The following is a 69338-nucleotide window of genomic DNA, read 5'->3' on the forward strand; positions in this document are numbered from 1 at the left end:
ACATGCTAGCAAGCCTAACCTGATTGTGATTGTTGTGGTGCTACTGGCCATTTTTATTCTGATCCTTGTAGTCGCTTTCGGACTTATATTCTTTCGAAGACATCGGAGCGACCATAAACAATATAGGTGTCTTTCACTGTGTTTTCATGGGGAATTTTCCTTTTCATGTGTCTTTATATATTAACTCTAGTCTCCTTCACTTTTTATTTTGAGTTATTCATGTAATCAGTCAACTATGGAAAAGAGCACGTACTTAAAACTCAACGGAAGTATTAAAAGACTTCCAACAGAGATTATTTTGAAAGGAGAACGCTGTCAAGAATTTTCCATAACTAACAACTCTCTCAAACACGCGTAACTGAAATAGGAGAATGAGAGAAAGTGCTGGAGAGAGAAAACGAAAGCTAAAATCCTGGCATTTCTGTCTTACAATCACGAGTACAAGTAATGATATATTAATGAATTCTAAATAAGCATACAAATTAAAATTTATTTTGCACATAATTAGCGTAGTTTTTCCGAAGAAATTTGACAAATCAATTGAACAATGTTTTACCATTACCTTGAATTATGAAAACTGTAAAAAGCTGAGAACAGATGGCATTTTGCACAACTCTGAAAACGGAAATTTTTAAAGAAGAGGTTGACTTGCTTTTCAATGCGGTGCATGTTGGACAGTCGTGTAGGAAAATTAAAAAAGTGAATTAATTAGCTACTCATCTAATTTGTATATAAGGAGGTATGTTCTTCATTGAATAAAGTTCTGTCTGACGAGCGCTTAGGCGCGAAACCCAGAGTAACAGAGAATCGATGCGTCCTCTTTTATTCTTTCACTTATGTATATCAAAATAAAAAAAAGGTCTTGTAATAATCGTAAACGTCATTAAAGCGTCTATATCGTAATCATTCTCATTTCTTATCATTCAGTGCTTAAACAGAACTTTCATTTTTGTCCAACAATAGAAATAGAATAGAAAGTGCTAAAAGTAGTCTGAGAAATCTCAGACTCGTTTCAGACTAAACACAACAAGGTTTATGCTGATAAACTCTGAAGGAAATCGTAGAAAAAGGAGATACAGCTGATTTACGAGGACTTAACTGAAAAATCAGCTGCTATAAGCTAATCATAGAGAAAACAAAGATTATTTTTCAGATGCTGAAAGAGAAAAACTACATTCGTGCTTGATACACGTGCGTGTGTTTGGTTTTGACAATCTTGTCTTAACTCGACTTGGACGAAATTACATGTTTACAAGTGCGGAACTGAAGGAACTGATACACATATCATACCGCGATTTGCAAACAGTTTTGTTTTTAAAGCTTGAGCACACTGAGGGAGACAGTTGCTTGTTGAAATGGGGAAAGTGTGTTTTACGATATATTCTGCTCTTCTTGTGCTAACTAGAGCCATTTACGTAAAGAGTGATGCTGGTAAGCAAAATGTCTAGACTAACATCTATATGTTTTTTTCTTTTTTTTTTTTCTTTTTGAAAGCTGATTATTAAGTATGGTTGCTTTTTAAAAGAAAAAAGGCTGGTACTGTAATTGGCAAAACAGATAGTGCCCACTGCACTTTAGATATCGCAATGTATTCAGACTGTTACGGCGAACGATTGGTCATTAACATTAACGCCGTCCGTTAGGACGGCCTAACAAAACACTGCATATTAATATTCGAATCGGTCGTGTCAGTTACTTGTCGTTCAGCAGTCGCTGGGTTTGGACAAAAAAAAAAACTACGTTTAGTCGCTGTGTTTTCGTTTTCGAATTTTTTAATAGTGGTAGAATTTATCGTCGAAACATAGACACCACGAAACCATTTCAAATTTACAATCGATGCAGCCATTTTTTGGTGATAAAATAGCCGAAATTAAGGTTTTGTATTGTTCAGGTGAGCTAATTGAAAAAATATTTCAAGAAAAATTAGAGCATAACAGGCATTGTGCTTGTTCTACACATTAGCGCTTAGGATCCAACATCAAAATAAACGTAAAATAATGTATTATTAAGGGGGATATTTATTCGACACATCAGTAAGGAGTGGAACTTTGAAAATGGAGCAAATATTCTTCGTATGAAGCTAATCACACACCGAAAACAATGGATTAATTCCGATTTAGATCCATACCTATATCGACCATAAAGAGCTGTTTATATTCGAATACAGTTGAATAAATGTTCAAATAAGTCGGTTTTGGATGCTATTTTACTCCAAAGAATATTAGTGTTGGAGCAGTTTGTTTCGGCCTCTAAACTTGTTCCTAAGTTGTTATTAGCTGATAAGGTCAACAGTTAATGAATAGGGTGTGTCTTTGTTCAATTCTACATTCAGCTCATGTGAAGAACTTCAGTGGTTCCAGCTACGTTTTCTATAGGAGCAATGATAACGGGTACAATTGGGAAAGAAGCAAAACAATATGTAATGAACAGTCTGGATATAACCTCGTTTCTATTGAGAGTCGTGAGGAGTGGAACTTCCTGAATCAAACCATCCAAAACGAGAATACCACTGAATACTTCATAGGTTTGAGGAAAGATCCATCAACTGGAGTGTGGAGATGGTTAAGTGATAACAGCACAGTCAATGCGTCCAATGAAGGAGATTGGCCCTGGGCAAAAGGACAACCTAGCAAAGGAAATGGTAAAGAGAACTGCGCGCAAATGTACAGAAATTATAGTAGTAACTTTGGACGCTATAATGATGTCAGCTGCTCTTCATGCATACCCCATGCAGGATTCATATGTGAATTTAAAGGTGAAGGAGGTAATGGACTCTTAATTCACATTACACGAAACTGAGAATAAGAATAGGTCAGTCGTATTACGGCCCAGTCCTTCTCTTGGAAGTCAGTTACACCATAGAAGATAATTAAAAAGATTACATAACATAGTATAAACACTAGATAGACCGTGAAGTCACTTTGGATCCTAATGGTGAGCCAATAAGGACTTCTTGTTATACAATTGGCCAAATTATTTTAATATATCTATTTATTCGTTTATGTATATATATTTTTTTCATGTATAGATACATAATAGGGTATAAAATCACAAAATCACAATGATAAGTGAATTTTCAAATTCTTGTTTAGAGAAAAAATCAGCGAAAGCGACGGCATCCACCACAACAGGTAAGTATTGGCGTTGTAACTGTTGAAGGCTTGACCTATCCAACAAATATGTCTAGACGATGATGTGACTCAGTGCCGAATGTAAAAATAAATAAAGGAAAGTGGCATAACTCCTCTCGACTTACTCCTTGAGACTCCTGCAAATCTTTAACTTTAAATTTATACATATATGTAAGTAGAAAAGGAACAGACAAACCTTGAACAAATTAAGAAAAAATGCGCATACTTTTGGTTCTTTGTTCTGGTTTATTGTTATTCACCACTTTTGTGAGCATTATCATTATTATTATCTACAAGTATTTCTACAATTTTTATGTATTAGAAATACGTTGAATTTTTATTGAAAATGCTAATAGAGAATCACTAACTTTGGTTTTGTGTTCCTCTTTAATTTAGGACTGAATGATGGATCCCAAGCATCGACAACTGCTCGGGTCAACGGATTATCTACAACAGGTTATAGCTTATCCACCCTTTTTTTTGGTTATTACATTTTTCATGGATGTGAACATTATCATTATTATTACCTACAAGTGTTTCTACAATTTTTATATGTTAGAAAAACGTTGAATTTTTATTGAAAATGCTAATAGTGAATCACTAACTTTGGTTTTGTGTTCTTCTTTAATTTAGGCAGGAATGATGGATCCCAGGCATCGACAACTGCTGGGTTCACAGGACCATCTACAACTGCGACAACAAGTAAAAGCTTATCTACCCTTTTTTTTCCCGGATATTACCATTTTTAATACCTCCTTACAAATATTTGTACAGTTTTTATACGTTAGAAAAACGTTGAATTTTTATTGAAAATGCCGATAGTGAATCACTAACTTTGGTTTTGTGTTCTTCTTTAATTTAGGACTGACTAATGGATTCCAAGCATCGACAACTGCTGGGTTCAAAGGACTATCTACAACTGCGACAACAAGTAAAAGCTTATCCACCCCTTTTTTTTTTCGTTTATCATTCATGCATAGATTTATTCATTTATTTGTGTAATTTTCACCTGTAAAATAAATTCCTAACGCACTGTTAATGTTAATTTGCGCTTCCCTTAAAAATGGATAGGCAATCACCAAAGCACTGGTATGAGATACAGAAAAGAATCTTTAAAAAAAATAGAAGCAAAAATTCACCATCAGGTTTTCAACTTCCATGCGTTTTGTTCCTATGTCTGTTCTGTTATTAGTTACCACCATCATTATCATCATCGTTTAATCACCTTTTGGGCTTTAGATTTCACGTTTAGTGTCACGTGACTTTTGATGTAAACAAACCCCGAAAGTTCGGACATTTAGTCGAGCTCGCAGCACATGTGTCCAAACTTTGGCTTTGGAAATTTTTCTTAAATAACTGCCCACTTTCAAAAAACGTTTCTTCGCTCAAAATTGCCATCTTTCTCTTATCATTTGTCTGATCGTTTGTCAAGCAAGTTGTCATTTCGCTTCCGTTGAAGCAGATGCGAAGAATGTTACAGGAAGCGTCGCGGCATCGAATAATCGAACTAGTTCTGCGCACAGTTCTACAGTGATGTATGTGATCAGATATTTTCAGGGTGTTTAGTGCGTAGATTGTCAAATAAATCCCCGTCTGACAGGAAATTAGTGCCCACGAATCGCTGTAGAACGTGAGGAAGCCTTGATTCCCAAAGATAAAACCGATTTCAACTCTATGAACGTGTTCGATTGCAGTTGTTTAATAAGTGTATACCTAAACATAATGGTTAAGCTTGGTTACGACAAAGAGATGTGCTTATGCCACCTGCAAAAACGATTCACGATACCTCAACTCCTGGGTAAGAAACGCTAACGGCGACCCAGTCGAGTTTTTCCATTTTCCGGGGACAGTTAGACAAAAGGAGAGAATTCAAAGGTGGATAAGGTCATGTCATCGAGGTGACTAGTCTGTGTGCACGAAGGACAGCAACGTTTGTAGTCTAAATTTTGTCGGTGAAAATGGGCCAACAGATCTGCTGTAGCTAGTAAAGGAAGGGTAAGTGAATTCAGTCATTCTTTAAATCATTGTTTTGTCTTTGGGATAAATATGTATACCATGCCTAGATGTCGCGACTCAATCGTAAACGGAAGGCATCTTGTGAACGAGAAGTAGACAAAGAGAGGTGCAGGAAAGTTTGCCTTGAACTATCAGTGGCAAAAACCCTTCTGACACTTGATCGTCAAAACTGGTAAATCGAAAGAGGAATACGCAGTAGTCAAAGCCCTTTTAAATCTGAGCGTAAAGCCAGTGATGAGTTCAGGAGAGCAAATCAAATTATTAAAAATGTCGTACAACCCAAACGGCGGCGACGCGTTAAAATTGTTAGCAGTCTTCAGGAAAAATGGATTGATAATTAGCATATTGGCATATTATGAATTATTAATTCGTGTAAAGCAGTGGCGTCGCCTTTTCGAAATTTGGATCCACTGGCAGAACCATTTTTTCGACTGGGGAGGTGATTTCCTTTAACGAGGTTCCAAGTATCCGCTTGCTGAAATCCCCCTTTCTTGTAGATATTTTTAAAGCTATGCCACACTCATTGCGTTGAGTCGGCTTTACTTTGTGATCTGCCATTCTTAAGTTTAACTCTTCTTGAAAGTTGTTCTAAGTTTCGCAGAATTTCCCACTTGAGTTACTTAAGGTTAAAAAAAATCGGTATATTTATCAGCTAAGGAAATCCACACCCAGATACGTAATTTCGTGTGGGAATCAAGGCTTCCTCACGTTCTACAGCGATGCGTGGGCGCTTATTTTCAGACAGAAAGTTTTATTTAACAATCTACGCAAACAACAACCCGAAAATACCTGATCAGATACATCACTGTACGCAGAACTAGTTCGATTATTCCATGCCGCAATTCTTCCTGTAACATTCTTCGCATCTGTTTCAACGGCAGCGAAATGACAACTTACCTGATAAACGATCAGATAATGATAAAAGAAAGACGCCAATTTTGAGCGAAGAACACTTCTTTAAAGTGGGAAGTTATTTAAGAAAAATTTCCAAAGCCGAAGTTTAGACACACGTGCTGCGAGCTCGACTCGATGTCCGAACTTTCGGGGTTTGTTTACATCAAAAGTCACGTGACACTACACGTGAAATCTAAAGCCCAAAAGGTGAATTGACTTTACAGTATTTGCATAATTTTTATGGATGAGAGCAACGTTGAATTTGTATTGAGAATGCTAACACATAGATTTAATTAATCAAAGTAATTTTACTATTTTTAAAAAGCTGCATCTAAAGGTTTGGCTCCATGCCTTATCTGAAACAGCCTCTTCTTTTATGTATCAATTAAGGGGTCACGTCAGAGAATACCGTCACTGAATATCCCTTGGCAGACGATGTACATGCTAGCAAGCCTAACCTGATTGTGATTGTTGTGGTGCTACTGGCCATTTTCATTTTGCTCCTTGTAGTCGCTTTCGGACTTATGTTCTTTCGCAGACGTCGGAGCCACGATAAACAATGTAAGTGCTTTTCACTGTGTTTTCATTTGTTTCATATCTAACTTTTTTTTCTCTCATGAGGAACAATCGTCTTCGAGAGTCTTTACATTACTTTCCGTGTGTCTTAACATTACTTTCGTCTCCTTTACTTTTTACCTTGAGTTATAGAAGTAATCAGTCAACTGTGCAAAAGAGCATGTACTTAAAATCCATATTAAATGTCCTTCTGATAATTGCAGCAGTTTGTGCATTATTGTATTGTTCACTTTTTGACAATGCTTCGAAAAGAACAAAGTGTAGGTTTTTGTCGAGAGCCGAGGGTCGAGGGGAAAATGTTCAGGGGCGAGGGTTCAAAATATGTCAAGGATTTATTTATATAATTGTTTATTATTACTTACATTTCTTCGAGCGCGCGAGGTTTATTAATTTGTCGACATCAGCGCCGGGATCACGCAAAACAACAAAAAAACAAGAGCAAATTTCGAGCTATCAGTGAGTAATCAGTGTCTCACTTCCGCTTCCCCTCTACCTGCGTCGCAGTCGTATTTTTGCGCCGGTTTTTTTTGGATATAAGATGTAAAGTTCGTCTATAAGTTTCCTCCGATCGACTTCGCTAAGTTCTGTGAATCACGCATTCATAGTTTTAAATAAACATTTTTTTTGTATCTTGTGGTCGCAAAATTCCCCGCTCTTTTCTCTTAGCCATTCGCGCGTTTCCTCTTTTGAGCCCGCCAAGGGACTAAAAATATCAAGGTACTTAATCATAGATTTTCGTATTACCGGGACAAAGAATATCGTTCTTCCTACCAAGAACCTCGTTATATAGAAGTCCATGACGTCGTGGTTTTACTTTTGGTAGGATTTTTAACAACGTTCTCTTAGCAAAGCTGAAAGTCTTTTTCATCAAAATATTAAAAGACTTCCAACAAAGATTATTTAGAAGGGAGAACGCTATCAAAAAACCCACCACTACGAATAACTCACTGAAACACGCGCGAGTGAAATAGGAGAATGCAAGGAAAGTGCTAAAGAGAGGACACGAGAGCTAACATCCTGGTATTGCTGACACTTAGAGAAAGGTGGGAAATCTTACGACCACTTGATACAAGGAATGATATAATAATAAATGTTAAATAAGCAAAGAAATATATAAATCAATAAATTAGGAAATTTTTGAACCCTTGACATTTCACCCTCGACCCTTGACTAAAACCCTTCACTGGAAAGAACACACTTACGTTCCTTATTTTTTAAAAAAAATTAATTGTTTTTATTTTCTTTCAACACTAACAACGACAACGACGGTGAAAATTAATTGGTGACACGATTTTGGGGATAACTATGGAAATTATGTTACAATCAGTAAGTATACACTAGATTACTGATACGTATTTAAGCACACTTAAAGAGTTTTTGCTTATTATTAAGTATATAAAAAGGAGAAGGTTTCTTTTCCGCCTCTCAGTTACATTTGGTAAACCAGAGTCCCAGAAGCGATTAAAGCATTTGTTACAAAAAGGAAAAATAAGCAACGCAACAAATTGATCAAATAGAGAGGCAACAAAATACCCTTCGGCGTGTTGCTTTGGCTGGTTGTCGCCTGCCTCCAGGTCAGCGAAAAATAGTCCTTAAGTTAGAGATACACACGGTAGTTGTCTTTTGCGTACCACGGTCTTCCTTACAAAAGCGAGACAAGGTCGGAAATAAGATAAGCAGTACCAGGGTGTACAGTGACACTATGAACTGATGTTACAACAGCTGAGTCATTTAATGTAAAACTGCTGACCCTAAAAACATTAGTTAGAGAAATTATCAAAATCAAAAACAAATTTGATACTGTTTGATAAGCAATTTACTGCACATTATAAAATGTTCAGAGAAATGCGCGCGCCGTGATCGGTCAGAACGAGTTCATTATATTTCCATAGAGCACGCGCCTTACGTCACACAATTGCACTGTTGAGATATAATGCACACAGCTTACGTCATCGGTACGAGCGCGCGCAATCCATGATAAATTTTAATATAGGTAATCACAATTACTTTTGCACTTGATGCGAGCGCTTTGCTTCTGCGTAATTATGATAAGCTATTTCGTATTTTTTATATATATATATTATTAATACGTAATCACATGATTTCGAGTGCAATTTGGAATACATAAGCACGAATTAATTATTTCAAAGACTAACAAAATTGCACGAGCCCTACGGGCTCGTGCAAGTTGTGGTCTTTGAAAAAATTAACAAGCGCTTATGTATTCCAAATTGCACCAGAAAAATCACGTGATTACGTATTAATAATATAAATATAAAAAATACGAGATAGCTTATCATAATTACGAAGAAGCAAAGCGCGCGCATCAAGTGCAAAAATAATTTATTCAAACCTGTGCATTCGGTCAAAACAACGGCGTAAGACCAAAACAGTAATATTCAATGATATTTTCACATCTATAAGGCACAAAACAGCTGAAAGTCCGGCAAAACAGTTCGAGAAATTGTTCAGTCTGAGTCCTAATCACTTTCGATGGAATGAAATCGTCGTTTGCGAGGTTTAACCATGTTTGTTTTAATTTCGGCGTAGAATCGCTCGTGCAAAGTGTTAAGCTGGATCGGCTCGTAATTTTCATTTCGGCCTTGGCAATTCCCTTATCTTAACACAACTTTTTCCAAATCGACAACCAAAAAGCAATGCTTTTTACAGTGTTTTCGTTGTTAGAGTTGTTTTCCGGCTGTTGTATTGTTGTTGCGATGTTGAAAGAAGGCCTATTTCAAACGCCGGCCATTGTTTCGTTCGCAAATTTTCAGAGTAGCCAAATGTTAAGGCGTCCAAGGCTCGCATTTGATTAGCTATCTGTGAGTTTCTTTGATTATTGAACAATCAGAATGTCTGGTTGTTATTATCTTTGCACTGAATTAACGCTCTTCTGCGTTAAATTATTTGAAAACTGCATTTATCTTAACCAATCAGAACTGAGTAATTTTTTCACGTATATTATTATAAAAGAACCAAAAAAAACTTGTTCCTCGAGAAGTGAGAGAAGCACTCGCCTGCGGCTCGTGCTTCTCCGCACTTATCTCGTGTCCTTAAAAATTCCCAAGTGCCTATATAACTCAACAATGCAATCGGCGCGCTTTTATTTCTTTAACATATCAGTAAAGCCTAATTTCTTGCGTCATAGACGATGTTTAGACGAAGATCGTGTCATGTGCACCTACGAGAAGCCTTCGAGCTCTGAACTGACATCACTCGACCCTGTGCTTGTTCAACAAACACAGAGCTCCGCTGAGCTAACTGTTCACCTAACCCTTTCACGAACGGAATCTGGGCTGGCCACCTACGAAACAGTGAGCGACTGCAAAAGAGAGTGCGGCTATGATAACATTGAGACTAATCGAAAGTTGAGTTCAGTAAGCGTGGGATGTTCAGATATTCAGGAAAGAGCGCCAGAAAACACAGTGTTGGTGAGTGGTGAGAAAGGAATACAGCAGCCACCTGCTTTGTGCGATCAAAAAGAAGAAAATAAGGATCATGTATACGCTGTTGTTCATAAAGAAAGAAAAGGCAGAGCCAGTTCTGGAGTGAGCGCCCTCGAAAAGACTGCGGGCCACCCTCAGGAAGAAGCAAGTGGTTTACCTGTACAATGGGCGTCATGTGTAGATCAGTCCCCGTCTCTGACACCAGAGGATCGTTCGTCTCATCAAACTGACTCAGGGCTCGACAACAACACAGAGGCTGCAGGGAGCGAGACACCTCAGGCTGGCGGGAACGCTGAATATTTGTACGCAGCTGTTGACAAGACAAAAAAGAAGAAGAAGCCGCCACAGGTAATACATCTCACAAATCCTGACAAAAGTTTCTTTTTTGTTTCTTTTTGTTTTGTTTTGCTTTTATTTGTTGGATTTTTTTTACATGAAGACGTATTTCTTTTTCAACACTGTTTCATTAAGGAAACTATCTTAATATATTTACCTCTTCGATTCATAATGTCCACGTATGATAATTAAGCGTACAGCTGGAGCACGGCAGCTGGACTTTAGTTTAAGTATCTAAAGGATCCTCTGCAACAAACAAATAAACAAAAAAATACAAGACTAAACCGATAAAAATAGATTTGAAATAAAAAAGACCTTGATCAGAGGCAAAATAAGGTAACACTGACCCAGTTATCTTATCAAATTCGTTTACAATCTTTGGTGTTTTATTTCTCATTTAATGTTGTTTTTGTTGCTGTTGTTGTTTGTTTGTTTATTTGTTTACCTCGTTACTGTGTTGCTATCGTTATTTAATGTATCTTGTTTCACGATCTGCTCATAAGGTATTATTCTCTTTTCCATGTTCAATGTAGAAGCCCACTCCATACCGTGGCCTTGTGTACGCAGATCTGATCATTTCCCGCGAAAACAGTGCAAAGCTTGTCAAAGAACAGCCCCAAACAGTATACGCCCAAATTGATCCCGTCAAGACAGCAAGCGTGAAGATATCACAGAAGAATCCGGAGGAGACAAAGGACGGCGAACATAAGTGAAACTCGCTTCCTATCTCAGGAATGTTTTAACGATAAACATAGAGATGAAAAAAAAACTGAAAGAAACAAGTATGCAGACCCCATAATTAGAGTTAGTGATCGGTAATTAATTGCTTTGTCATTATAAATACCCGACTAGTTTTCCAGAAATTTCTTCCTAGGAGTGTACCCAGAATACTTTAGATGAGCCCCTTTAAGGCACTTGCATGTCAAAACCGAAAAAAATCAATATTACTTATATGGGATAAGTTTGTGTTGGAATAAGTTTGTAGTCAGCGTCCCGCGCATGCGCGCACTGAAGGAAAACATTTCAATAGTTCAATTCACTATTTTCTCGGTGTTTAGTTTCATGCTAGAGGGAAGCTTTCTCTTCACGCATAGTCGAAATGATGAGTTAAGAATATAAATTCAGTAATAAAGTCATAAATTCCCGAGGTTGGATGACGTTGAATTAAACTGCAGCGTCAAATGTGTCAAGTTGTAAAACTTGTTTTAACGTTTTTATTTTCAAATACCACGGTATGGTGTATCATATAAAAACAAAAAAAAAACGAAATTCGATAAATAAATGAACAAAATGGTTTAATAAATGGTTTTCATCTATTTCTATCTATATCATTCAAAAACGACAAAACCTAACGATGGCTTTTCAACACTATTATAAAACCCACCAAAGAACCTTTCTAAAACTGGCCAAGGACGATGATATACAAATACAAAATTATTGCAATCTGTATAAATGTTCGGCACTTCTAAAAAGAAAGCTAGCTCTTTAGAAGATCAAGATGTTAGAAAACTTAATGTTTCCGTATATTCTGAATTATAAGCCGATCCAAATTTAAGTATTCGCACTCAATCCTTGGTTTTTGTACGCGGCATTCAGAAATTTCTATCGTTTCATCTGTTTAGTGAATGCAAAACGTCAGCCCTCTCCCCTCCCCCTCCTCTCTTTAAAGAGAAAAATTAGAAGTAAAAGTGTAAAGAACCACTTTCCTTTCATTCGAGTGACTGGGACCCCAAGAAGCCTAAGGAACTGAGCTGTAAGGTAATGTTGCGGTCATCAGCCCGCGAAACGAAAGTCTTAAATTAGCATATGGTTTTAATGAAGCGGTAGAGAAAACAGCACAAAATCTCGGCATTATTTTTATTTGAAATAGCCCGAAATCCTCTTTTGTTTTCTGAGAATCAACAATTCTGGTATTTCTATAATACAACGAATAATTTTTCAAGAAGAGTCTCAGTTTCCAGCTGCTTTTCCCCCGTGGGGAAACGTGGGTCGACGCACGAAAGCTCCAAAAAAAACAAACCCCTTACATCCGCATTCGATATTACCCCACGCGGCTCTAGTTTTGTTCTCACACTGGACGATGATCCGACAAAATACGAGTCTGGAAAACTAAGGAAAGGAAAGGAGGTTTTCACGTATGAGTCTATGGCAGATCGTTTCGATGGGAAGGCAGGCAATATTCGATCGCTTTTCATTGCCTTGTAATAAATAATCAGCAGTTGTAAAACATGGGCATGCGTAGCATGCAAGGGTTATTTGTTTAAGCTGGGTAGGTCGAGATGGGACGCATTCTGTTCCTAGTATTTTCATAACTTTCAAAAGAACGAAAATATCGCATTATTTCACTTTAAGAGAAAGAAAAAAACCTAATTAATCCAGACTCACACAGGTATATCGGGGTCTATTTTCTCTATTGTCTTAATAATTATGAGCAAAAATAAAATACATCGGTGCCACGCTCACTGTAGTCTCCTTCGTAGCCGTTGTTTGGTCTCGTCACATAACGCACTGTATTCCCCGTTGGAGAGAGAGCGCGTTACATGACGGTTGCGGAAGAGACTACGCTTACAACAAAAATATCATTCCACGTAATTTTACAACGAAAAGCAACCGGAAACTCTTTTGTATCTCCAATAGACCCTAACCAAGAATATATTGCGATCTCGAATAAGTTAAGATTCACTGAACGAGAAAAAAGGATAATAATTCAAAGAGGTCTCAAGAGATAAGGCTGTTTTCTAAAAAGTATTTTTTGAAACTGAAAAATCAGTTGCTCTAAGCTAATTATAGAGGAAAACAAAGATTATGTTTCAGATGCTGAAAGAGTGAAACTACATTCGTGCTTGATGCGCGTGCGTGTGTTTGGTTTTGACAGTCTTGTCTTAGCTCGACTTGGACGAAATTACCTGCTTACGAGTGTGGAACTGAAGGGCCTAATACACATATCATACCGCGATTCCCACACAATTTTGTTTCTAAAGCTTGAGCAGACTGGGGGAGACAGTTGTTTGTTGAAATGGAGAAAGTGTGTTTTCTGATATATTCTGCTCTTCTTGTGCTAACTAGAACCATTTACGCCAAGAGTAATACTGGTAAGCACAGTGTTTAGACTAACATCTACATGTCTTTTCTTTTTGAAAGCTGACTATTAAGTATGCTTGCTTTTTAAAAGAAATCAAAGTGCTCTGTGAGCAAACTCGTGAATTGACAAATTATTTTTTGCATTATGTTTAATGTTATCTGGTTTAGGAAATTTTGTGGTTGATTGTTATATCTAGTGGACGAGCAGTAGTTCAGTGTTCGCTAATGCAGCAAAGAAACAAAGTAACGTTGGGATAAGAAGGCATTACAATTGAAATGATCATGCTATTACATTTGACAAGGTGGATGATGTCATGTGTTTTAAACGTATATTATTTTTGTTTCTGGTTCAAAAGAAAAGGTTGGAAGTAAATGTGGGTGAAAAGTGAAATTTACTGTCTATCATTGTAAATATTAGAAAATCAAGGCAATACTGTCTTAATGAAAACATTAATGATTCCCTCTTTATCAAATGAGACAAACGGGAACGAGTTTTGAGTGATATAACGAAGCCAAGACTGCCACCGTCATTTTAGATTTCCACCTGGGTAGATTTTAGTCACGTGCTAGGCAACGTATAATCAATAACAAGATAGAATTTCATTTCAGGCCTATTTATCAATTTTGTGCTGTATAACTTTCGCATTTTAGTAGGTAATATGTATTTTGAATTTTCAAATTGTCTTGAAACTTAAAAGAAAATTGTTCTTTAAAAATTATCTGAAAATCGATAGCTAAAATTGTTTGTTTAGATGTTATTTGATTTTCGTGTTAACTTGTAATTTCGTCAGTCGCCGGCATCTACTGTTGCTTCACACAGGAAAAACACACGATACGAAACGTAATGATCGATTTTGTCTTCAATCTCACGCCATAACAGAAAAAGCTTTTGAACATCTGTAAACTCCGAGCGCTTCGCAGTAAGTGATATTTTCAGTGAGTCTTCGGATTGTTTTCAAGTTCAAGGATTGTAAATTACAATTTTATGAAAAACAAAAGTTGTTCTGTTATTTCAGTGTGAATCCTTGCATGCCTGCCAGTCGCTGGCGCCGCTTGTTGAAACTCCAACAGAAAAAAAATCTCTTTTAAGATTATCATTGGCTTCTTTTTCACCCTACCACTATTCTTAGCAACAAAGGTCGCCATTTCGTTTGTTTATTGCTCGCCAAAAACTATCAAATGCACTCAAAAGCCTAAAGTTGAAAAAAAGTTTACAGGAATCGACCAATCGAGCGAGCGAGCGAGCGAGTGCCATTCCCCACATCGTATCTACAACTCGCTCTTGCGCATGCGCGCAATTCACGAGTTAAAAAGGATGGCACTGTAATTGGCAGGACAAATAGTGCTCACCGCACTTTAGATATCGCAATGTATTCAGACTGTTCCGGCGAATACTTGGTCATTAACATTAACGCCGTTCGTTGGGACGGCTGAGCAACACACTACATGCCGGAATTTAAGTCTAATTAATATTCGAATCGGTCGTGTCAGTTAGTTGTCGTTCAGCAGTCGCACAGTTAGGACAAAAAAAACAGTAAGTTTAGTCGCTGTGTTTTCGTTTGCGAATTTGGTAATAGTTGTAGAATTTATCGTCGAAACACAGACACCACGAAACACAGACACCACGAAACCATTCCAAATTTACAATCGATGCAGCCATTTTTTTGATAAAAAAAGCCGAAATTATGGTTTTGTCTCGTTCTCGAGAGCTAGTTGAAAAAATAGTTTAATAACATTAATGCACAACAGGCTTTGTGCTTGTTCCACACATTAGCACCTAGGATCCAACATTAAAATAACCCTAAAGTGTATTAAGAAGTATACTCATTCGACAGATCAGTAAGGAGTGGAACTTTGAAAAGGGAGCAAATATTCTTCGTATGAAGCTAATCGCATACCAAACAAAAGAAAACAAATAAAAAACGAAAAACAAGTAGCAAAATACAAAACAAAACAAGAAAAAGAATGGATTAATTCCGATTTAGATCCATACCTATAAGGACCAAAGAGAGCTGTTTACATTCGAATACAGTTAAATAAACGTTCACCTAAGTTGGTTTTGGATGCTATTTTACTCCAAAGAATGTTATTGTTAGAGCAGTTTGTTTCTGCTTCTAAACTTGCTCCTTAGGTGTTATCAGCCAATAAGGTCTATAGTTAATGAATAGGGTTTGTCTTTGTTCAATTCTACATTCAGTTCCCGTGAAGAACTTCAGTGGTTCCAGCTACATTTTCTATAGGAGCAATGGTAACTGGTACAATTGGGAAAGAAGCAAAACAATATGTGAACAGTCTGGATATAACCTTGTTTCTATTGAGAGTCGTGAGGAGTGGAACTTCCTGAATCAAACCATCCAAAAAGAAGATACCATTGAATACTTCATAGGTTTGAGGAAAGATACATCAACTGGAGTGTGGAGATGGTTAAGTGATAACAGCATAGTCAATGCGTCCAATAAAGGACATTGGCCCTGGGCAGCTAGACAACCTAATGGCAAAGATGAGAACTGCGCGCAAATGTATAGAGATTATCTTGATAACTTTGGGCGCTATAATGATGTCAGCTGTACTTCACGCTTATCCCAAGCAGGATTCATATGTGAATTTAAAGGTGGAGGAGGTAATAGACCCTTTATTCACATTACACGAAACTGAGAATAAGAATAGATCAATCGTATTATGGCCCAGTCCTTCCCTAGAAACTCAGTTACACCGAGGAAGAAGACTAAAAAAATTACATAACATAGTATAAATGCTAGATAGACCGTGAAGTCACTTTGGATCCTAATAGTGAGCCAATAAGGACTTCTTGTTATACAATTGGCTAAATTATTTTAATATATCTATTTATTCGTTTATGTATATATATATTTTTTTTCGTTGTTTTTTCCATGTATAGATACCACACTGTTACCATTGCTTTGTGCTCCATTTAAAATAGGATATAAAATCACAAAATTAAAATGACAAGTGAATTTTCATATTCTTTTCCAGAGAAAAAATCAGCGAAAGCGACGGCATCCACCCTAACAGGTAAGTGTTGGCGTTGTAAGTGTTGAAGGCTTGACCTATCCAACGAATATGTCTAGACGATGATGTGAATCAGCGCTGAATGTAAGTATAAACACAGTAATGTGGCATAACTTCTCTCGACTTACTCCTTGAAACTCCTGCAAATCTTTAATTTTAAATTTATACATATATGTACGTAGAATAGGAACAGACAAACCTTAAACGAATAGAGAAAAAATGCGCATACTTTTGGTTCTTCGTTTTGGTTTGTTGTTATTTACCACTTTTGTGAGCATTATTATCATTACCTGCAAGTATTTGTACAATTTCTATGTTAGAAAAACGTGGAATTTTTACTGAAAATGCTAATAGTGAATCACTAACTTTGGTTTTGTGTTCCTCTCTAATTTAGGACAGAATGATGGATCCCAAGCATCGACAACTGCCCGGGTCAAAAGACCATCTACAACTGCGACAACAGGTAAAAGCTTATCCACCCTTTTTTTGGTTATTACCGTTTTTAATATCTACCCACAAGTATTTTTACAATGTTAATATATATTAGAAAAGCGTTGACTTTTTATTAAAAATGCTAATAGTGAACTACTAACTTTAGTTTTGTGTTCCTCTCTAACTTAGGACGGAATGATGGATCCCAGGCATCGACAACTGCTCGGGCCAAAAGACCATCTACAACTGCGACAACAGGTAAAAGCTTATCCACCCTTTTTTTTGGTTATTACCATTTTTGATATCTACCTACAAGTATTTGCACAATTTTCATATATCAGAAAAAACGTTTAATTTTTATTGAAAATGCTAATAGCGAATTACTAACTTTGGTTTTGTGTTCCTCTTTAATTTAGGACTGAATGATGGATCACAGGCATCGATAACTGCTCGGGTAAAAGGACCATCTTCAACTGCGACAACAGGTAAAAGCTTATGCACCCTTTTTTTGGTTATTACCATTTTTCATGCATGTGAGCATTATCATTATTATTACATACAAGTATTTCTACAATTTTTATATGTTAGAAAAACGTTGAATTTTTATTGAAAATGCTTATATTTTTGTGTTCCTCTTTTATCCACCCTTTTTTTGGTTATTACCATTTTTCATGCAAAGATTTATTTATTTATGTAATTTTCCCATAAAAAATAAATTCGTAACGCACTGTTACTGTTAATTTGCGCTTCCCTTAAAAATGGATGGGCAATCATCAAAGCATAGGTATGAGATACAGAAAAGAACCTTTAAAAAAATAGAAACAAAAAATTTATCCCTAGTTTTTCAACTTCCATGCGTTTCATTCCTTTGTCTGTTCTGTTATTAGTTACCACCATCATTATCACCATCGTTTTATTGACTTTACAGTGTTTGTATAACTTTTATAGATGAGAGCAACGTTGAATTTGTATCGAGAATGCTAACACGTGGATTTAATTCATCAAAGCATTTTACTATTTTTAAAATGTTGCATCTGAACGTTTGGTTCCATGCCCTATCTGAAACAGCCTCTTCTTTTATATATCAAATAAGGGGTCACGTCAGGGAATACCGTCACTGAATATCCCTTGGCAGACGATGTACATGCTGGCAAGCCTAATTTGATTGTGATTGTTGTGGTGCTACTGGCCTTTTTCATTCTGCTCCTTGTAGTCGCTTTCGGACTTATGTTCTTTCGCAGACGTCGGCGCCACGATAAACAATGTAAGTGCCTTTCACTGTGTTTTCTTTTGTTTCGTATCTAACTTTTTTTCTATCATGAGGAACAATCCTTTTCGTGTGTCTTTACATTACTTTCGTCTCCTTATGTTCTTTCGCAGACGTCGGCGCCACGATAAACAATGTTACTGCCTTTCACTGTGTTTTCTTTTGTTTCGTATCTAACTTTTTTCTATCATGAGGAACAATCCTTTTCGTGTGTCTTTACATTACTTTCGTCTCCTTTACTTTTTACCTTGAGTTATCCACGTAATCAGTCAACTGTGCAAAAGAGCATGTACTTAAAATCCATTTTAAATGTCCTTCTGATAATTGCAGCAGTTTATGCATTAATGCATTGTTCACTTTTTGACAATGCTTCGAAAAGAACGAAGTATAGGTTTTTGTCGAGAGCCGAGGGTCTTAAAATGTTAAGGGGCGAGGGTTCAAAATATGTCAAGGATTTATTCATTTAATTGTTTATTATTACTTATGTTTGCTCGAGCGCAAGAGGTTTTATTAACTTGTCGACATCCACGCCTGGATCACGCAAAACAAAACTTGGTTATTTATGGTGGTTCTTTCAACGATCAAGAAACCTCTTTGGTGACGGGTTTCGACCGCTGAAGTATTTCAGAGAAAAAATTAATCAATAAAGTTTAGGCGATTTGGACCATGGGCTTCAAAACAAGAGCAAATTTCGAGCCATCAGTGAGTAATCAGTGTCTCCTTCCGCTTCCGCTTCCCCTCTACCTGCGTCGCAGTCGTATTTTTGCGCCGGTTTTTTTGTACATAGGATGTAAAGTTCGTCTATGAGTTTCCTCCGATCGACTTCGTGAAGTTCTATGAATCAGGTATTTATAGTTTTAATAAACATTTTTTTGTATCTTATGGTCGCAAAATTCCCCGCTCTTTTCTCTTAGCCATTCGCGCGTTTCCTTTTTTGATACCACTAAGGGACTAAAAATATCGAGGTACTTAATCATAGATTTTCGTATTACTGGGGCAAAGAATATCGTTCTTCCTATCAAGAACTACGTTATATAGAAGTTCATGAAATCGTGGTTTTACTTTTGGTTGGATTTTTAACAACGTGCTCTGAGCAAAGCTGAAAGTCTTTTTCATCAAAATATTAAAAGACTTCCAACAAAGATTAATGAGAAGGAAGAACGCTGTCAAAAAACTCTCCATTACGAATAACTCACTGAAACACGCGCGAGTGAAATAGGAGAATGGAGAAAGTGCTAAAGAGGGGAAACGAGAGCTAACATCCTGGTATTGCTGACACTTGAAGAAGGGTGGGAAATCTTACGACCGCGAGATAGAAGGAATGATATAACAACAAATTTTAAATAAGCAAAGAAATAAATCAATTAATGAATTAGGAAATTTTTGAACCCTTGACATTTCACCCTCGACCCTTGACCAAAACCTTCACTGAAAAGAACAAACTTACGTTTCCTATTTTTTTTTTAAAAAATTTTAATTTTTTTTTATTTTCTTTCAACACTAACTACGGTGAAAATTAATTGGTGGCACGATTTTGGGGATAACTATGGAAATTATGTTACAATGAGTAAGTATACACTAGATTACTGATACGTATTTAAGTACACTTAAAGAGTTTTGCTTATTATTAAGTATATAAAAAGGAGAAGATTTCTTTTTTGCCTCTCAGTTACATTTGGCAAACCACTACCCTGGAAGCGATTAAAACATTTGTTATAAAAGGAAAAATAAGCTATGCAACAAATTGATTAAATAGAGAGGCAATAAGATGCCCTTCGGCGCGTTGCTTTGGCTGGTTGTCGCCTGTCTCCAGGTCAGCGAAAAATAGTCCTTAAGTTAGAGATACACACGGCAGTTGTCTTTTGCGTACCACGGTCTTCCTTACAAAAGCGAGACAAGTTCGGAAGTAAGATAAGCAGTATCAGGGTGTACAGCGACACTACGAACTGATGTTACAACTGCCCAGTCATTCAATGTAAAACTGCTGACCCTAAAAACATTAATTAGAGAAATTATCAAAGTCAAAAACAAATTTTCAGAGAAATGCGCGCGCCGTGATTGGTCAGAACGAGTTCATTATATTTCCATAGAGCACGCACCTTACGTCACACAAGTGCGCTGTTGAGATATAAGGCACGCAGCCTATGTCATCGGTACGAGCGCACGCAATTCATGATACATTTTAGTATAGGTAATCACATGATTTCGAGTGCAATTTGGAATACATAAGCACGAGTTAATTTTTTCAAAGACTAACAAAATTGCACGAGCCCGTAGGGCTCGTGCAATTTGTGGTCTTTGAAAAAATTAACAAGTGCTTATGTATTCCAAATTGCACCAGAAAAATCATGTGATTACGTATTAATTATAATTATAATAATCATAATTACGCAGAAGCAAAGCGCGCGCATCAAGTGCAAAAAAAATTTATTCAAACCTGTGCATTCGGTGAAAACAACGGCGTAAGATCAAAACAGTAATACTCAATGATATTTTCACATCTATAAGGCACAAAACAGCTGAAAGTCCGGCAAAACAGTTCAAGAAATTTTTCAGTCTGAGTCCTAATCACTTTCGATGGAATGAAATCGTCGTTTGCGAGGTTTAACCATGTTTGTTTTAATTTCGGCGTAGAATCGCTCGTGCAAAGTGTTAAGCTGGATCGGCTCGTAGTTTTCATTTCGGCCTTGACGATTCCCCTCTCTAAACACCACTTTTTCCAAATCGACAACCAAAAAGCAATGCTTTTTACAGTGTTTTCGTTGTTAGAGTTGTTTTCCAGCTGTTGTATTGTTGTTGCGGTGTTGAAAGAAGGCCTACTTCAAACGCCGGCCATTACTTCGCTCGCAAATTTTCAGAGTAGCCAAATGTTAAGACGTCCAAGGCTCGCATTTGATTAGCTTTCTGTGAATTTCTTTGTTTATTGAACAATCAGAATGTCTGGTTGTTACTATCTTTGCACTGAATTAACGCTCATCCTCGTTGAATTATTTGAAAACTGCATTTATCTTAACCAATCAGAACTGAGTAATTTTTTCACGTATAAATATTATAAAAGAACCAAAAAAAACTTGTTACTCGAGAAGTGAGAGAAGCACTCGCCTGCGGCTCGTGCTTCTCCGCACCTCTCTCTTGTCCTTAAAAATTCCCTAAGTGCCTATATAACTCAACAATGCAATCAGCGCGCTTTTATCTCTTTAACATATCAGTAAAGCCTAATTTCTTGCGTCATAGATGATGTTTAGACGAAGATCGTGTCATGTGCACCTACGAGAAGCCTTCGAGCTCTGAACTGTCATCACTCGTCCCTGTGCTTGTTCAACAAACACAGAGCTCCGCTGAGCTCACTGTTCACCTAACCCTTTCACGAACGGAATCTGGGCTGGCCACCTACGAAACAGTGAGCGACTGCAAAAGAGAGTGCGGCTATGATAACATTGAGGCTAATCGAAAGTTGAGTTCAGTAAGCGAGGGATGTTCAGATATTCAGGAAAGAGCGCCAGAAAACACAGTGTTGGTGAGTGGTGAGAAAGGAATACAACAGCCACCTGCTTTGTGCGATCAAAAAGAAGAAAATAAGGATCATGTATACGCTGTTGTTCATAAAGAAAGAAAAGGCAGAGCCAGTTCTGGAGTGAGCGCCCTTGAAAAGACTGCGGGCCGCCCTCAAGAAGAAACAAGTGGTTTACCTGTGCAATGGGCGTCCTGTGTAGATCAATCCCCGTCTCTGACACCAGAGAATGGTTCGTCTCATCAAACTGACACAGGGCTCGACAACAACACAGAAGCTACAGGAAGCGAGGCACCTCAGGCTGGCGGGAACACTGAATATTTGTACGCAGCTGTTGACATGACAAAAAAGAAGAAGAAGCCGCCACAGGTAATACATCTCACAAATCCTGACAGATTCGTTTACAATCTTTAGTGTTTTATTTCTCATTTAATGTTGTTTTTGTTGCTGTTGTTGTTTGCTTGTTTGTTTGTTTATTTGTTTACCTCGTTACTGTGTTGCTATCGTTATTTAATGTTTCTTGTTTCACGATCTGCTCATAAGGTATTATTCTCTGTTCCATGTTCGATGTAGAAGCCTGCTCCATACCGTGGCCTTGTGTACGCAGATCTGATCCTTTCCCGCGAAAACAGTGCAAAGCTTGTCAAAGAACAGTCCCAAACAGTATACACCCAATATGATCCCGTCACGACAGCAAGCGTGAAGATATCACAGAAGAATCCGGAGGAGACAAAGGACGGCGAACATAAGTGAAACTCGCTTCCTATCTCAGGAATGTTTTAATGATAAACATAGAGATGAAAACAAAACTGAAAGAAACAAGTATACAGACCCCATAATTAGAGTTAGTGATCGGTAATTATTTGGTTTGTCATTACAAATACCCGACTAGTTTTGTAGAAATTTCTTCCAGGGATTTTACTCAGAATACTTTAAATGAGCCCCTTTAAGGTACATGCATGTCAAAACCGAAAAAAATCAGTGTAACTCATATGGGATAAGTTTGTATAGGAAAAACTTCGTAGTCAGCATTTCGCGCATGCGCGTACTGAAGGAAAACATTTCAATAGTTCAATTTACTTTGTTCTTGGTGTCTAGTTTCATGCTGAGGGAAGCTTTCTCTTGACACACATATGAGTTAATAATAAAAGTTATAAAGTCATAAATTCGGGAGGTTGGATGACGTTGAATTAAACTGCAGCGTCAAGTGTGTCAAGTTGTAAAACCTGTTTTAACGTTTTTATTTTCAAATACCACGGTATGGTGCATCATATAAAAACAACAAAAACGAAATTCGATAAATAAATGAACAAAATGGTTTAATAAATGGTTTTCATCTATTTCTATCTATTTCATTCAAAAACGACAAAACCTGAAGATGGCTTTTCAACACCATTATAAAACCCACCAAAGAACCTTTCTAAAATTGGCCAGGGGGATGATACACAAATACAAAATTTTTGCAATCTGTATAAATGTTCGTCTATTCTAAAAAGAAAGCTAGCTCTTTAGAAGATCAAGATTTTAGAAAACTTAATTAAGTGTTTAGTAGAAATCAATTTCCTTCAATGTTTCAGTATATTCTGGATTATAAGTCCAAATTTAAGTAATCGCACCCACTCCTTGGTTTTTGTACGCGGCATTCAGAAATTTCTATCGTTTCATCTGTTTAGTGAATGCAAAACGTCAGCCCTCTCCCCTCCCCCTCCTCTCTTTAAAGAGAAAAATTATAAGTAAAAGTGTAAAGAACCACTTTCCTTTCATTCGAGTGACTGGGACCCCAAGAAGCCTAAGGAACTGAGCGGTAAGGTAATATTGCGGTCATCAGCTCGCGAAACGAAAGTCTTAAATTAGCATATGGTTTTAATGAAGCGGTAGAGAAAACATCACAAAATCTTGGCATTATTTTTATTTGAAATAGCCCGAAATCCTCTTTTGTTTTCTGAGAATCAACAATTCTGGTATTTCTATAATACCACAAATAATTTTTCAAGAAGAGTCTCAGTTTCCAGCTGCTTTTCCCCCGTGGGGAAACGTAGGTCGACGCACGAAAGCTCCAAAGAAACAAACCCCTAACATTCGCATTCGATATTACCCCATGCAGCTCTAGTTTTGCTCTCACACTGGACGATGGTCCGACAAAATACGAGTCTGGAAAAAGGAAAGGAGGTTTTCGCGTATGAGTCTTTAGCAGATCGTTTCGAAGGGAAGGCAGGCAATATTCGATCGCTTTTCATTGCCTTGTAATAAATATTCCGCAGTTGTAAAACATAGGCATGCGTAGCATGCAAGGGTTATTTGTTTAAGCTGGGTAGGTCGAGATGGGACGCTTTCTGTTCCTAGTATTTTCATAACTTTCAAAAGAACGAAAATATCGCATTATTTCACTTTAAGAGAAAGAAAAAAACCTAATTAATCCAGACTCACGCAGGTATATTGGGGTCTATTTTCTCTATTGTCTTAATAATTTTGAGCAAAAATAAAATACATCGGTGCCACGCTCACTGTAGTCTCCTTCGTAGCCGTTGTTTGGTCTCGTCACATAACACCCTATATTCCCCGTTGGAGAGAGAGCGCGTTGCGTGACGGTTGCGGAAGAGACTACGCTTACAACAAAATATCATTCCACGTAATTTTACAACGAAAAGCAACCTGAAACTCTTTTGTATCTCCAATAGACCCTAACCAAGAATATATTGCGATCTCGAATAAGTGAAGATTGACTGAACGAGAAAAAAAAGGATAATAATTCAAAGAGGTCTCCTTGATTGATCGTTGCCTTTCTGGACTTTGCCCCCAGGGCGTGAAAAACGTGAAAAAAAGCAGGTTGTCTACAAGGAATTAACACGCAAGGAGTTAGGTCCAACGCAACTAAAAGCGAATTTTATTTGTAGAAAAACTCAAAACGCGGGAGAATTGCGTGAAAAAGCCGCTATCAGTAGCATTAAGTTTCATCTGAATTTTTTTTCAGTGGGGGAGATAATACGGTTTGAATATGTGATAAAATGTAAGTTGTTTACCAGGAGATGGCACGTGATAGAGCATGGTCTAATGTGGACAAGTGGAATTTGATTGGTGGAATAAAATTCAAGCACGTGAAAAATGGTGTAATGTGCATGTAGTGCAATGATTGGGTATGTTCTGATCGGACTTTAGACGTTGTTTTCATACGCGATGCAATGTTAGTTGTTTGGCGTATGCGTTGTGAGAAAAAGGAGCGAAAAAAAAACACGTTTTAACTAAAAAAAATTGAAATGATGCAACAAGTTAAATACAAACCTTTCATATCCTAATAAATCTCGACCTCAATCGACGAGGCTCTCGCGATGGCCATTACACTTATCAAATGGGCCCAAATGTTCTGTTTAACTTCGTTCTCTGTGCACGGCACCCTGATTCCATGACATAATTTATAACAAAACAATACCCAAACGCCGTGATTGGTGCAAGACATCTAAATGCTGTGATATGATTGGTGCGAGATACATACCCTAATGCGGCAATCCGATTGGTGCGAGATACCTAACCTAATGTGGCAATCTGATAGGTGCGAGATACATAACCTAATGCGGCGATCTGATTGGTGCAAACAACATACCACTCTACTCGTTAACATAGAGTTATTTATTTTTTTATAAAAAAAAAATAACTCAACAAAAACTTATTTGCAGCCCATCGCACGACCAATTTGTGTGTCTTTCGTAATATTATTTCAAACTCTACAACACGGCGAGTGCTGTAAGGTCTGCATGTCAATAGTTAGGGACAAGCTATCAGAGAATTCTCCGAGTGAAACGCCTTCTCTTTTAATTTCAGTGAAGGCAAAGATATTGCGAAATACAGAAGCTAATCACTTAATCTAAATACGACATCTTTTTTCGATGGACGGCTAGTTATTTCAACAACTTACAAAACTACAATGAAAAGTGCGATATGCGCACGTCAAGTCATTTCAGAAAAGTTGGAAAACTTGTCTTTGAAATGCAATTGATTTAAGCATCTCTACCGCTTTAAACCTCGACTAAGTTAACAATAAAATAAACAACAAAAGCATCTGTTGACTGGTTGATCACAGATTTACACAGAAGTAAGCCCATTGGATTTAAAGAAAATATCGTACTCCTCGTTCACTTGCTGCTTGTGTATTCGGTGACAGTCTTCGTGCTTTCGCTGACTGCATGCTTTGCAACTGCACCTGGCAGAAGCAGCCGTACAGCAGTTTGGATTTCGCGGGAACTCATTGTCGACTTCTTACCGTACTTTGTCAGGCGATATGCCTCCATAGCTATGCGCTCGAAAATGTCGCTAACGAAAGAGTTCGTGATACCCATGGCTTTGGTTGTAATTCCAGTATCTTGATGACCTTGCTTCAACACTTTGTGGATGTACAGTGAATAACTTTCCTTTCTCTTCACTTTCTTTTTCTTCTTATCGGCTGCAACACCAGATTTCAATGTACCAGCTTTCTTCTCTGCTGTAACATCACGAGAAGGTTTATGTGATTTCGCCATGACTCTACAAAGATTCCCCCTCTGCTACACCACACTATTCGATAGCCTTCGAACTTTGGAATCACACTGTAACATCGCAAGCTTGCAACATAAAACTGGCTCTGGCGCCAATTTTCGGGGCATGCACTGACGATGTATAATATTTCAACTCGAGGTCAAAATCCTTGTTCTCTGATTATTTACTTGTGGAAGTTTAAATCCAAAGATTACCAGGTCAACATAAATGTTGTGATTGGTGGATTCCGATCCGAGCTAGCAACGAAGTTATCACTTATGACACTTTGACAATTTCGGATCCACTTTTAAGAAATCTAATAGATGTTCAAGACGAAAAAAATACCTTGCCCATTTGGCCCCGAACACACTAAGCGGTTTCAAAAGAGTCGGTTTTTGTGTCCAACAAAAAGAAAGAAGATATTTTTTGCCACACTAGTGTTCGTTTCGGTCTCCACTACGCAGAATAATGTGTTTAAACTGGAAACGCGCACATTTCGATGCATTTGCGACTTTCCTCAACATTAACTGATCACCTGAAACGCAAAGAGAAATATATAGAGTATATATGGAACGAATGTTTTGGTCAACGTTTTCAAAAGCCTCCGTTTTCACTTGTCTTCGGAGAAAAGGAGCGTTTTCAAAATGCTTTTAAAACTGTTGACGGAAGTCTCCGTGTTCATAAGCAAAAACGCAACCAAAGCTATGCCATTTCGAACTACAACGCCTCATTAGTGTAGATGTGCAACTTTTATTTAGCTGGTTTTAGCTTAGCTCAACGTCATTTCTATGTACACTCTACAAAAGAACTCATTATGAGTCGAGTAGTTAAAAAATTCAACATCCCTTTCAGAGAGATCCCCCCGGGTATTTGAAATGTTGAAGATTGGCTCGTTTAAATTTACTTTCAGTTTAGATTTCCATCCCACCTTGGCAAGTTTAAATTACTTTCTCCTTGGGCACATACGACAGTCGAATGCCCGGGGATTGCTCGGGGGGAAGACCAGCGTTGTTGAAGATTCGATAACTGACCAGAGCAGCTCACGCTTACTTATCCCAAACAACAGCAGAAGCTGACTACGTAGACTATAGATGTGTTGATTAGTCCAACCGTTCTGAAACAGTTCATTTTACAGCCGCAAAAATAATTAAATAAAAGCTTATCACACATCTCTAGAGACACTGAAACACAAACAACAGTTTGAATTTGGGTCAACACGAGATGGATGTTATTAAAATCAGGAACGGGGAACGGGAAACCAAGAACAAGAACTGGGACCGAAAGTACGGTGGTAATCCGCATAACAGTTTAAAATGGCGGATAACAACACGGAAAAAGGGTCTGAATAGAAGACTGTCATTCCCGGCTCCCCGTTTCCGGTTTCTTGTTCAACGTTCGCCGCTCAGCGTCCCCCGTTCCCCGTACTCCGTTCTGCTATCTGCGCTCCCCGTTCCTGTTTTTAGTAACATCCACACAAAAACAAAACTTTTGAATGCTTGACAAAGTTCCCATTGATCCACAGCAGGCAATCAAGCGAGAATCACCCTTCACCGATGAAAAAGATCTGATTCTGAGCCTGTTTGAGGTGAGATTAAATATTCTTGTGACAATCTTCTGTGCACGAGTCACGAAAGTGGTATATTCTTTATGATATTGTCTCTATCTGGTTCCAAAAGAAAACAGATGTTTACATTGTTGTTTTGTAAAGGATATGAGGCGGAAAATGTGGTCTTGCCAACTTTGTGCCCACAACCAGTGCGCGGTTCTGTGTGCCTTTACGGTTGAGTATATTTCTGTAGCCATTGCAAATGTGTTTTGCCGTCTGATGCCTATCTTAATGCTTTTCAAATCATTATTCAGAGGAGGAAAACTGCAAATACCCAGTCTGTGGAATGGAATGCAAGAGCAACATATTATAATTTGCCGTAGGATGTTGTTAGAAATTGCACAGACCGACGATTACTACAAAATGTTGCAGCCATTAATGATTACAAAATGCGTGACTCGATTTTGTCACAAATTTCTGCAATGCGTATTACAAAATGCATTTATTCTTGCAAAATGCCGCAACTGTTATTATAAAATGCTCGTTTCCCCCTCAATAACTTTCGTTGTAGCTCTGAAGTCCTTAAAACTGGTGTGAGCGGTGAAGATCACTTTTTAGTCCTCTTGCAATTTTTCCAAGAGGTTAACCCTTTAACTTCCATGAGTGACCAAGACAGAATTTCTCTTTACAATATCAATACAATGTCAAGCAGACAAGCGATGAGAATAAAAAAAATATATCAATTACGGGATTATAAGTTGATCCAATACTAAATTTTCCAAACCATCATCACAAGAACTGTATGGGAGACAGTAAATAGAATTAGTAATGAGATCTTAATGATACCCTGTGAAAAATGTGTTCGTATCATCATTGGTGATATTACTTCTCTTTTCTGTTAGAGGTTTTTTTTTAACAAACAGAAATGAGGAAAAAGAACGTCACATATGTTAAAACATTTTTAGTAATTTGATTATTGTTAGTACTATTATCATTGTTATTATTATCATCATTATTTTACAGAACAAGATCGTAATTTGTCTTCACCCGAGTTAATTTTCTCCAATCTTTGTTTTGCGGGAATTCTTTTTTTTCAGATTCTTGATTTTGGTTTCGTTTGTCACACTATCAGAAATAACACCGAAAGAGACACGATTTATTTTTGCAAGGTAAGAAGAAGAATGAACAGGAGTAATAATCTTCTCTCGTCTCTGAAAACTGAAATATTTAGGACCGAAACTCGGTGAAATCTCTATGATAGAGCATCCAGCTTTTCAAACAATCTCAGAAGTAGAGAAAGATTCCATTTATCTCATCTCAGTCTACACTGGTAATTATTGCTACTATTACTGTTATTGTTTTTTAAAATTTATTTACACTAGCTATTTTCATAAATCTTTGTTTTGCAGTGAGTTTCTTGATTTTGGTTTCATCCATCAAACGATCAGGATACTGAACTCGGAAACTTTGCATTTTTCAAAAGGTAAGCAGCTTAAAAAAACTAATTCATTTATACTCTATCTCTCTAAACCCTGACATATTTCTAAAATAAGCTTGCTGAAATTTGGAGATTTTTAAGTGGGGTAAATGGGGTTGAACGTAAAATGACAGAAAACTTAGCCGTTAGACGTAAAAATCGACAAATTTCAACCAAGAGTCGTAAAAAACTAACCGTGAAAATTTTTCTCTAGCCGTAAAATGTCCCAAATTTCAAACAATGACCGTAAAAGCTCATCGAGACCCTCTTAAAGCTAGTGACGATTTGGAGGCGCAGTGATTTTTTTATCGTTCAAATCAATATTTTGTTTTTCACACGCGTGACTCTTGCTATTTGCATTAATCTTTCTTCTACGGGTTTTATTTCAGTTTCTTGTTTTTGGTTACGTATGTCACGCGATCATCACATGGCAGATAAAATTTTAAGAGCAAAAAAATTATGATGAAAATGCACAAACCTCTATCTTTTTCTATGCACGTTGTAAGACTAAGTGTAAAAGCGGAGATATTGCAGACATGACTTTTAAACAATTCTCCTTTTTGGATCAGTCAAGTCCTTACTTTGTAATATCACTATTTATCATATGGCTGGCAGCACCCGTAGGCAATACGAAGCGAATCCTTACTTCTAATATACTACCCGAACAGGCAACACGGGCCCGTCTTGCCCGCTTGGGATCACCCTCTTTGATCCCGGGTGAGAAAGCAAGTTCTTAATTTTTGGACAATGTCAGCGATGGATTCGCAAAAAGCGGCAGTACACAGTGAACTTTGACGTGCTTTCTTTCCCAGTTCTTGAAATGAATTTTGGACAATGTCAGCGATGGAGTCGCATAAAGGCAGAAAACAGTCAAGTTTGACTTGCTACAAACACAGTTGGCTTTCTTTCCCAGTTTTTTAGATAAATAAGTAATTTTTTAGTTTTGTCCAAGCGAAATATATTTTTGCCATGCAGTAAATCCTTTATTGACCAAGCATGTTCGGTCAAGAAGGCTGAATATTAGCTTCTTTAGCGTTTTTTATGGACCTCCACGATCTTCAAAAACGCGAAATAAAAAAATAAAAAAAAAAAGATAACTCGGCGAATATACAGCCATCATCACCTCACGCGTGGACAAGAACGTATATTTATTTGCATTTATCATTGACAGGTTAAGTTTTCTTTCAGTTTCTTGCTTCTGGTTTCTTTTATCAAACGACAAGGATACTGTTTTCAAAGGTGAACGAACTGTCTTTCTCTGCGTATAGTTCTATGGGTGCCACGCGTTAATTTTCATTTTTATTAATGAGTGTATATTATCATTCTGTCAGACAAATATTGGGAGAATCAAGCTCTAGGCGTAACTAAAGTAGTTCGAATATTCAGTGGCCTGTTACGTCGCATGTCAAAAAACAAAATTTCCTATCGTTTAAGAAGGCTCCATAGGGTTTTCTGCTTAATTTTGGTGCGTGCGCCAGCGTAATGTTTTTCTTAAAAAATGTTTATGTTTTCGCTCTTCAAGGTCACTAAAAGCCATCAGAAGGGCAGTGAACAAGGTTCGGACCAGTGTTTGCTGTAGTAAAAATTGTAAAAATGATTTTCGATATTAAGCTAATGCTCCACGAAGGGAGGCGCTCGCCAGTGATAGTTTGGCTGTGCCTCTTATTTTATTCAATTTGCTTCGTTGAAATCTAAAAATTTTCACAATTAGGAAAATTTGCCCTGCCGATCATTTAAAAGCCGAAAAAATATGAGTTTCAAAGCCAGTTTCCTAGCTATTTGCAATTTTGTGTTTTTTTCCTCTATATCCAATTTGGTCCTATGAATTTATTTTATAAACATTCACTAGGAAGGCACAAATATGTTTAACGGTTCCACCGAAGGAAACGCGATAAATCTAGCTCGAAAGATCCCTGTTTTCTTTGCCGCAAAACATTATGTAATTGAATAAAACTTCACCAAGATAAATATCTGAGCAAGCGTAAACTTTCTAATATGTCGCGGTATCTGTCGCCTTTTGGCAATCTTTCTCACGGTGTTTTCTGTTCCGTTGACCTCTTTTCCAGGCGTAGAAGGCCCATGAACATAACGGGTGCAGTTGCTGCAAATCCTTGATTCCATCACATCAAAACTGTATCGTATTAGACTGTTTTTAACAAACCATTTCAGATGACAAACGTGCGATTGTATCGAGCCGCCATGTTTGTTTGCAAGTTGACACTTTTAAGGTTCTCGCTATGTTCGTACCCAGATCTCGCGCGGTCAAAAAACCTTACAGAGCCTCCTTAGGAAATGATATTCAACAAAGTATTATAGGCGTCGAAAATAAATTTCACTGTATGCCTGCCCAAAGTGAGGCGATGGGGCGGTTGAAAAAAATAATACAATAGTGTTCTGTGACAGAAATTAAACTACCAACCCAATGAATTCAAAAAACGAAGTTTTAAATCTGACATACTTTTGATAAATTTTACCTGAATTACTTACGCGTAGATAAAACATCAGCAGAAGGAATCATTATTAATATGGACCAGTTTGAAGTTGTTTAATTATCTTTTTTCCGTCTAAGAGACGGGTCATTATTGATCGCCGGGGGATGGGGGACAGAGGATTTTGGAAGGGATCACATGATTCACAGAACCATGGTGGGAAGTCAACTGAATGTTATCGTAAAGCAACATACCCCCCCTCCCGAAGTAAAGTTATTTCCAGAACTTGGTATCCAATGTGACACTATTACGAGCGAGAGATATGGGTGGGTGTCGACGAAAACTGTGGAGGGGGGGGGGAGTTACGGGAATGTTACGCTTAAACCAACAAGCTTTTATGGAAAGTGGGCGTTCTGCCTGAAAAATAGTTGCACGAAGATGGCTTCCAAAAGCCATCATCTAATTTAGTTATTCAAGGTTTCTTTATTTTTTACTTATTTCATTTCAGGAAGGCATTCTGTAAGACACAAAAGAGCGATGAATAGCACGCGTGAAATCCTAGCGAAGATCAAAATAGGCTTGGATGTTGCTACATATCTTCTGAAGACTGATCGTGGTATACAAGCCTCTGATTTGTGTGATGAATGTGTAATCTTACTCAACAACCTAGACTCTGATATTAATGGCCTTGATGTCTCTGAGGTAATATTTAATGCGTACTATGCAATCTCTGGTTACACAAATGCAAGAAGTTACACCATTAAACTTATTGACATATTCTACAATGCTGGAATATCAATGAAAGAACTGGGAGACAAATATATACAAAGAAGTAGGTTTGCAGAAGCCAAGAAACTTTTTGAAAGCGTAGTTGCGATCAATAAAACAATTCGCCTTAAAAGTGAAGAAGCAATCGCTTATGGCAGGCTAGGATGTGTGTTTGAATCACTCGGTGAATATCAGAAGGCTAAAGAATATTACGAGAAAGCACTTGTTATCGCAACACAAATTGGCGATAGGGAAGGAGAAGTAACACAGTACGAGAACCTTGGATGTGTGTTTAAATCACTCGGTGAATATCAGAAGGTTAAAGAATATTGCCAGAAAGCACTTGCTATCGCAACAGAAATTGGCGACAGGGGAGGAGAAGGGAGATGCTACGTGAACCTTGGATGTGTGTTTGAATCACTCGGTGAACATCAGAAGGCTAAAGAATATCACGAGAAAGCACTTGCTATCGCAACAGAAATTGGCGACAGGGGAGGAGAAGGGACATCTTACGTGAACCTTGGATGTGTGTTTGAATCACTCGGTGAACATCAGAAGGCTAAAGACTATATCGAGAAAGCACTTGCTATCACAACAGAAATTGGCGACCAGGAAAGAGAAGAGGCATGCTACGGGAACCTTGGATGTGTGTTTGAATCACTCGGTGAATATCAGAAGGCTAAAGAATATCACGAGAAAGCACTTGCTATCGCAACACAAATTGGCGACAGGCAAGGAGAAGGAAGACAGTACAGGGACCTAGGAGCTCTGTTTGAATCACTCGGTGAATATCAGAAGGCTAAAGAATATTACGAGAAAGCACTTGTTATCGCAACACAAATTGGCGACAGGAAAGGAGAAGTAACACAGTACGAGAACATTGGACGTGTGTTTAAATCACTCGGTGAATATCAGAAGGTTAAAGAATATTGCGAGAAAGCACTTGCTATCGCAACACAAATTGGCCACAGGGGAGGAGAAGGGAGATGCTACGGGAACCTTGGATGTGTGTTTGCATCACTCGGTGAACATCAGAAGGCTAAAGAATATTACGAGAAAGCACTTGCTATCACAACAGAAATTGGCGACCAGGAAGGAGAAGAGGCATGCTACGGGAACCTTGGATGTGTGTTTGAATCACTCGGTGAATATCAGATGGCTAAAGAATATCACGAGAAAGCACTTGCTATCGCAACAGAAATTTGCCTCAGGAAAAGAGAAAGCATATGCTACGGGAACCTTGGATGTGTGTTTGGTTCACTCGGTGAATATCAGAAGGCTAAAGAATATCACGAGAAAGCACTTGTTATCGCAACACAAATTGGCAACAGGCAAGGAGAAAAAACACAGTACGGGAACCTAGGAGTTCTGTTTGAATCACTCGGTGAATATCAGAAGGCTAAAGAATATCACGAGAAAGCGCTTGCTATCGCAACAGAAATTGGCCACAGGAAAATAGAAAGCACATGCTACGGGAACCTTGGATGTGTGTTTGGTTCACTCGGTGAATATCAGAAGGCTAAAGAATATCACGAGAAAGCCCTTGTTCTCGCAACACAAATTGGCGACAGGCAAGGAGAAGGAAGACAGTACGGGAACCTAGGAGCTCTGTTTGAATCACTCGGTGAATATCAGAAGGCTAAAGAATATTACGAGAAAGCACTTGCTATTGCAACAGAAATTGGCGACAGGAAAGGAGAAGGGAGATGGTACATGAACCTTGGAACTGTGTTTCTATCACTTCGTAAAAATAAGGCGGCTAAGGAACATTTTGACAAAGCCCTTACCATCAGTACAGAAACTGGCGACAGAAATTGTGAAGGATGTTGCTACGCAGGCCTTGCAGATGTGTTTTATTCTTTTCATGACTACCAGAAGGCTACAGAACTATACGAAAAAATGCTAACTATCAGCATGAGCGTTGGTGATAAGAAAGGACAAGGATTGAGTTACCTAAAACTTGGAGATGTTTCTCTATCGCTTGGAAATTATGACCAATCGGAGAAATTCTTTGACAAAGCGCGCTCGTTGAGCAGCAAAATTGGAGACAATATGAATTACTTTACGAGCCTCTTCGGTATTACTCGGGTAAAGATGTCGCAATCAAAGTTAGAGGATGCAATGCTGTATCTTCGTCAAAGTATTGAAATTTATGAAAAGTTGCGAAATTTTCTCAAAGGAAACGATGAATTTAAAACGTCTCTCTTGGAACAGTACGGTAATTTCCCCTACAAGTTGTTGAGTGAAATGCTGCGTGCCAACGGACGCCTGCGAGATTCTCTCAATGTGGAGGAGCTGAGACGTGCTAGAGGCCTTGCAGAATTAATGGCGGACAAACTCTTAACTGAAAGCCACATCTCAACTGATTCAACATATCGGCCTGGGATCGAGAGCATTGTGAGTAAAGAGAGCAATTGTGCTGTTTTGTACATTTCATATTGTGAACGACATGTTCATCTGTGGGTCTTAAAAGCAAATGGACACATTGACCATCGAGTGAGCCCCGAAATGAAAATCGACACCCTCATTGCTGTATTCGTTTGCGATGTGGAGGATATTTTTAAAAAGAGTGCCTCCAGTTTCGGAATTTTACTTAATGAGAATTGTGAAGATCGATCTCTAGGTGACGATACTTCCTTGTCTCCTCAAGAACAGAGCCGAGCACCTTTGCAAGGTGACCAAATCAAACGGAACGAAAGTATTCTTCAGTTATGCTATGACCAAATTATCGCTCCTGTAAAAGATTTACTTACAGAACCTGAAGTCATCATTGTACCTGAGAGATGTTCCTACCGAGTCCCTTTTGCTGCCTTACGGGATGAGCCAGCAGGAAAGTATTTATCAGAAACCCACAGAATCCGCATCGTCCCTTCTCTCACGACTCTCGGGATCATCCAGGAATGTCCAGTGGACTACCACAGTCAGACCGGTGCACTGGTAGTGGGTGATCCTAAGGCTGGCAAAGTGCAATACAGAGGACGTACTCTGAACTTGGAACCATTGTCCGGTGCAAGAAAGGGAGCAAAAATGGTTGGTCGACTCCTGGGGGTTCAGCCTTTGTTAGGAGAACACGCAACAAAGCAGGCGGAACTTCACGCACTTCATTCAGTGAGTCTAATACATCTTGCTGCTCATGGTCATGCCGACAGAGAAGAGATTGCCCTTACCCCTAATTGTGCTACGAACGGTATTCCACAAGAAGAAGACTACCTTTTGACAATGTCCGACATTTCAAAGGTTAAGCTGCGTGCTAAAATGGTCGTACTTAGTTGTTGTCACAGTGGGCGTGGAACCTTCAAACAGGAGGGAGTCATTGGAATCGCCCGCGCATTCCTAGCATCTGGTGCACGTTCAGTGTTGGTGGCATCTTGGGCCCTACAAGACGAAGCAACAGAGCAGCTCATGAATCATTTCTACGAACACCTGGCTGCTGGAGAAAGTGCCAGTGAGTCCCTTCATCAGGCCATCAAATGGTTGAGAAGCAACGGCTTCACTGAACCTCGCCAATGGGCTCCATTTGTACTTATGGGAGACAACGTGACATTTGACTTACAGAAATTAAGGTAAGCTTATTTCTGATGACTGATTTTGTAGAAGTAACATTATCCACCATTGCTTGTGAAGAAAAAAATTGTGTGACTATAAGATTTAATCTTATGCACAAAGAGCACATTCTGATCATAGTTCAGTAGGATTATTTCAGTCTGTAAGAAATTTAACATTTAAGCCATTGGTCAATGCGTGCAACAACTGCTATCTGAGAAAAATTAATTGATAGATAAATAGATTAATCGATTTATTGATAAATGTATGAATACCGTGGCCAATTTTAGTCAATTTCGTCAAAGCGGAAATCAGCTCGGCGGATTTGACGATTTTGACGAATATTCGCCATTTTCGTTACTGCATGCATTTTTGGACATATCTCACTTATGATCTTTACTCAAAATGTTTGTTTTAGGCAAGAAAGAGCCGACAGAGGACGAGAATAAAGGAGACAAGGGACAGAGTGGCAACTGATCCTGGACAAACACTCTTCCTCCCTCTCGAAGAAAACTGGTGATACCTTAGGCAAAAACTTTTAAATCTGCACCGCTATTTTGCATGCTTTTTTTTTAACACGGCCCAGCTGCTTAGCAGATGATGCAATTCGCCCAAAAGTTGTATTATGTTTACCAAGAAGGAACAAAGATGATCACACGATTCAAAAATTGAAAACAGGAAATATTAGGTGAATTTTTCACGTTGCGAAAATTATGAAATTGTTTCTTTTCACTTGAGGTCACAAAAATTGATTGACCTTTTTATTTTCCTAAGATTTGATTCTTAATTCTCGTTACCAGCTTCCATAATTTTCTCTCTAAATTGATAAGGAGAATCAGTTCGGTATTATGTCAGGAAACATAAAAAAAAAGAAATCGCTCCCACATTGATAAGTTTTGTACTCTGATTTGTTACCAGATAGGTATCGTGTAGATAGTTTTGTATGGAGAATTCACATGTAAATCTTATCAAGGCGTTAAAGGGCGAAAGGTGAACGTATTTGTTCATTTATTGAACCTAAACAGTAATATAATACTAACAATAATAATGGTAAGAGCCGTAGAGCGCTTTTCAATTGAGAGTCATAAAACCAAAACCAAATTAATAACAACGACCAGTCGGAAGAAGAGAAAATGTTCTTGTGATCGATATCTTTTCTCCTTAAAAGGTTTTACAAAAAGCGCGGGAAAACGCGAGCGACCAAGTCGTAATTGGCTTTAGTTTTGCATCTGATTGGTTGAGAGATTAGGAGACCTGGACCAATCACAAAGTGAAATAATGCGAAAACAAAACAATCCTGGATTACATTCGGCTTTTAATTGAAAATTGCTCCAAGAGTAATAATAAATAAAACAACAAAAGAGAAAAGGCGTTAGATTATACTTTTTGTCTCACAGATTAAATAGAGCCAAACAAGTTTAACCAATATAGAATGACAGGTAAAGCACCTAAAAGGCTGAAACTCTGAGACGATTTAGGAAGAAATTGAGGTTGTAACTGTAGCTTTATATTTTTGTTAAAGATCGGCGTAAAAGACACGAATTCTAAACTTACAATGCAGTCGGTGGAGGAATTCTCTGTACTCCCTCCCAGTACCAAAACCTCGCCCCAAAGTCGTCGGTACACGAGACAAACGCTGCTCCTGTGGGGAAGTGTGTGATGCAGCGAATGTGGTTGTTGTGACCTAAAGAAAGAAAAAATACACAACTGGAATATTAGTACATTCAGTCCGAGGTCCAGAGTTACGTTTTATCTTTGTAGTTCCACTTGGCTGGTCTTTTCAACGTCCTGTGGGGCGCACATGAAATGAACGAACTTTCCACGTGCGCTCGTTTCACAACAAGGATTTTATGTACAAGAAAGCCCGGGGCGCATGTGGAAAGAACAAACTTCTCACGTACGCTAGTTCCAGAACGCGGTTTTATTAAAACGAAATCCCGTTGAGCTGACATCGGCAATTTTACTTCCACATTTCGATGTAATTTTATGGCGCTTAGGTTACAACTTTCAATCCGCGCATGTTGACAAACTGCGATCTTTAAGCAACTTTATTGCTACATGTCGCCGCGATCCATCTCGATTTGAGATGCAACAAGCGAAACAAGCCATGGGTCGAACCATTATTTTTCTAGAAGGGGTGTTTGAGAAATTTTAATTTCTTCTGCTAAATTTTTTTCAAACATATACGTCTCCGCAAACCTCCCTGTCTAGTGAGCCCCTTTCCTAATAGCCCCTTTCTCTAATAACCCTCCTCTTCTGATAAGCCCCACATCTAAACAGCCCCTCTCTAATATACCTCCTCCCTATCATGTCCCCTCTCTAACAAGTCTCTATTCGCCCCTCTCGAATAAAATCCTCTCTTAAGTAAGCACCCATCTCTATAAGCTTCTCTCCTTACAAGCTTTCCCTCTTTAATAAGCTCTCCCTCTCTAAATATCTCCCTTCTTAGTAGGTACTCTCTCTGGCTATAAGCCCCTCCTTCTAACAAGCTCCCCCTCTCTAACAAGCTCCCTTTCTCTAATTATCTCACCTCCTTAAAAAGTGCCCCTCCCTGATAAGCCTCTTTCTCTCACATTCCCCTCTCAGTAATAGGCTCCCCTCTCTCCCACTCATTAGAACGTCTCCAACATTTACACCATCGAATCTAAAGAACAACAAACATCATCAAAATGAACTCACAAAAATCCTCGGTATTGTTGAAAACAATCTGTGTCCTGTAGTTTTACATTGTGGCGCCTCGGTACATGCTTAGAAACTTCCCTGGAAAAGAAATCAAACGAGTTAAAAACATTCTCTATTGGATTATAACCGACTGCTGAAATAGCTTCTTGATGCTGCACTTAGGACACATTCTGTACTCTATGGAAAAGTTAAACGTTGGAGCCCTTACATGAGCATTTATATTGTCCACACTATATTTCCCTTAATAATGCCAAGGAAAATTTGTTTTGATCATCAGGAGCTTGTTACATTAGTGATCATTTATCTTATTCTCATGACCTTTACATTTGATTCAATGGTAATACTGTATGGAGAATTTAAAAGCCGGTCACTCTGAGGGGTTTCAGAGGTAAGGTAGAATCACAATAGAAAACAAGAAAGCGCGGTGGCCTCATGGTTAGTGCGCTTGACTCTGGATTGAGTGGTCCGGGTTCGAGACCTGGCTGGGGTGATTGTGTTGTGTTCTTAGGCAAGACACTTTACTCTCACAGTGCTTCTCTTCACCCAGGTGTACAAATATGCTGGGGGTAACCCTGCGATGGACTAGCATTCCATCCAGGGAGGAGTAGCTCCTACTACTACTCCTAGCCACTTCATGCTGAGGGAAACCGGAATTATGCGCCGGCCCCGTCGGCCTCTTGGGCTTTACTTTCACTTTTTACATAAAAGTTAATCGTTTTAAATTTTTTACCAGTTGAGAGTTATTTCATTTTTAAAATTACTCTTGTAAAAACTAATTTATCAAATTAACTCGTTATATTATCAAATCGCGAAGAACACAATTCTATTCGATATCGTTGGTGATGCCTTTTAAGCGGTAGTATATAACCACGAGTGCCGGCAAAGGTGTCAGTTACCGAGAAATCGGTACATTGAGTCAGTGAGACAACACATCTTGAATTTGATACAGATAATTTAGTAGTTTTTAGCAACAAATCTTGAGACAGCTTTTTACAATGTTGTGTTAACGTGTGTAGACATACCATGTATCAGATTTTTCAAAATATCTGTATTCATTGTAATTACTGATCGACTGTGGGTCAATTGCGTTTATTTTATCCACTAACTTTGTCTCTATTGTTATTTTAAAAATTGTTTAATGCTGTCCTCGACTTTTGTAATGGCTTCCATCTAAACTATTTCATTCAAAACGATAAAATCTAAAGATGGCTTTTCAACACCATCATAAAAACCACCAAAGAACCTTTCTAAACTGGCCAGGGGGATAATATGCAAACACAAAATTCTTGCAATCTGTGTAGATATTCGGCATTACTAAAAGGAAAGCTAGCTCTTTTAGAAGATCAAAATTTTAGAAAACTTAATAAAGTGTAAAGTAGAAATCAATTTCTTTGAATTTTTCCGTATTCTGAATCAATGTCCAAATTTAAGCATTTGCACTCACTCCTTGTTTTTCGTATGCGGCATTCAGAAATTTCTATCGTTTCGCCTGTTTAGTGAATGTAAAACTTCAGCTCACTCCCCTTCCCTTCTCTCTTTAAAGAGGAAAATTAAAAGTAAAAGTTTAAAGAACCAATTTCCTTTCATTCGAGTGACTGGTATCCTAAGAAGCGTGGGGAACTGAGCTGCAAGGTAATGTTGCGGTCATCGACTAATCAAACGAAAGTCTTAAATTAGCATTTGGTTTTAATGAAGTGGCAGAGGAAACAGCGCAAGGTCTCGGCATTATTTTTATTTGAAATATCCCCAAATCTTCTGCTGTTTTCTAAGAATCAACAACGTGTGCATCTTTCATTACATTGTTCCAAACTCTGCAACACAGCGAGTGCCGTAAGACATGCATTTCAATAGCTGGGGTCACGTTACCAGAGGATTTTCTAAGTGAAACGCCTTTCTCTTTTATAAATTAAGTACAGTGAAAGCAAAGATAATACGAAATACAAAAGCTTATCATTTGATCTAAAGTCGACATCTTTTATCAAGGAACGGCTAGTTATTTCAACAATTTACAAGACTACAATGAAATGTCAAGTCATTGTCTTTGAAATGCAATTTGTTTAAGCATCTCTACCGCTTTAATATGTTGGATAATTTAAACCTCGGGTGAGTTAACAACAAAATAAACAACAGCAACATCTGTTGACTGGTTGATTACAGAATTACAAAGACTTAAGTCGATTGGTTTTGAAGAAGATATCGTACTCCTCGTTCACTTGGTGTCTGTGTATTTGGTAACAACCTTCGTGCCTTAGCTGACTGCGTGCTTAGCAAGTTCACCCGGCAGATCTAGCAAATCTAGCTTGAAAGATCCCTGTTTTCTTTGCCGCAAAAAATTACGTAATTGAATAGAACTTCACCAAGATCAATATCTGAGCAAGTGTAAACTTTCGAAGATGTCGCGGCAGCTGTCGCCTTTTGGCGAACTTTCCCACGGTGTTTTCTTTTCAGTTGACCTCTTTTCCAGGCGTAGAAGGCCTATGAATATTACGGGTGCAGTTTCTAGAAACCCTTGATTCCACCACATAAAAACTGAATTGTGTTAAATACCCTGGGAGCGAGTTTAGAGGCAGAAAGAAACTGCTCGGACACTAATATTTATTCATGCTGAAACTATATTTGTAAAGTTGTTTTATGATTTGTAAATATATATATATATATATAGTCCATCTCTGTAATATAACTTATGGATATTTCAATCAATGGTGGCTCACTGAAAGACATTATCACTCAGAGATACATAAATAAAGATTGCCTTGAGTAAAAAGGATTTCTTCCCCAAACGCCTTCAATGCGTTTCCCAAACGGAAACCTGAAACCAAGATTCCCCTTCCAGTCAATTCATTTCGTTTATTGATTAAATTTATTATTTTTATTACATGTTTTTCTAACAATTGAAGCAATTTATGTATTATTGTATTGTTCACTTTCTGACAATGCTTCGAAAAGAACAAAGTGTAGGTTTTTGTCGAGAGCCGAGGGTCGAAGGGAAATGTTAGGGGTCGACGGTTCAAAATATGCCAACGATTTATTTATTCAATCTTTATTATTACTTATTTTTCCTCGAGCGTAGCGAAGTTTATAAATTTGTCAACATTCGCGCCTGAATCACGCAAAACAAAACTTTGTTATTTATGGTGGCTGTTTCAGCGGTCAAGAGATCCTTATGGTTGTGGGTTTCGACAGCTGAAGCTTTTAAGAGAAAAAAATAAAACTTCAAAACATGAGCGAATATCGAGCTACCAGTGAGTTATCAGTGTCTCACTTTTCCCTCCTAACTGCATTGCAGTAGTAGTTTTGCGCCGCTTTTTTATATATGATGTAAATTTCGTCTATAACGCATTATGTTTCCTCCGTTTGGCTTCGCGAAGTTCTGTGAATCATATATTTATAGTTTTAAATAAACATATTTTGTATCTTGTGGTCGCAAAATTTCCCGCTCTTTTCTCTTCGCCATTCGCACGTTTCCTTTTATGAGCCCAAGGAACTGAAAATATCAAGGTACTTAATCATAGATTTTCGTATTACTAGGACAAAGAATATCGTTCGTCCTACCAAGGACCAAGTTATATAGAGGTTCAGGAAGTCGTTGTTTTAATTTTGGGAGGATTTTTAGAAACTTTCTCCGAGCAAAGTCTTCTCAATGGAAGTACTAAAAGACTTGCAACAGAAATTATTACGAAAGGAGAACGCTGTCAAGAATTCTCCATTACGAATAACTCACCAAAACACGCGCAAGTGAAATAGGAGAATGAGAGAAAGTGCTGAAGAGAGGAAACGAGAGAGCTAACATCCTGGCATGTCTGTCTTACGATCACGAGATACAAGTAATGATATATTAATGAGTTAAAAACGACGACAATGACGATTTTGGGGATTTCTAAGAAAATTATGTTACATTAAGTAAGTATACACTGGATTACTGATATATATTTATATACACTTTTAGAATTTTTGCTCATCATTGAGTTCATTAGAAGAAAAAGATTTTCTTTCCACCTCTCAGTTACATTTGGCAAACCACTGTCCCGGAAGCTACTAAAGAATTTGTTACCAACGAGAAAAATAAGTAAAGCAACAAATTGATCAAATAGAGAGGCAATAAAATTCCCTTCGGTATGTCGCTGTGGCTGGTTGTTGCCTGTCTCCAGGACAGCGAAAAATAGTCCTTAAGTTAGAGATACACACGGCAGTTATCTTTTGTGTATCATGGTCCTCCTTACAAAAGCAAGGTTTTGTGGTTGAAGTATGGTCATAAATAACAATAAGCTAGGGTGTAAAGTGAAAAGATGAACTGATGCTACAGCGGCTGAGTAAATAAAAGGAAAACTGCTGATCCCTAAAAACAGTAGGTAGAGAGATTATCAGAGTAAAAAAAAACCAAATTAAAATGAACAATTTATTACATAACTTTTCAATGAAGCCTAATTTCTTGTGTCATGGATCGCGTTTAGACAAAGATCGAGTTATATGCACCCACTAGAAGCCTCCGAGCTCTGAAAAGACATCATCACTCAACCTTACACTTGGTTAAAAATACACAGAGCTCCGCTGAGCTTACAGTTCATCTAACCCTTTTACGAACTGAGTCTGGGCTGGCCACCTTCGAAACAGTGAGCGACTGCAAAAAAGAGTGCGTCCCAGATAACATTAATAATTTTGTAATGTCATATCCCTCTCCGGTGGAGAATGTCTTTAACCCTTTAACTCCCACAAGTGACCAAGACAGAATTTCTCCTTACGCTATCAATACAATATCAACCAGACAAGTGATGAGAATAAATTGAAATGTAAATGTAATTGATTGATACACAATAGAATCAGCTAAAGCGCACAATGCAAAGGCTGCTGTGTTTTGTTTTGCGCATAATTAGCGTAGTTTTTCCGAAGAAATTTGACAAATCAGTTGAACAATGTTTTATCATTACACTGAATTATGAAAACTGTAAGAAGCTGAGAACAGATGACATTTCGCACAACTCTGAAAACGAAAATTTTTAAAGTAAAAGTTGACTTGCTTTTCAATTGTGTATGTAAGACAGTCGTGCAGGAAAATTAAAAAATGCGGAGCATTTGGACAGTATTCCTGTTTCATTCTTTCCTTCTACACCTACCAATAATTTGGACCTTCAGGACTACTGTTTATAGAGTTATCAAATCAATTAAGCAAAGTAAAATTCGTGTTGCCCAATGCCGAGGCATCTGGTTGTTATGACCAGGTAACATACTTAAATAGTAAACCACTTATAGAGCTATCAATCTTGGCAGTGTACTTAGCAGAATAATTATTTGCATATATAGCTCCCCATAGCACAAGGATACCTTGAAATACTGAAAAAATCAAGACTTGTCCACACTGACCAGTAAATCGCATCATGACATGGATATCAGGCGCCTTAGTTCCAATCATAAGATGCAGCTCTCTATATTAAACGCACGTGCATGTATCAGAATGTACGATTGCGTAAGCCATAAATTCAACGTAGGGGCGCAGAGGGTAGTATATTTGACAAAGCAATAACACCATGGTCAGTCCATTCTCCTCGATGAATCATTTATCACAAACACAGCATTAAGCAATTAAGGACTACCTGAAGAACGAGTTATGTGAAAACAAAGCTTCAGCTCAAATGCTTTCTTGACTTGGCCCCGAACATTAACTTCGATGAAAACGAAAACAAACAAATATTTCCAGAAAGCATGTCGAATAAAATAATTTCAAGGGATACGGTAACTTTACTGAACTTAAATCATTCTTATAATAATATCTAAATGCTTTATAAATGTTTACATGGAACTTCTTTCTGTTTTTGTCAGTCCTTGCTCAAACGAAACTTCTCTTCATTAGCCTAACAATTAAGTTAGCCACTTTGATAAAAAAATGCTAGAGGAAGTTTCAGAAAACAAAGACACGATTTAGACTGAACGTGATCATATCATCATGCCGCTGAAACGCTGAAGGACGTCGTGAGAAGAGACAGAAATTCAAAAGACAAAAGATATCTACGAGAATGAAAAACCATCTGTTACGTGCTCACAAAATGTATAAAATAATTAACTGATAAATAATGGATTTAAAAAAATAGCAAAACTAGGTTTAGATCTGTCTTTGATATTTTCATAATTTCAGCTGCTAACGGTATTGATACAAATCAAAGGACCTTTTTTGTCGATGAAAAAAAAAACGGAAATGTTAAATCTTTGACACAGTCTTACTTCAGGTCGCCATGCTTGCCAGGACGTATGAAACTGTCGGGGTCTGGAACCGAGGCTATGATGTTCTCATAACTTGCTGAGCGATCAAAACGCGGTAATTTCAAGCAGCTGATGACCTTCGTTGGTGTTACTGATATTTTGGACAGATTTTCTATCATTTGGAGAGATGTTTGATCTTGTCTATGTTAACTATTGTCCATCCTTCCTTTTTTTTCCCGATTTCATTGGAACGTTGTAAAACCAAGGAAAATATCAACACCAGTTGGCTGTCAATTCGGTGATCAAATTGCTTTGAATTCCAATGGAATTTTCAGGATCCTTCCAAGTCAATTGAATATCAAAATCAGATATGGCCAGCTGAGCCCTAAACTCCTTCGTAAATCTCTTTTTTGTAACTTCAAAATTAATTCTTGACACTTGTCAGCTGTAGCAATCAATCGATTAACTTAACAAATGTGTCATTCTGAATTCATCCTAAGAAATATAACTTTCATTTGATGTTTCCTGAACGGAATATATCACTTGTAGTTAAAGAACAAAAGTCAATATCATGCAATTGGTAACCTGCAGAGCAGGCGTAATTTTGGCGAGCGACTGCTCAGTATTTCCTTAACGAAAATCATGGCCGCCATCTTTGATTTTGATGGCAGCTGAAGGCTAGCGAGAGAAAGAAATTGGTGTCAAGGGAGCGGTCGTCGGTCAAAAATAAGGAGAGGGTTAGGGGTAGGGAAGTGAAGATTACGCCCGCTCGAAGTCATTGTTATTTTGCAAAACTCTGGTCGCCCACGAACGGAGTTCCTGATAGGTGCGGTTAAGCTCCAGCTGTCAATCACAAGCCAAATGTGTCATTTGAACGTCATTCTGACATTTTGCTCTTTCAGGACAAAGGGAAAGATGGCGAACTCTGATTGAGAAGTTATTAGTTTCGATTTTGCTCTCGAGCAAGCACGGAATATAAATTGTATCGCGCACTAAAATCGGAACAAAAAAAAGCAATTTCTATACTGGTTTCGGGAACGGATTTACTGGTTGTGTTGCCAACCAGCTTTTGGAAAAGCCTGATATTGCAGGTGTAGGTTCTTATGAAAGAAATAGTGACGGGCAAGCTTTGAGTGTAGTTGTCGTTTGTCCGCTTCAACGTATTGTCTATGATCAAATGGAAGAAGCATCTTCGATCGGATTAATGGTAGCTACGCTCACAGATTGTCATCTGGAGGATATAGAATGCGGCAAATATGAAGTTTTATTGTTTTTTTAGAGGGCACGGTAACGAATCTTGCAATCTGATTGGTTCTTTACCCGGTCAGTATTTTCCTATCTCTGCCCACGGGCCACGGTAACGCTTTCGTGAGTCGTCGAGTACATCCCAACTTTCGTTGTCATTTTTCATAAATATACCTCGTTTTCTGGCTGGGCTGTATTTTTAAGCAAACACGTCGGTCACTACCTCAAGCCGATAAATAACTTATGAGTCCTCTCTTTTCTCTCTATCAAATCACTTTGGTTGACAGAAAATTATTGGTTTCAGAATGAATTTGTATAAACAATAGTGTCATTACGTTGGTTGACAAGCGGCCTAAAAACCGTCTGCAATTAATTTTAATCGTTCACAAAAAGTACCCAGAAAGTTGAAACGTGAGGTATTTGGTTACAGTTAAACTGAACGATGGAACTTTCATTCATTTAATATCTGAATTTTCTCGAGCAATTTGTTCATAGTGAAAGAGCGAGCGAAGTTTTAATTTAAGTTCTACAACAAATATACGCTCCTGGTGAGTCTTTCCAATTCCGTTCAATTTGGACATTTGTACCTTAAATTGCACAACAGAAATTGAAGGAATTTTTTGAGAAAAGGCCGCATTACATTCCCTTGTGTCTCGTTGGAGTGTGCCGTTCGAATTTAGTTTTTGTGAAGGAAAGATCAGAGTTAAACACGCCATTACAGCAAACAAACGAGCAAACTCTCACAACTTCAAAATAAAAAAATTGAATTTACTCACAATTACTTTCCTCGCCGTTTACTTAATGAACAGAGGTAAATCTTCGTACATGAATGAGTGGTCGATGAGAGTGAATAATACTTTCCGTTAGATCATTAACTGATTTTGAAGAAAACATTGTCGCGACAGTCCTTGCCAAACTAGTTCTGTTGGTTTTCAAATGTTCCTGCGCTTTTTTTTTTCTTGCGTGCTCTCTAATTGACAGGTGTCAGATTGTGACAGATACTTGTAAAAATAATGTTTCCAAGTTTGTTTGGAAACCTTTTAAATCACCTTTATCGTTACGGAAATGAAAATGTTTCGCTGAGGCATCTCTCTTAAATTTGCATCACCTCTATTTTAACTACCATTTACTCACTCAAAAATTGTTCAGTTTATGGAAGATCTTGCCGTATTTACGGGCATAAATCATTCGGGTTCTTTCGGAAAGAATTTCGTCAAGTTTAAAAACAATAAATATGTTATTTACCGGCTAAGGGTCGGTCCGTATGGTGAAAAACTGTGACCTCGGTCTTGAAAATGCTGCCCTCGGCCTACGGCCTCGGGCAGTATTTTCAAGACCTCGGTCACAGTTTTTCACCATACGGACCTCCCAGCCGGCAAATAACATATATGTATTTTCGTCAGCAGATAACGTTTTGGTGAAGCCATTTTCTTGTTGATGAAAAAAACAGCCACACCATTTCACCAGGGTATGCCGGTTTGCATCAAACACATTATAGCGAGTAAATCTTCGAGTGCAGTTGTTTGTTGCTTCCAGGTATCGTTAACGATCAAATGGAAGAAAATTCTCAAATAGAAACAGCAGATATATTCAAGGATTTTCGTCTGGAAAATATAGAGTGCAGCAATTATCAGCTCGTATTTTGGACCGCGCAGGAGGTTTTGTCGAAGCCATTTCTTTCCTGGCTAACAAAAAACTTCCTCACTGCTGCACTCATCAGCTCTACGTGTGTCTATTTTTGTCGGAAGATAGTGCTTTCGGTTTTTAATCTAACTCATTTTGATGGTTGCCTGCTCATTGCCCACTCTCATTAACCCCTGAAAATTGAAATAATATATATATGTGTATATCAAAATAAAAAAAAAAACTTGAAGGTCTAGTAATAACCGTAAACGTCATTAAAGCGTCTACATCGAAAGTACTCTTATTTTTTATCAGTCAGTGCTTAAACGGAACTTTCAGTTTTATCCAGCAGAGTACTGTAGAATCGAATAGAAAGTGCTGAAAGTAGTTTGTGAAATCTCAACTAGTCAGGGGGACGTTTGGCATTTTAACAGCCTCTTCGTGCAGGCGTCTTTTTGCCCTTCCCCTGCCCCATCTACCCCCACCGTCCACTCTAACTCCAATTTAAACATGGCCAGTCGGATAAACGATCGCGAGCTTACGACGTTAGCTCGCACTAGTAAGACGCCCCCAGTGCAGGTTAGGTAATTGTGTAAAACCGCAACTGTTAACATCCAAAGAATTACTTGATACTGGATGAAGAAAGGGCTCGATCGTACACAAAATGATCAAGTCATTGGTCTCCCGCGATACAAGTTACACTTGAAAGCCTTGAATAATTAGTATCTACTTACTATCTTCGCAAGTTCTAAAATTGAATATTTGAGAAACAGTCTTGCGAATGCAATGTTTTTCAGCTAACAGCCACCCTTCATTTAGTGCCCGAACATTTACCCCTGAAAATTAAAAAAACAAAAAAAATAGATATATACATGTATATATCAAAATAAAAAAAGGTCTAGTAATAATCGTAAACGTCATTAAAGCGTCTACATCGTAATCATTCTCATTTTTTATCATTCAGTGCTTAAACAGAACTTTCATTTTTGTCCAACAATAGAAATAGAATAGAAAGTGCTAAAAGTAGTCTGAAATCTCAGACTCTTTTCAGGCTAAACACAAGGTTTATGCTGATAAGCTCTGAAGGAATTTGTAGAAAAAGGAGATAAGGCTGATTTACGAGAACTAATTTTAAAACTGAAAAATCAGTTGCTATAAGTCAATCATAGAGGAAAACAAAGATTATGTTCAGATGCTGAAAGAGAAAAGCTACATTCGTGCTTGATACACGTGCGTGTGTTTGGTTTTGACAGTCTTGTCTTAGCTCGACTTGGACGAAATTACAATTGCGCAACTGAAGGGTCTGATACACATATCATACCGCGATTTGCAAACATTTTTGTTTTTAAATCTTGAGAACACTGTGGAAGACAGTTGTTTGTTGAAATGGAGAAAGTGTGTTTTCTGATATATTCTGCTCTTCTTGTGCTAACTAGAACCGTTTACGCAAAGAGTGATGCTGGTAAGCACAATATTTAGACTAACATCTACATGTTCTTTTTTTTTTCTTTTTGAAAGCTGATTATCAAGTATGCTTGCTTGTCAAAAGAAAAAAGGATGGTACTGTAATTGGTCGGACAAATAATGCCCACCGCAATTCAGATATCGCAATGTACTCAGACACCACGAAACCATTTTATATTTACAATCGATGCAGCCATTTTTTGGTAAAAATAACCGAAATTAAGGTTTTGTATTGTTCAGGTGAGCTAGTTGAAAAAATAGTTCAATAAAATTAGTGCACAAAAAGCATTGTGCTTGTTCCACACGTTTGCGCTTAGGATCCAACATTAAAATAAACCTAAAATGTATTAAGAGGGATACTTATTCGAAAGATCGGTAAAGAGTGGAAATTTGAAAATGGGGCAAATATTGTTCGCATGAAGCTAATCGCATACTAAACAAAAGACAACAACAACAACAGCAAATAAAAACAAAAAACAAGAAGCGAATTACAAAACAAAACAAGGAAAATAAATTAATTCCGATTTAGATCCTTACCCATAGCGACCAAAAAGAGTGGTTTACATTCGAATACAATTGAATAAACGTTCACCTACGCTGGTTTGTATGCTATTTTACTCCAAAGAATATGAGTGTTAGAGCAGTTTGTTTCTGCTTCTAAACTTGCTCCCAAGGTGTTATCGACTGGGTCAACAGTTAATGAATAGGATGTGTCTTTGTTCAATTCTGCATTCAGCTCCCGTGGAGAACTTCAATGGTTCCAGCTACATTTTCAATAGGAGCAATGGTAACTGGTACAATTGGGAAAGAAGCAAAAAAAACTGTGAACAAGATGGATATAACCTTGTTTCTATTGAGAGTCGTGAGGAATGGGAGTTCCTGAATCGAATTATCCAAAAAGAGAATACCGTTAAATACTTCATAGGTTTGAGGAAAGATAAATCAACTGGAGCGTGGAGATGGTTAAGTGATAACAGCACAGTCAATGCGACCAATCAAGGACATTGGCCCTGGGCAGGAGGAGAACCTAACGGCGAAAAAGCTGGAGAGAATTGCGCGGAAATGTACGGAGTGTATGAAAATAACAATGGGCGCTATAATGATGTCAGCTGTACTTCATCCAACGCCGAAGCAGGATTCATATGTGAATTTAGAGGTGGAGGAGGTAATAGACCCTTAATTCACATTACGCGAAACTGAAATTAAGAATAAGTAAATTGTGTTACGGCCCGGTCCCTCTCTTGAAAGTCAGTTACACCGTGGAAGAAAACGTAAAAGATTACATAACATAGTATAAATGCTAGATAAACCGTGAAGTCACTTTGGATCCTAATGGTGAGCCACTAAGGACTCCTTGTTATACAATTGGCTAAATTATTTTAATATATCTGTTTATTCGTTTATGTACATATTTGTTTGTCTCTTTTTCATATATGGATACCGCACTATTACCATTGCTTTGCGCTCCATTTAAAGTAGGATATAAAATCACATAATTACAATGATAAGTGAATTTCCATATTCTTGTCTAGAGAAAAAATCAGCGAAAGCGACAGCATCCACCATAACAGGTAAGTACTGGCGTTGAAACTGTTGAGGCTTGACGATGATGTGAATCAGCGCTGAATGTAAATATATATAAAGTAAAGTGGCATAACTTCCCCCGACTTACTCCTTGAAACTCCTGAAAATCGTTAACTTTAAATTTATTAAGGTGGGGGTGGAGTCTACCTTGGCATAAAGTGCTCAATGCTGTGGTAGAAGAGCTAAGTATACATAAGTTAAAGAAGCGGACGCATCGATTCTCTGTAGCTCTGAGTTTCGCGCCTAAGCGCTCGTCAGACAGAGCTTTCCGAAAGAAAGTTCTGCCTGACGAGCGCTTCGGCGCGAAACTCAGAGTTACAGAGAATCGATGCGTCCTCTTCTGTAACTTATGTATAACTTTAAATTTATACATATAAGTACATGTAAGTAGAAAAGGAACAGACAAACCTTAAACAAGTAGAAATTTTAAAAAATTGTGCATACTTTTGGTTTTTCGTTCTGGTTTGTTTTTATTTAACACTTTTGTGAGCGTTATCAATATTATTACCCACAAGTATTTGTATAATTTTTATATGTTGGTAAAATGTTGAATTTTTATTGAAAATGTTAATAGTGAATTACTAACTTTGGTTTTGTGTTCCTCTTTAATTTAGGTATGAATGATGGATCCCAGGCATCGACATCTGCTCGGGTCAAAGGACCATCTCCAACTGCGACAACAGGTAAAAGCTTATCTGCCCTTTTGTTTTGGTTATTACCATTTTTCATGCATGTGAGCATTATCATTATTATTACCTACAGGTATGTGTACAATTTCTATACGTTAGAAAAAGCGTTGAATTTTTATTGAAAATGCTTATAGTAAATCACTAACTTTGGTTTTGTGTTCCTCTCTAATTTAGGAAGGAATGATGGATCCCAGGCATCGACAACTACTCGGGTCAAAGGACCATCTACAGCTGCGACAGCAGGTAACAGCTTATGCACCCTTTTTTTTGGTTATTTCCATTTTTCATGCAAAGATTTATTCATTTATTTCTGTAATTTTCCCATGTAAAATAAATTCGTACCACACTGTTACTGTTAATTTGCGCTTCCCTTAAAAATGGATGGGCAATCATCAAAGCACAGGTATGAGATACAGAAAAGAACCTTCTGTTCTGTTATTAGTTACCACCATCATTATCCTCATCGTTTTATTGAATTTACAGTGTTTGTATAATTTTTATAGATGAGAGCAACGTTGAATTTGTATTGAGAATACTAACACGTGGATTTGATTAATCAAAATAATTTTACTATTTTTAAAAAGTTGCATCTAAACGTTTGGTTCCATGCCTTATCTGAAACAGCCTCCTCTTTTATATATCAAATAAGGGGTCACGTCAGGGAATACCGTCGCTGAACATCCTTTGGCAAACGATGTACACGCTAGCAAGCCTAACTTGGTTGTGATTGTTGTGGTGCTACTGGCCATTTTCATTCTGCTCCTTGTATTCGCTTTCGGACTTATGTTCTTTCGCAGACGTCGGAGCCACGATAAACAATGTAAGTGCCTTTCACTGTGTTTTCATTTGTTTCGTATCTTACTTTTTGTCTATCATGAGGAACAATCCTTTTCGTGTGCGTTACATTACTTTCGTCTCCTTTACTTTTTACCTTGAGTTATCCACGTAATCAGTCAACTGTGCAAAAGAGCATGTACTTAAAATCCATTTAAATGTCCTTCTGCATGATGATTGCAGCAGTTTATGCATTACTGTATTATTTACTTTTTGACAATGATTCGAAAAGAAAAAAGTGGAGGTTTTTATCGAGGGCCGAGGGTTGAGGGGAAAATGTTAAGGGGCGATGGTTCAAAATATGTCAGCGCTTTATTTGTTTAATTGTTTATTATTACTTATATTTCCTCGAGCGCAAGAGGTCTATTGATTTGTCGACATCCGTGCCTGGATCACGCAAAACAAAACTTGGTTATTTATGGCAGTTCTTTCAGCGGTCAAGAAACCTCTTTGGTGACAAGTTTCGACGGCTGAAGTATTTTAGAGAAAAAAAAATAAATAAAAAAAGCGATTTAGACCATGGGCTTCAAAACAAGAGCAAATTTCGAGCTATCAGTGTTTCACTTCCGCTTCCCCTCTACCTGCGTCGCAGTCGTATTTTTACGCCGATCTTTTTATATATACGATGTAAATTTCCTCTATAACGCTTTGAGTTTCCTCCGATCGACTTTGCGAAGTTCTGTGAATCACGTATTTATAATTTGAAAAAAACATTTTTTGTATCTTGTGGTCGCAAAATTTCCCGCTCTTGTCTCTCAGCCATTCGCACGTTTCCTCTTTTGAGCCCAAGGGACTGAAAATATCAAGGTACTTAATCATAGATTTCGTATTACTGGGGCAAAGAATATCATTCTTCCTGCCAAGAACCATGTTATATAGAGGTTCATGAAGTCGTGGTTTTACCTTTGGGGTGATTTTTAACAACTTTCTCTGTGCATTATTTGGAAGGAAGAACGCTGTCAAAAAACCCTCCATTACCAATAACTCACTGAAACACGCGCGAGTGAAATAGGAGAATGCGAGAAAGTGCTAAAGAGAGGAAACGAGAGCTAACATCCTGGTATTGCTGACACTTGGAGAAGGTTGGGAAATCTTACGACTACGTGATACAAGGAATGATATAATAATAAATTTTAAATAAGCAAAGAAAATAAATCAATCAATAAATTAGGAAATTTTTGAACCCTTGACATTTCACCCTCGACCCTTGACTAAAGCCTTCACTGAAAAGAATACACTTACGTTTCCTATTATTTAAAACAATTTTTAAATTTTTTAAATTTTCTTTCAATACTAACAACGAAAACGACGGTGAAAATTAATTGGTGACACGATTTTGGGGATAACTATGGAAATTATGTTACAATGAGTAAGTATACACTAGATTACTGATACGTATTTAAGTACACTTAAAGAGGTGTCTGTTGCTGGATCGGCTTGTAATTTTCATTTCGGCCTTGGCAATTCCCTTCTCTAAACATCACTTTTTACAAATCTACAACCAAAAAGCAGTGCTTTTTACAGTGTTTTCGTTGTTAGAGCTGTTTTCCAGCTGCTGTATTGTTGTTGCGTTGGTGAAAGAAGACCTACTTCAAACGCCGGCCATTGTTTCGCTCGCAAATTTTCAGAGTAGCCAAATGTTAAGAAGTCCAAAGCTCGCATTTGATTGGCTATCTATGAGTTTCTTTATTATTAAACAATCAGAATGTCTGATTGTTACTATCTCTGCACTGAATTAACCCTCTTCTGCATTGAATTATTTGAAAACTGCATTTATCTTAACCAATCAGAACTGAGTAATTTTTTCATGTATATTATCATAAAAGAACCCAAAAAAAAAAATACTTGTTCCTCGAGAAGTGATAGAAGCACTCGCCTGCGGCTCGTGCTTCTCCGCACTTCTCTCGTGTTCTTAAAAATTCTCGCGTGCTTATAGAACTAAAAAATGCACTCGGCGCGTTTTTAATTCTTTAACATATCAGTAAAGCCTAATATGTTACGTCATAGATGACGTTTAGACGGAGATCGTGTAATATGCACCTATGAGAAACCTTCGAGCTCTGAACTGACATCACTCGACCCTGTGCTTGTTCAACAAACACAGAGCTCCGCTGAGCTTACTGTTCACCTAACCCTTTCACGAACGGAATCTGGGCTGGCCACCTACGAAACAGTGAGCGACTGCAAAAGAGAGTGCGGCTATGATAACATTGAGACTAATCGAAAGTTGAGTTCAGTAAGCGAGGGATGTTCAGATATTCAGGAAAGAGCGCCAGAAAACACAGTGTTGGTGAGTGGTGAGAAAGGAATACAGCAGCAACCTGCTTTGTGCGATAAAAAAGAAGAAAATAAGGATCATGTATACGCTGTTGTTCATAAAGAAAGAAAAGGCAGAGCCAGTTCTGAAGTGAGCGCCCTCGAAAAGACTGCGGGCCGCCCTCAGGAAGAAACAAGTGGTTTACCTGTACAATGGGCGTCCTGTGTAGATCAGTCCCCGTCTCTGACACCAGATAATGGTTCGTCTCATCAAACTGACTCAGGGCTCGACAACAACACAGAAGCTGCAGGGAGCGAGACACCTCAGGCTGGCGGGAACACTGAATATTTGTACGCAGCTGTTGACATGACAAAAAAGAAGAAGCCGCCACAGGTAATAAATCTCACAAATCTTAACAACAGTTTCTTTTTTGTTTCTTTTTGTTTTGTTTTGCTTTCATTTTTTGGATTTTTTTTTACATGGAGACGTGTTTCTTTTTCAACACTGTTTCATTAAGGAAACAATCTTAGTCTATTGACTTCTTCGATTCAAATGTCTACGTATGATAATTGAGCGTACAGCTGGAGTACGGCAGCTGGACTTCTGTTTAAGTGTCTAAAGGATCCTCTGCAACAAACAAATAAACAAAAAAATACAAGACTAAACTGATAAAAATAAACTTGAAATAAAAAAACCCTTGATCAGAAGCAAAATAAGGGAACACTGGCCCGGTTATCTTATCAAATTCGTTTACAATCTTTGGTGCTTTATTTCTCATTAAATGTTGTTTTTGTTGCTGTTGTTGTTTGTTTGTTTATTTGTTTGCCTCGTTACTGTGTTGCTATCGTTATTTAATGTCTCTTGTTTCACAATCTGCTCATAAGGTATTATTCTCTGTTCCATGTTCAATGTAGAAGCCCGCTCCATACCGTGGCCTTGTGTACGCAGATCTGATCCTTTCCCGCGAAAACAGTGCAAAGCTTGTCAAAGAACAGCCCCAAACAGTATACGCCCAAATTGATCCCATCAAGACAGCAAGCGTGAAGATATCACAGAAGAATCCGGAGGAGACAAAGGACGGCGAACATCAATGAAACTCGCTTCCTATCTCAGGAATGTTTTAATGATAAACATAGAGATGAAAACAAAACTGAAAGAAACAAGTATGCAGACCCCATAATTAGAGTTAGTGATCGGTAATTATTTGGTTTGTCATTACAAATGCCCGACGAGTTTTTCCAGAAATTTCTTCCAGGGATTGTACCAAGAATACTTTAGATGAGTCCCTTTAAGGTACTTGCATGAAAAAACCGAAAATTAAATCAGTATTACTTATATGGGATAAGTTTGTCTTGGAATAAGTTTTTATTGGAATAAGTTTGTATTGGAATAAGTTTGTATTGGAGTAAGTTTGTATTGGAATAAGTTTGTATTGGAATAAGTTTGTAGTCAGCGTCCCGCGCATGCGCACACTGAAGGAAAACATTTCAGTAGTTCAATGCATTCTGTTCTTGGTGTTTAGTTTCATGTTAGAGGGAAACTTTCTCTTCACGCAGAGTCGAAATAATGAGTTAAGAATAAAAATTCGGTTATAAAGTCATAAATTCCCGGGGTTGGATGACGTTGAATTAAACTACAGCGTCAAATGTGTCAAATTATAAAACCTGTTTTAACGTTTTTATTTTCAGATACCACGGTATGAAGTATCATATAAAACCAACAAAAACGAAATTAGATAAATAAATGAACAATATGGTTTATGCGTTTTTTAACGTGATTGGAGTATTTGCGATACGTGTTGATCTTATACTAATCAAAATGACTTAATTATTTGACGGTAACTGTAGTACTCTGGCAATACTTGATTTGTTTTACATGCGTGAAATATATAATCGTTCAATCACTAAGCTTTGAATTCAAGCAATCACTCACTATTCAAACTGACTATCTATGGAGAGAAAATCAGTGACAAAGGCTCAGCTAACACAGCGGTCAAACTTCAGGCATGCGTGAGAAGATCCATCCTTGTCGGTCGTGCGCATCACATGTGATCTATTCCTAAACAGAGGCACGGTGACGTGAGTTCACTTGTTAATGTCGCAACTACCAAAATTCCCGTTGCATCACTCATTGTGTTATCCTTTTCGGCCTTTCTTGCGAAGTTAATGACCAAAAATGGATGTGCGTTAACGTGTGTGCATTTGGTTTTGACAGTCTTGTCTTAGCTCGACTTGGACGAAATTACCTGTTTACGAGTGCGGAACTGAAGGGCCTGATACACATATCATACCGCAATTTGTAGACAATTTTGTTTTTAAAGCTTGAAAACACTTTGGGTGACAGTTGTTTGTTGAAATGGAGCAAGTGTGTTTTATGATATATTCTACTCTTCTCGTGCTAACTAGAACCATTTACACAAAGAGCGATGCTGGTAAGCACAATGTTTAGACTAACATGTACATGTTTTTCTTTCTTTTCTTTTTTTGAAAGCCGACTATTAAGTATGTTAAAAGAAAAAAGGATGCACTGTATTCTCTTTGTTCAATGGGTAATTTAGTTCTGTATTTGGCCGGACATATAGTGCCCATCGCACTTTAGATATCGCAATGTATTCAGACACCACGAAACCATTTCAAATTTAAAATCGATGCAGCCATTTTTTGGTAAACAAAGCCGAAATTAAGGTTTTGTGTAGTGCAAGTGAGCTAGTTAAAAATAGAGTTCAATGAAATTAATGCACAACAAGCTTTGTGCTTGTTCTACACACGAGCACCTAGGATTCAACCGTAAAATAAACCTAAAATACTTATTAGACAAATCGGTAAGGAGTGGAACTCTGAAAATGGAACAAATATTCATTATTAATTAGTATAAAACTAATGGCATACCGAACAAAAGAAAACAACAAAAGACACGAAACAAAATACAAAACAAAACAAGGAAAACAATAAATTAATTCCGATTTAGTTCCATACCCATAGTGACCTCAATGAACTTTTTATATACCGGAATGCAATGGAATAAACGATCACCTAAGCTGGTTTTGGAAGCCATTTTACTTCAAAGATATTATTATATTAGTATTCGAGCAGTTTGTTTCTGCTTCTAAACTTGCTCCCGAAGTATTAAAGGAAAGGAATTGCGTTTGGGGATTTTGCTTGTGGCCTGATTTCCCCCGCCGCTCTCCCCCCCCCCCCTTAAGGCTCTTTAATACCGTTATGATCCCTCTCTACCCCATCGTTGGCAAGTTAATCATGAGGTCACTTTTCTACATTTCCTCCCCCCCTCTTTAAGCTCTGTTGGGCACTACTGATCCTTCCTCTGTTGTAAGAACAATATATTATGGATCAGAGCAATAGATCAATTTTTTTTTTGTTGAAAGACCACCTTCAGTATAACTTTTTGTAAAACAAGCATTTTCAATGAAAATAAATTTAATTTAATTCTACTGGTATTTCGAGCAACTCATGATCTTGCATTAACAACTTGCAAGAGAATATAGACTGTCCGGAGCCCATTACGTAATGGGCTCCTGAGACTGTTTGTATTCCCTGGTAAATAGGCCTGTCACGTTTGTGCTCGGCAACTTTTCAGCAACTTTTGGCGTTTAAAGTAACTTTTTGCGGTTCCAGCAACTTCGAGCAATTTTGCCTTTCTGAGCAGTCTTTGAGCAAAACATAGGTTTAGAGCACATATTAAGCGTGAAAAATTCAACGATTTCATGAAAAACTAACACATAACCCGTCACTTAAAAACGTATCGCAGGCCTATTGCGATTTCTTTCAAATATTATGACGGATCATTGGCTAAAATGACGTTCGGCAAAACGTCAAATGAACCATGTGTTTTGTTCTGTTAGACTTTTAGCATCCTTAAATTTTGCTAATATCTGCGAGCAACTCTTTAAAGCTAAGTTTCAAGCTATTATTCTTAACTAGGAGCCCATTACCTAATGGGCTCCTATCTTAACCGATGTTAGCACATGTTGTGAATAAAACAAATCAAGCTTTTAATTAACGATTATATAAACATATAGATGGCAAATTTAGGTAGCAACTTTTTAAGTCGGAAATTTTTGGATTTTTTGCAATTTTTTGGCAACTCTTTGGCCTTCCTAGCCCCTCTCGAGCCCGAAGAGGTCAAATGAGGTTAGGCCTTAGTCAGGCCTAGCTCAAGCCTGTGTTGCTGTCGGCTTGCTGTGTAGCCTAGCCTTCTTGTTTCAAGGCTAGGCTGCACAAAACCAAAACCAAAACCAAGATGGCGGCTAACGACCTTGTAAGGTAAGAGAGGTGACCCTCGCACAAGTTGTCGCTTTACTTATGGTGGTGACGTTCTAACTTCTCTTGCGTTGTTTTAGAGAAGGCAACGATGCTTTTGTTGACGATGATTTTGAACTCGCTGTCAAGGTAAATATGTGGTTTTCATCGTTTCAAACTCAAGTTAAAAAATTTGACATGTGACTCTGCAAGCAATTTTACTTTCAGTCGTTTACCGTTTACCTCCACACTCCATTTTATTCTAAACTAAGATTGAAAATAAACTTTATCGAGACAAGGCTCTTGCTTTGTAACACATAACTTCTTTCCTTTCCCTCTTACTCAGTAATTGTTGATCGCGAATTGATCTAAAATGTGTTTACGTTTGCAGAAATACTCAGAGGCGATAGAGCTGAATGCATATGATGCTGACTGCTATTTGAAAAGGGCAGCAGCGTTTATGAAGCTTGAAAAATACCAAGGTAACATGGGCAATCATTTAATTTGACACAGGATGGACTCCAAGCACATAGAAGTGCTTGTGTCAAACTCTGACAGCTGCAATCGCAGGTCTTCAGGGATTGTAAGACAATTTTCCTCAAAACAGCTGTTAATTGGTTGGTTTGAGGAATAATGGCACTCTAAAGGCTGTGACATGGCTGCTCCCTCCCCCCTTTCCCACTGATGGCCTTAGAACTACAGTATACCCGAGTATACTCTCTAGGAGGGGTAACAATAATTTTAGATGCTTTATATTATAGACACTGTATCAGGACAAGCTATTGCCATGTGAGTAGTTCCAGCCTTCATAGTTGATAAGGAATTTTTGCTGTACCTGTTACAAACTAAAAATCACTAGACAAGTATGGGTTATGGTTTAAATTTTTTTCAGGTCAAAGAAAATACTTTGAACCAGATCAATCTGCACTTTCTTTTGTCAACAATATATCACAGTAATCATTAACAAATGGAATACCTACATGAGCCTATCAAACAAGATTGAATTTGTTCTGACCTGAAAATCATTTTGAACTGCAACAAATACATTGCTTGTATAACCTGAGTATCTTAGATTTTTAAGTTAGAATAAATACTTTTTTTTTCAATATTATTTTCAATTTTATAAACAGCTGCAGCAGCAGATGCATCTTCAGCCGCAAGTCTACAACCAGACCACTCCAAGGCACACACACGGAAAGGGTAAGGACAGATCTCATCTGGTACCACTTGAAATTAGCCCTTTTAGTACTGCACCTAAATTGTGTAATACATAGTTACATGTATGCACCATTCACCAAGCATAAAGTCATGATGGCTGCATTTTTGTCAAGTTCTTCTGGTGCATTTTTATGGACCAAGTTGGAGTCAAGATCCATTAAAAGGCGAAAAAAGGAACAAGACTAACATATAGCCCTCTTGACTTAACAAGCTTGTTCAATAAAGTATTTATTATATAGTATGCTTTAATAAGTTTGTTTTGAGCTCTAGAAAGAAGGCAAACTGTCATGACACATCAAATTCAATTAAATTTGTTATATTAAAAATGACCTTATTTGATAGGTGTTTATGCATCTCTATTGCTGACATTGTCCAAAAATTATGAATGTTTTAAGTTGACGTTTTTGATCCTCATTATGACTAAAACACATAAAAAATTTAAATAGATAAAAATAATTATATTATGATCACCCAATTTATTACTGTTGTTAATTCTCAGAATGGCGCTGTTTCACCTTGAGGATTTCAAAGCTGCCAGAGAGGCTTTTTCAGATGCATTAAAACTTGACAGTAAGCCAAATGAACTCCTTTCACTTCTTAAATAAATATACAGTATGTTTTTAATAGAAGGAATGTTGATATACTTCAAAACCACAATGACTCTGTTTCTGTCACTTGTTTGCAGAAGAAAACAAAGAGCCGAAAATGTGGATAAGAAAGTGTGATGCTGAATTGGACTGTAAGTTTATATCAAATGATAGTTATGTTCATCATGTCTCATAATTTATTATCATCATTATCACACCAACTTTAACCTTGAGGGAAATTGAAAAAATGATCAAGATATTGGGAGTTCAAGTTGAACAAGTGGAAAACAAAGGACCAAAAATAGTACACAGTTATGTACATTTAAATCACATTTAATAATAGAAAAGTTGAGTGAAAAATGGAACTATAAATTATGATTGAAATCAGAATTAAACCTGAATGTTTGCTTCAATTTTTCACTTATTTATGAATGTGGTTCTAAGGCAAAATTATAGAGAGTGATGTCAGAAGTCAAGTGTGGATGTATGATCTGAACTGAGTAGGTAGCAGAATTGAAGATTTTAATACTTTTTTTAACTTTACTGTGTAAATAAAGACACATTTTGTTTTTTATTGTTTAATTAGTGGCAGAAAATGAAGCAAAACAGGATGGAAACTCTCCTGATACGGTATAGTACATAATCTTGCAATGAAGAACACAGGTTAAAACATCATAGAAAAATTGATATCAAAATTCTTTCTACATGTATTGGCATTATTTATATTTTACCCACATGTAACTGAATTAACCAAAGACTTATTGACACAAAGAAATGGCAAGAAATCATTACAAGTGATAGTATAGTCTGATTGTCTTATTGAGTGTAGTCCTGAGAAGGACTGTTGTTGGTAGTGTTGACTGACATTTTGAAAACCTGAGTAGAAGTCATCAGAGTTAAGTGAACAGTTGTTGTCAGTTCAAATGTACCACAAAGCAAATCAAATGTAAATCAAAGCAAGTCTTTATACTTGATCTAAATGTTGAAAAGGCCAATGAAAATAATCAAAGGACATATTTTTCCCTCTGGTGTCTTTATGATTCATTGCAAAGGTTGAGAATACTCTTTGAAAAGGGTGAACAGAACATCAAGACAGTTTTCATGGTCATAAGCCTGAGTCTGGGGAGAGCATACATATTATCAAAGGTTGCAGATTGATTTTTAAATATGGTAGATCAATTGGGAGGACTTTTTGTGGGGATAATGGCTCTTTTCTGTTTCTTGGAATCATAGTATAATTACTGATAGTTCTATACTGTATATCCCCAAGTTCACCATACTCATAGTTTCACTTTGGTTCAATTTGTGTATTTGCATTGGAATCTGTTATATGTAAACTGTGTATTGTAGGTGATGGTGGGCATGGCTAGAGGGGAAGATTCGCAACTGATACAAAAAGATGACAATCACAAAGAGGCTGAGACAGCAGGCAAAGCTAACCAGCAACCTCCAGTTGTCAAGCCTGCGGCTTCTGATGGTCATGCAGCATCTGTGACAGGACAGCCTTCATCAGTTTTGGCTGTCATTGATGGGCAATCTAATCAAGAACAACCTCAGCAACAGTACACAGTTTCAAAACCGAAGTAAGTTGTTGAAGTACAGGTAACCAACATTTGGGTTAACGAAAACCATGTTTGGGTTTGATTGTCAAAAACTCCCCATTCTGCATGGTAATAATGGGACCTACAATTTTTTACCAATCAGAATACTGTATTTGGAAACAAAAGTAATCTTGCAGGCTCTCACTTTCCAGTACCAGACTTCTTACAGATCTCTTGTTCCCTCGAATCTTGTGAGCTTTGCTGCTTGCAGAGGAGTGCGAAATTGGGAGTCAGCTCCTAGATTAAAAGAAAATTAATTCATTGTGATGGTGAAATAATTCCCTGATTAATTAATACCTGAAAGTAAATTCAAAATAAGTGAATTCAATTATTAATTCAAGTGTGAAATTACAAAATAAATTTGTTTCAAATTAATATTAATTCATTCTCTACTAATGGATCTCACTGACATTATTTTGTTTTAGATATGATTGGTATCAAACAGAAACACATGTTATTGTAACTTTGATGATCAAGAATGTAAAACAGGAGAATGTGAATGTGGAATATGGTGACAAAACAGTAAGAGACATCAGTCTTCTTCTGAAGCTATTTTACTCTTGATTTAATTTAGTTTCTTTGCTAGTGAAGCTATAAAAAAATTTGCTGTCAATGAATTCTTAATGAGAGAACTGTACATCATCAGTTGAATAATTATGTTTATTTGAATTTCTACTCAACACGTCACAAAAGATGACAAGAAATCAGCTTGCTGGTGGAAAATTAAAGGCCTCATTTGACCCTCTAGTAAACTGTAGAGAAAACCTCATCGATATGTAAATTACATGTAGTACAGGAAATTTTAGTAGCCACATTGGCCTAATGATAAATGAGCTAAAATTTGATGTTGTGTTCTTAAGTCTTTTTTATACTCTTTAAAAGCTTCTCTCAATGACCACGTAATCTTTCATGTAGAGACGTTAAGGCAGGAAAGTATTATTAAGAAACAAGAGAATGAACTACATAGACATTTACACAAGAGCTTCATGTCTCAGTCAAACGATAGCTCAGACCAACAAAATTTAGTTGGAGAATTCTTCATAAAAGCTAGAGAATTCTCCCATCTGGAATGCATAGGGAAAAATACTGAATAATGAGCACTGCTAAATTGTCTTGGAATGATCAGACAGAATGCTGGAATAAGTTGTAGTGTGCTACATGTACTGTTGCATCCCACCATGGCTGTTACTTGGTAATGAAACCTTTCAGTCAGAACACTTAGTTGAAACACTGAATTTGATTTGTTGTAGTTAAGTGCTACAGTGAAGCTTCCAAGCGGCAGTGACTTCAGCTTAGAACTGGATCTTGCTCAAGCCATCAATCCAGCACAGTGCAAAACAAGAATCATGTCAACAAAGGTAAAAACTGACAAATTTTTCTTCTGAGAACAAGTTAGAGAGTTTAAATATTTGGATATGTAAAACAGCACAGAAGTTGATCAAATCCTGAAAAAAGGCTGATTGACATTCAAAATTTTGAAGAATTCAGGATTATTGCAAGTGGGTTGAGTATTAATTTGCTGCCACTCTAAGTAATTAGGTCCATGGAAGGGAATGCAGGGGGGACATCCAGGAAATTTTTTAATTTTAAGATGCTTGAACTGCCTTACAGGTTGAACTAAAGATGAAAAAAACTGAGGGAATGAGATGGTCATCTCTTGAGGCTACTGAAGAAACTGTCTGCAAACCATTTCCAACAAAAAGTATGTGCAACACTGACTTGTATACACTTAGGTTGTGGAGCTTAACCTTAGTAACTTTACCTTTACCATCTATCAACGTTTTGCACATTGAAGGTACATGTAACTCAGTGGCATTTGTCACAGCTCAAAAAGTAGGTTTTTTGAGTGCCTCACTCATGGAGCTCCTCTCTTGTGGGGCATTGAAGTCACTCCAAGAACTCCCTAAAGTACTCACACATCATTTTTTTTTTTTTTCACTGATTTTTTTCGACAAGCATGACAGACTTTGCCAAAAAGAAGGGACTTATAGTTTATATTGTGTGTATTGTATTGTACCATGAACACAATACAAAATAAATACCAGGCAGCAGAACCAGTCTCCCAGCACTTTTTACCTCTAGCTGAGATTGTTCATGGTTTTTTTTTCAGCATGACCATGACTTTTTAACCCTTTAACCCCAATGAGTGACAAGCATCTAATTTCTCCTCACAATATCACTACTGAATCACACCTTAATGTAATGAGAATAAAGGAAATGATCAACTAAAGAAACTCTTGATTGTTAGACAAATTCTCCTTGTCAGCACCTTAGTAAATGTACAGAGAACAGTATGGGGAATATGAATACTGATGTTAAGGTGGAAAGGGCTAACATTCCCAAAGTGGCAATAGTTTGCTTGCAAAGTTTAAAGCAATTTATTGGAATAATAACTTCTTATATGTTTCCTGTGGACATTGACGATGTAAAGTACATGTACTTTGTCTATTGCAGATGAAACAAAAGACCCTGGTGATGCAGTGCATAAATATCCCACTTCACGGCATGTTGGAAAAGATTGGGATAAAGTTGCAGCAGAGATCGCCAAGGAGGAGAAAGAGGAAAAACTTGAAGGTGAAGCTGCTTTAAATCAGCTATTCCAACAAATTTATGGTGATGGTAGTGAGGAAGTGCGGAAAGCAATGAACAAGTCGTTTGTTGAATCTGGTGGAACAGTTTTGAGTACCAACTGGGATGAAGTCAAAAAAGGGCATGTGGATTGTAAACCTCCAGATGGAATGGAATATAAAAAATGGGACAGTTAGACTGCATGGACAATGAGTTCATCATGCAGTTCTTGTATCCATCATCTGACACTGAGAAAAACTTCATATCTTTGTACTGATGTACTCTGTGCCATTTAGAACTGAAGAAAAAGGCTGTCTTTTATTTGTTGCTTGAGGATGAGAATGGCTTATTTCTAATTTCTTTTCAAATTGGTACAAGTGGACAAGACATAGATAGAAAACTGTAGAGTGCTCCAAGCTGTGACCATTTTGGTGGCCTTGGTGACTAGAAGAACATTTTGGCTACTAAATTTGCAGCATAATTCATCAATTTTGCAAATTGTGTTTGGCAGTCTAACTGATACAGTCAAACACTTCAGATCAATAAATTGCTGTGTAGTTTTTATTAACTACCCTGTTTGCTCAGAGTTGTAGTATCATGATCTTCTTAGAATGCATGTGTTAATAAATTTCTTATGCATTTTCAAGATCTGGTGGTCACTGTTGTCAAACTCTTATGAATTGGAGAGGTGCATGGAGTAAAGTTATGTTGCGACTGATAGACTTCTAAATTCTATGCTAAAAAACTCATATTTATCGTTAAAACACAAGGGGAATTTGATGTTGCATCAAAAGCCATTCAGGCTTAAATTCAAGCACCTCTTCTATTTTCTCATTGCATGTATTTGAAGCACTGTATATATTTTCATACAAAAACAGCAAACTCACACTGTGTACAATTGCTGTGGTTCACAGTCCAGCATGTGTTCAAGGTCTTAGTCAGTGGAGATGATTGAAAAAGCACAATGTAGATGAGAGTCATATATAAGTGTGTTCTTTCCAATACTTAGCCATTCGTAGCTTATCAAATTTTTCTTTATCATCTTGATTGTGAGCTCAAACAGTTTACAGTGTCAGTGCTTCCATAAGCTGTAGCTAATTTGTTTGGAACATTGCACCAAGATTGCGCAAGTGTCAGGTTTAAGTTTAGGCTTCTTTTAGATGATAAAAATTTCCAAGAGCTTCCTTTTCCTAGTCAGCCTCCTCATAAGTAATGTTAACACAGGAGTTACTGAACAAGTAAAGCTCTTCAAAAATATTACCACTCTTTGCTATTCCAAGTGAACTACATCAACATTAAGTTAAAAAGTTTGTAGTTTTTTATTTTTTTTACTTCTGTCAATTTCTTGCATTGGAATAGCTGGTACCAGTTTAAATGAGAGAAGAAATATTTCACCTACATAGAGTACGTTCTTAGGCATCGGACATGCATAGAACATAATTGTATTAAAAATGACCAATTTGTTAATCATTTGTATTGACTCTGGAAGAAGAAAAGCATGTAAAGTTGTGGATTTATCATTGAGTAATGTACTTGAAAAGAGAAATATGTCTCATGGTACATTCTGATTGAGGCACCTTAATTTTTAAGACTTTGTCTAAAAAATTAAAAAGTTGTCAATTGGTTCTTTCTATTCAGCAGTGATTCAGCTTTGTGCATGGAAAGTTTAGTTTTTTTGTATCTCTTGCACAAGATCACACACTCCACATCTTGATGGTTTGTGTTACTGTCTACTGCATGGAGGGCAGTGACAACTTGTGGCAGTCCACTCCCCAGACATTTTATTCGAGTATATGTATTTCACATCTCATCTCTTGCATTGGGGCCACATGCAGCACACCATTATACAGAGTGTGCATGCCTCAGTCAAACCAATGATTCAAATAAATATTGGCACAACTTCAATAGAATGTTGTTGAATTCCACCAAGTCCTTCACTGGATAAATCTGAAGCAGTCACTCGCCACTTTCCACACAGTTCCTCCCTCAGCAGTCAACAGAAAGTTTTGAGAAAACCGATGTATCTTGTGCCCATCATACTTGACCAATCCCTCAACCACAACTAGAACTGTTGTTTGCCCAGGGATGGCTTGATCTGATTGTAGAAAGAAACACAAGTAAATCATAGGCATGGTGAAAAAGGGTTTGTAGAGAGGGCCCTGGAATTGCAAGCTGAGTTACTGGTACCTGCTCTGAGCCTCAGGGCCACAACTGGAAGTGTTCAAATCGTTTGTTTCCCCTCAATTGGTGTTCCTAACTCTGACCATTATCTTTAAGTTAGAATTTAACTTGTTTCTCTGATTCATGTTGTGAAGCACATTTCAAAACTGATGTTGAATTTGCACCTTTTAAATTCTTCAGTGAAGGGATTGATCCACTCAGCTAAAAGCCACAAGAGGAAGGACTAAAAATATCTAACCTTTTAGAGAATTGCTTTGCATCACCAATTCAAGGTCATTTAATCAAAGTATAGTCCAACAGCAAACAAATGGAATAAGAATTTGTTTTTGGATGGCTTCAGACCATTCTTACTTTACCATTAACCCTTTACAGCCTTAAATCACTCATTCTGTATTTTTTGGTAACAACCAAAGCCTCTTCAGTTGGCAATCATACCCTTTATTCTCATAGCTTATTGATTCAGGGGATACTAGTCATTCAATCTAAGGGGTTTAAAGGTTCAATCAGTTAACCACAGAGTGCAGGGCCATAATTTGTTGGAAAATTTTAAGAATTATTATGGAAATTGCGTTGTCTGATTGTCCAGGCGAGAGCAGTCCTGGGAAGGACTGTTGTCGCTGGTGGTGACTGACGTTTTGACAAACCGAGGGGAAATCATCACCAGATCATCAGTCAGTCATCAGTTGATGATGACTTCTGCTCAGGTTATTGAAACATCAGCCACAACTACAGACAACGGTCCTTATCAGGACTTCGCTCACCGGACGATCACACTTCAAGATGACATGTTAACCCCGCATTCAAACTATTGCTGACAGAAATAATGATGGAATAACATGGTACGTAAAACTGAAATAATTTTGATGAATAAGATCTTAACAAGTGCCTCCATAATCTGCAGTTTTAACACTCTTAGTACCTGAAACTGGTTGACAATCCAGTGAATGGAGCGTGTGTTCCGTAGCTGGAAGGTTGTTGAAAAAATCCGTCACCTTAGCACTTCCACCTTTAACTATATTTCCATTCCAGACGATTGTAGTATTTTCTGAGTACAGTTTCGACATGAGCTGCAAAAACAAAATAAACCGGGAAGATTACGACATAATCGAGTCTCCCATCAACGGATTTAGGGAACGAATACCGAAGCATTTGGTAAGTCGTAGAACTGACTAACGAAGAACTCACGTGGCGTCGTTTGTCCAAAGTCTCGTAGTAGACATTACTAAATTCCTCCCCAGCCTGGGTCGCTTGATCGATTGCATTTCTCAGACCCTGTTTAAAAAATAAAAGAGGTTTAAAACATTTAATTTGACTAAGATCTAATCCTCGATAATAGTAACTCAACTTACATCAACTTTGGCCGCCATTTTGTTTTCTGTTAGTGTATACCGCTTTTAATAAAACTGACGGCTCGGAAATATTTACGGTTACCAAGCGTTGAGGCTTCTCTAGAAGCATGTGACCAAAACAAAATGTTTATGTTCTGAATTACAAATTGAACGAAGTTGAACCATTTTCGTATTTTTTTTTTTTCACTTTTTCGTTTCTACCCGTCAGAACATCATGTGGACAGAAGCTTTGATATGGCTACAAATTGTGGTGCAAATGGTATTTAGTAGTCAGGAAACTTGTTCAAGTTTTGGTTACAGTTTAAGTTCGTTTTACTCCAGAGCTAAGATTATTTCTTCGAACGAAGGAAAGACAACATGTGGATGTTCTATGCTCAAACGAGATAAAGCTTCCATTGACGAAGGACTAACACCACAGAAGGAAAACATAGAGAACAGTGACAACTTGAAATCGTCTTATCAAAGAACGAATCAAATGATTTTAATCAAGGGAGGTAAATTTGCCATGGGCACGAACAAACCATTTCTGCCAATGGACGGTGAAGGGCCGGCGAGAGAAGTGAAAATAAATTCATTTTATATGGACATTTATGAAACAAGTAATGCAGAATTTGAACTATTTGTCAACAACACTGGTTATGTCACTGAGGTAAAGACATTACTTTAATACTGGGGGTGTGATGCATGCAGATAGGAATTCATGTTCCAGCTCCCCATCCCTTCCACCTTCCACCCCCATTGTCTCTCAAAAATTAAATGAACCTGATTTAAGAACTGCTGTGGAATTAGAATGTGTCCAATTCTCTTTTTTAGAGGTGCCAGAATTTGAATTTGGAATTGCATTTGAATTTGCCAGAACTGATTGAATCCTGTCTTTTGCTAAGCGATGAATGCTGAAATATCCTTAGGCTATTGGTATATACACTGTCAAATATCATGTAATGTGTATATATGTTGATTTTGAAGCAACCTTACTAATTCCTCCTGGGAGGTGAGGATGGAATCAAGGCATTAAACTT

General features: G+C 37.6%; 10 protein-coding genes across 13 annotated transcripts in view; 8 read left to right on the forward strand and 2 right to left on the reverse strand.

Moving 5' to 3' along the window:
- The first annotated feature begins 1128 nt into the window (after window positions 1–1128).
- LOC131777274 (uncharacterized) lies at window positions 1129–11537 on the forward strand. Its single transcript, XM_066161580.1, has 9 exons — window positions 1129–1431; window positions 2333–2764; window positions 3093–3131; window positions 3528–3587; window positions 3765–3833; window positions 3994–4062; window positions 6432–6602; window positions 9777–10411; window positions 10933–11537. Exons 1-9 carry the CDS (start codon window positions 1356–1358, stop codon window positions 11110–11112), a joined length of 1731 nt encoding a protein of 576 aa, XP_066017677.1. The 5' UTR covers window positions 1129–1355; the 3' UTR covers window positions 11113–11537.
- A 1812-nt stretch (window positions 11538–13349) lies between these two features.
- LOC131777397 (C-type lectin domain family 4 member D-like) lies at window positions 13350–17541 on the forward strand. The gene is made up of 7 exons (XM_066161772.1): window positions 13350–13491; window positions 15678–16100; window positions 16475–16513; window positions 16905–16973; window positions 17132–17200; window positions 17359–17427; window positions 17531–17541. Exons 1-7 carry the CDS (start codon window positions 13416–13418, stop codon window positions 17539–17541), a joined length of 756 nt encoding a protein of 251 aa, XP_066017869.1. The 5' UTR covers window positions 13350–13415.
- On the forward strand, window positions 17363–23011 carry LOC131777241 (uncharacterized). Of its 3 annotated transcripts, XM_059093489.2 has the most exons (4): window positions 17363–17427; window positions 18036–18206; window positions 21455–22089; window positions 22294–23011. In XM_059093489.2, the coding sequence occupies exons 2-4, from the start codon at window positions 18170–18172 to the stop codon at window positions 22471–22473; spliced, it is 852 nt and encodes a 283-aa protein (XP_058949472.2). In that variant the 5' UTR covers window positions 17363–17427; window positions 18036–18169; the 3' UTR covers window positions 22474–23011. The 3 variants fall into 3 exon arrangements, with proteins under 3 accessions (XP_058949472.2, XP_058949507.2, XP_058949490.2); XM_059093524.2 differs by lacking the exons at window positions 17363–17427; window positions 18036–18206 and adding an exon at window positions 18317–18345; XM_059093507.2 differs by lacking the exons at window positions 17363–17427; window positions 18036–18206 and adding an exon at window positions 19705–19776 and having other exon boundaries at window positions 21444–22089.
- A 2836-nt stretch (window positions 23012–25847) lies between these two features.
- On the reverse strand, window positions 25848–26231 carry LOC131777174 (histone H2B-like). Its single transcript, XM_059093409.2, has one exon. It carries the CDS (start codon window positions 26229–26231, stop codon window positions 25848–25850), a length of 384 nt encoding a protein of 127 aa, XP_058949392.2.
- A 5614-nt stretch (window positions 26232–31845) lies between these two features.
- On the forward strand, window positions 31846–34946 carry LOC131772788 (tetratricopeptide repeat protein 28-like). The gene is made up of 3 exons (XM_066161773.1): window positions 31846–31894; window positions 32187–34843; window positions 34920–34946. Exons 1-3 carry the CDS (start codon window positions 31846–31848, stop codon window positions 34944–34946), a joined length of 2733 nt encoding a protein of 910 aa, XP_066017870.1.
- Window positions 34930–36013, forward strand: LOC136278223 (tetratricopeptide repeat protein 28-like). The gene has a single exon (XM_066161700.1). It carries the CDS (start codon window positions 34955–34957, stop codon window positions 36011–36013), a length of 1059 nt encoding a protein of 352 aa, XP_066017797.1. The 5' UTR covers window positions 34930–34954.
- Window positions 36014–49056: 13043 nt separating this feature from the next.
- On the forward strand, window positions 49057–56401 carry LOC136278176 (uncharacterized). Its single transcript, XM_066161581.1, has 8 exons — window positions 49057–49193; window positions 49932–50360; window positions 50728–50766; window positions 51394–51462; window positions 51643–51711; window positions 52118–52288; window positions 54321–54952; window positions 55474–56401. Exons 1-8 carry the CDS (start codon window positions 49118–49120, stop codon window positions 55651–55653), a joined length of 1665 nt encoding a protein of 554 aa, XP_066017678.1. The 5' UTR covers window positions 49057–49117; the 3' UTR covers window positions 55654–56401.
- A 2400-nt stretch (window positions 56402–58801) lies between these two features.
- LOC131777356 (protein SGT1 homolog) lies at window positions 58802–65435 on the forward strand. 2 transcript variants are annotated; one of them, XM_059093647.2, is made up of 12 exons: window positions 58802–58839; window positions 58917–58965; window positions 59207–59297; window positions 59946–60015; window positions 60533–60603; window positions 60719–60772; window positions 61207–61250; window positions 61971–62203; window positions 62647–62743; window positions 63472–63579; window positions 63833–63923; window positions 64676–65435. In XM_059093647.2, the coding sequence occupies exons 1-12, from the start codon at window positions 58817–58819 to the stop codon at window positions 64984–64986; spliced, it is 1242 nt and encodes a 413-aa protein (XP_058949630.2). In that variant the 5' UTR covers window positions 58802–58816; the 3' UTR covers window positions 64987–65435. The 2 variants fall into 2 exon arrangements, with proteins under 2 accessions (XP_058949630.2, XP_058949639.2); XM_059093656.2 differs by lacking the exons at window positions 58802–58839; window positions 58917–58965 and adding an exon at window positions 59577–59604 and having other exon boundaries at window positions 59279–59297.
- A 14-nt stretch (window positions 65436–65449) lies between these two features.
- On the reverse strand, window positions 65450–68348 carry LOC131777370 (NTF2-related export protein 2-like). The gene is made up of 4 exons (XM_059093666.2): window positions 68320–68348; window positions 68156–68242; window positions 67890–68037; window positions 65450–66884 (listed from the first exon to the last, which is right to left on the reverse strand). The coding sequence occupies exons 1-4, from the start codon at window positions 68335–68337 to the stop codon at window positions 66724–66726; spliced, it is 414 nt and encodes a 137-aa protein (XP_058949649.2). The 5' UTR covers window positions 68338–68348; the 3' UTR covers window positions 65450–66723.
- Window positions 68349–68414: 66 nt separating this feature from the next.
- LOC131777325 (formylglycine-generating enzyme-like) overlaps window positions 68415–69338 on the forward strand; it is a 5411-nt gene continuing 4487 nt past the window's right edge. The window contains exon 1 of the mRNA XM_059093602.2: window positions 68415–68968. Coding sequence (XP_058949585.2) covers window positions 68534–68968 — 435 coding nt within the window. The 5' untranslated portion in view covers window positions 68415–68533. The remainder of the gene's footprint in view (window positions 68969–69338) is intronic.

This window comes from Pocillopora verrucosa, chromosome 14 (genome assembly GCF_036669915.1).
Source record: "Pocillopora verrucosa isolate sample1 chromosome 14, ASM3666991v2, whole genome shotgun sequence".
Classification (NCBI taxonomy): Eukaryota; Metazoa; Cnidaria; class Anthozoa; order Scleractinia; family Pocilloporidae; genus Pocillopora; species Pocillopora verrucosa.

Coding starts and splice junctions, on each gene's coding strand:
- LOC131777241 (XM_059093489.2), top strand. CDS start 18,170: ATGTTCTTTCGCAGACGTCGGCGCCACGATAAACAAT. Junction 18,207..21,454: donor TCGGCGCCACGATAAACAAT/GTAAGTGCCTTT, acceptor GATGATGTTTAG/ACGAAGATCGTGTCATGTGC. Junction 22,090..22,293: donor AGAAGAAGAAGCCGCCACAG/GTAATACATCTC, acceptor TGTTCGATGTAG/AAGCCTGCTCCATACCGTGG.
- LOC131772788 (XM_066161773.1), top strand. CDS start 31,846: ATGGGGGACAGAGGATTTTGGAAGGGATCACATGATTCACAGAACCAT. Junction 31,895..32,186: donor ACATGATTCACAGAACCATG/GTGGGAAGTCAA, acceptor ATTTCATTTCAG/GAAGGCATTCTGTAAGACAC. Junction 34,844..34,919: donor GGCCTGGGATCGAGAGCATT/GTGAGTAAAGAG, acceptor GGGTCTTAAAAG/CAAATGGACACATTGACCAT.
- LOC131777370 (XM_059093666.2), bottom strand. Junction 68,038..68,155: donor CTTTGGACAAACGACGCCAC/GTGAGTTCTTCG, acceptor TTGTTTTTGCAG/CTCATGTCGAAACTGTACTC. Junction 66,885..67,889: donor GGATTGTCAACCAGTTTCAG/GTACTAAGAGTG, acceptor TTCTACAATCAG/ATCAAGCCATCCCTGGGCAA.
- LOC131777397 (XM_066161772.1), top strand. CDS start 13,416: ATGGAGAAAGTGTGTTTTCTGATATATTCTGCTCTTCTTGTGCTAACT. Junction 16,514..16,904: donor GACGGCATCCACCCTAACAG/GTAAGTGTTGGC, acceptor TCTCTAATTTAG/GACAGAATGATGGATCCCAA. Junction 16,974..17,131: donor ATCTACAACTGCGACAACAG/GTAAAAGCTTAT, acceptor TCTCTAACTTAG/GACGGAATGATGGATCCCAG.
- LOC131777174 (XM_059093409.2), bottom strand. CDS start 26,231: ATGGCGAAATCACATAAACCTTCTCGTGATGTTACAGCAGAGAAGAAA.
- LOC136278223 (XM_066161700.1), top strand. CDS start 34,955: ATGAAAATCGACACCCTCATTGCTGTATTCGTTTGCGATGTGGAGGAT.
- LOC131777274 (XM_066161580.1), top strand. CDS start 1,356: ATGGGGAAAGTGTGTTTTACGATATATTCTGCTCTTCTTGTGCTAACT. Junction 1,432..2,332: donor TTACGTAAAGAGTGATGCTG/GTAAGCAAAATG, acceptor TTCTACATTCAG/CTCATGTGAAGAACTTCAGT. Junction 3,132..3,527: donor GACGGCATCCACCACAACAG/GTAAGTATTGGC, acceptor TCTTTAATTTAG/GACTGAATGATGGATCCCAA.
- LOC136278176 (XM_066161581.1), top strand. CDS start 49,118: ATGGAGAAAGTGTGTTTTCTGATATATTCTGCTCTTCTTGTGCTAACT. Junction 50,361..50,727: donor TGAATTTAGAGGTGGAGGAG/GTAATAGACCCT, acceptor ATTCTTGTCTAG/AGAAAAAATCAGCGAAAGCG. Junction 50,767..51,393: donor GACAGCATCCACCATAACAG/GTAAGTACTGGC, acceptor TCTTTAATTTAG/GTATGAATGATGGATCCCAG.
- LOC131777356 (XM_059093647.2), top strand. CDS start 58,817: ATGGCGGCTAACGACCTTGTAAG. Junction 58,840..58,916: donor GCGGCTAACGACCTTGTAAG/GTAAGAGAGGTG, acceptor GCGTTGTTTTAG/AGAAGGCAACGATGCTTTTG. Junction 62,744..63,471: donor TGGAATATGGTGACAAAACA/GTAAGAGACATC, acceptor GATTTGTTGTAG/TTAAGTGCTACAGTGAAGCT.